Source organism: Helianthus annuus, chromosome 16 (genome assembly GCF_002127325.2).
Source record: "Helianthus annuus cultivar XRQ/B chromosome 16, HanXRQr2.0-SUNRISE, whole genome shotgun sequence".
Taxonomy (NCBI): Eukaryota; Viridiplantae; Streptophyta; class Magnoliopsida; order Asterales; family Asteraceae; genus Helianthus; species Helianthus annuus.
The window spans coordinates 163,441,889-163,513,977 of record NC_035448.2 but is presented as its reverse complement, the minus strand read 5'-3'; the positions used below and the strand labels follow the sequence as shown (position 1 = coordinate 163,513,977).

At 36.5% G+C, this 72,089-nt stretch overlaps 2 protein-coding genes, 2 long non-coding RNA genes and 2 pseudogenes across 5 annotated transcripts; all 6 read right to left on the bottom strand.

The window, feature by feature from the left end:
• Positions 1 to 18,089: 18,089 nt before the first annotated feature.
• On the bottom strand, positions 18,090 to 18,703 carry LOC110916275. Its single transcript, XR_002579624.2, has 2 exons — positions 18,419 to 18,703; positions 18,090 to 18,345 (listed from the first exon to the last, which is right to left on the bottom strand). It is a non-coding gene; the product is annotated as an uncharacterized LOC110916275 (long non-coding RNA).
• Positions 18,704 to 35,702: 16,999 nt separating this feature from the next.
• Positions 35,703 to 36,357, bottom strand: LOC110917846 (kiwellin-1). The gene has a single exon (XM_022162283.1). It carries the CDS (start codon positions 36,327 to 36,329, stop codon positions 35,778 to 35,780), a length of 552 nt encoding a protein of 183 aa, XP_022017975.1. The 5' UTR covers positions 36,330 to 36,357; the 3' UTR covers positions 35,703 to 35,777.
• Positions 36,358 to 37,792: 1,435 nt separating this feature from the next.
• On the bottom strand, positions 37,793 to 41,581 carry LOC118488106. 2 transcript variants are annotated; one of them, XR_004883759.1, is made up of 4 exons: positions 41,256 to 41,581; positions 39,117 to 39,239; positions 38,379 to 38,449; positions 37,793 to 38,134 (listed from the first exon to the last, which is right to left on the bottom strand). It is a non-coding gene; the product is annotated as an uncharacterized LOC118488106 (long non-coding RNA). The 2 variants fall into 2 exon arrangements; XR_004883758.1 differs by lacking the exon at positions 39,117 to 39,239.
• Positions 41,582 to 51,121: 9,540 nt separating this feature from the next.
• LOC110917845 (kiwellin-1) lies at positions 51,122 to 51,773 on the bottom strand. The gene has a single exon (XM_022162282.1). The coding sequence runs from the start codon at positions 51,746 to 51,748 to the stop codon at positions 51,197 to 51,199; it is 552 nt and encodes a 183-aa protein (XP_022017974.1). The 5' UTR covers positions 51,749 to 51,773; the 3' UTR covers positions 51,122 to 51,196.
• A 1,961-nt stretch (positions 51,774 to 53,734) lies between these two features.
• LOC110916046 lies at positions 53,735 to 60,362 on the bottom strand (annotated as a pseudogene).
• A 1,960-nt stretch (positions 60,363 to 62,322) lies between these two features.
• LOC110919963 lies at positions 62,323 to 69,414 on the bottom strand (annotated as a pseudogene).
• Between the last annotated feature and the right edge of the window lie 2,675 nt (positions 69,415 to 72,089).

Sequence of the window (72,089 nt, the reverse complement as noted above, 5' to 3'; positions counted from 1 at the left end):
ACCCAGAACCTATACCAAACCCACTGATGAGTAATGAAAATTTAGCTGAACTCCGCTATTTTGGCGAGGAGCTGATAGGTGCAGGGAATAGGATCCGGGAGGTGGGAGAACAAATCTCCTGTAAATACGACGAGAGGGAACATCACTTCTAAAATGCCAGCTGACAAAGGATAGTGTGGTTGGGAGGTTATGTTTGTATAATAATAGTAGTAATAAAAATATAACTCTTAAAATAACTTAAAAATAAAACTTTTGTAAAATAATAGTGTGTACGGATGCCTAATATAATCTATAAAAATGGAAGTCGAGAAATCGACAATTTTGGCTATATGTTTGTTATAAAAGTTGGTGTGATTATGTGCATTTGTTTTTTATTATCAATTATTTGACACTAATAATTTACACATATAATAAATTATCAGATGGAAAACGCTGGTAATGAACCAGTTAATGAAGAGAATCAATCTGAGCAAAATCAGGAAAATCAATTTATGACCAGGCAAGATATCGAGAATATCGTTGCTCAAGGGATAGCCAATGCTATTCCAGCAATCCTGACTGCTGCCCAGAAACCTGTTGAACCTCAACAAATTATTCCTAGCAAATGTACTCAAGAAGATAACTGCAGTAATAGCATAAACGGAGGCGGCAACCATACTAATCACGATAATGATCCACGACAGGCCCCACTTCCTAAGAAAATAAAAGCTGCAACGCCTGGTTGCACTTACAAAGAATTTCTTGCTTGTAAACTAGCTGAATTTGCAGGCAATGAAGGGGCGACTGCGACACTGCGTTGGTTAGAGAAAACCGAAGCAGTAATTATGATAAGTAAATGTGCTGAAGAAGACAAGGTTATGCATGCTTCGCATCTTTTTAAAGAAGGGGCGCTAGAATGGTGGAATACGGTACTTCAAGCCAAAGGAAAGAATATAGCCTATGCCATGAATTGGGAAGAATTTAAACAGCTAATGGAAAAAAATTCTGTCCTGAATATGAAAAGGAACAAATGGCAAATAAGTTCCAGAGCCATCGTATGATGGGTGTAGGCTGTCGAGGATATACTTCAACATTCTTGGAATATGCGAGAGTAGTACCAACCCTGGCTTCGCCAGAACCGGTGCTTATTTCCCGTTATATTTGGGGATTGATTGGCGAAATCCGTAATATCGTTAAAGCTGCGAGACCTCGCACTATAGACGATGCGGTAGAACTAGCTAACATCCTAACTGACGAACTGGTACGTACAAGAGAAGAAAACCGGAAGAAGGAATTGGCTCAGAAAATTACCCAAGGATTTCGTGGGTAATAATAGCAAATTCAAGAAGAGGGGAACCAGGCAATCTTCCACTCCACCTTTTTGCAAGAATTGCAGAAAGAAACATTTTGGAAAATGCAATGAAACCTGCAGTTTTTGCAAAGCTATAGGACATCGTGAGGAAGATTGTAGGAAGAAGACTAGGATCTGCTATAACTGTGGAGAAGCCGGGCATTTCAGAACCGAATGCCCCAAACTGGTCAAACCAGCAGACAATAAAGCTAAGACGACCGACGGAACTACTAAAAAGAATGCCAGAGCATTCCAGCTGACCACTCAAGAAGCATAACTCATTCCCGATGTGATAGTTGGTACGTTCCTAGTTCATAACGTGTATGCAAAAGTATTATTTGACTCTGGTGCAAACCAAAGTTTTATCAATACTTCATTCTGCCAAGCTCTTAATTTACCATTGACCAATCTTAGGCAGATTTTTACAGTCGAAACGGCAGATGGAAATTCTGTTAAAATAGATAAGGTTTTGCGAGAAGGAAAGATAGAACTCTTAGGCCATAAATTTTCAAACCTGTTACCTATGAAGTTAGCCGGATACGATGTGGTGTTAGGAATGGATTGGTTAGTAGCCAACCATGCTAGAATTCTCTGTGATAAAAATTCCGTAGAAATCCATTCACCTACAGGAGAAGTAATTTTAATCACCGGAGATAAACCTCGAAAGCCACTGAAATTCATTTCAGTAATGAAGTTGCTAATTATTCAAGAAAACAAGAAGTAGTGTACATGATTTCAGTAATCATTAACGCAAAAAGTAAGGAACTTAAGGAAATCCCAGTAGTCTCAGAATACTCTGATGTATTCCCAGAAGAATTACCTGGGTTACCACCCGATAGGGAAGTAGAGTTTAGGATTCATCTAATTCCTGGAACTACACCGATAGCCAAAGCACCTTACCGGCTAGCACCCACGGAAATGCTAGAATTGAAAAAGCAGTTAGATGAATTACTAAGCAAAGGATTTATACAACCTAGTTCATCCCCTTGGGGAGCACCAGTGTTGTTTGTGAAAAAGAAAGATGGGTCAATGAGAATGTGTATTGATTATAGGGAATTAAATAAGGTTACAATTAATAATCGATACCCATTACCTAGGATTGATGATCTTTTTTATCAACTCCAGGGAGCTAGGTATTTTTCTAAGATAGACTTACGCTCCGGATACCATCAGTTGAAAGTACAAGAGGAAGACATACCTAAAACTGCTTTTAAAACTAGGTATGGTCATTATGAGTTTACCGTCATGCCCTTCGGACTAACAAATGCTCCTGCAGCATTCATGGACATGATGAATTGGATTTGTAAACCATACTTGGATAAATTCGTAATTGTCTTCATCGACGATATACTTATTTATTCCAAAAGTCAGGAAAAACATTGTGAGCACCTGCATGCACTCTTAACTTTGTTAAGAAAGGAAAAGCTTTACGCAAAATTCTCAAAATGTGAATTCTAGCTGCAAGAAGTGCAATTTTTAGGGCATATGGTGAATCACGAAGGTATTCACGTAGATCCTTCTAAAATAGAAGCAATCACCAAATGGAAGGTCCCGCAAACAGCTATGGAAATTAGAAGCTTTTTAGGTTTAGCTGGATACTATAGACGATTTATTAAGGATTTTCCTAAGAGAGCTGTACCTTTGACTAAGCTAACCTGTAAAGCAGTTAAGTTTGAATGGGGACCTAAGCAAGAAGAGGCTTTTAAGATTTTAAAGCAAAGGTTGACAAATGCTCCAATTCTAGCCTTGCCAGAAGGAACGGAAGATTTTGAAGTATAATGTGATGCTTCAAAATTAGGATTAGGATGTGTGCTAATGCAACGCAAGAAGGTAATTGCATACGCCTCAAGGCAACTGAAGAAGCACGAGGAAAATTATACGACTCATGACTTAGAATTAGGAGCCATAATTTTTGCCCTTACGATTTGGAGACATTATCTGTATGGAAGTAAGTTTACTGTTTATACAGATCATAAAAGTCTAAGGTACATATTTGGGCAGAAAGAGTTGAATATGAGGCAAAGAAGATGGATGGAAATCCTGAGTGACTACGACTGTGATATCCAATATCACGAAGGAAAAGCAAACATAGTCGCTGATGCTCTAAGTCGTAAGTATCATGAAAAGCAAAAGCAAATTCGTGCTCTTAGATTAAATCTGCAATTTGATTTAATGGAACAATTAAAGAGAATTCAAGAAAAAACAATCGGAAACGATGCTGAAGGAATGAAAGGACGAATAAAAGAGTTAGAGCAAGGAAATGATGGAATTTGGAGATTCCATAAGAAAAGAATTTGGGTACCTAAGCAGGGAGAATTAAGAGATAAGATTCTAGAAGAAGCTCATAAATCTAGGTATACCATACATCCAGGAAATAACAAAATGTACCAAGATTTAAGAACTAATTTCTGGTGGATAGGTATGAAAAAGGACATAGCTAAATATGTATCTAAGTGTCTTACTTGTTCGCAAGTAAAGGCAGAACATCAGAAACCTTCGGGACTACTACAACCGTTAGAAATGCTTGTATGGAAATGGGAACTCATAACAATGGATTTTGTTACTAAGTTGCCCAAAACCAGAAAAGGTAATGATGCAATTTGGGTAATTGTAGACCGATTAACCAAATCAGCTCATTTTCTACCCATGAAAGAAAACTTAGCGTGGAAAGGTTAGCCAAGTTGTACGTAGACGAAATAGTATCCTTACTTGGAGTTCCGCTCTCCATTGTATCGGATAGGGATAGTCGTTTCACTTCCCATTTCTGGACTAGTTTTCAGGAAGTAATGGGAACCCGACTAAATTTAAGTACTGCATATCATCCACAAACAGACGGACAAAGTGAAAGGACGATATAAACTCTAGAAGACATGCTCCGAGCATGTGTAATTGATTTTGGTGGTAACTGGGATAACCACCTACCCTTAATTGAATTCTCCTATAACAATAGTTATCATTCAAGCATTGAAGCTGCCCCATTCGAAGTACTGTACGGACGTAAATGTAGAACTCCAGTTTGTTGGGCAGAAATAGGAGAAAGTCAATTATCAGGTCCTGAAATTGTGCAAGAAACCACTAACAAGATAACTCAAATCAAGGAAAGACTGAAAACGGCTCGAGATCGTCAGAAAAGCTATGCAGACAATCGCCGTAAGCCGTTAGAGTTTCAAGTCGGAGACAAGGTACTTTTGAAAGTTTCTCCTTGGAAAGGAGTAGTACGGTTCGGTAAGAAAGGAAAGCTGAGTCCAAGGTACATAAGACCATTTCCAGTAATCCAACGAATAGGACCAGTTGCTTATCGTTTACAACTACCAGAAGAATTAGCTGGAGTACATGATGTGTTTCATGTATCCAACCTCAAGAAATGTCTATCTGACGAATCCCTGGTAGTACCTCTTCAAGATATAGAGGTAAATGAAAAGCTGAAATTTGTGGAGAAACCACTGCAGATAGAAGATAGAAAGATCAAGTTTCTTAAGCACAAACGACTAGTACTAGTCAAAGTCAAGTAGGATTCAAAAAGAGAATCAGAAATGAAGCGAAAATATCCTCATCTATTCCAGTAAATCTCGAGGACGAGATTTTTATTAAGGTGGGGAGGATGTAACAACTCTCACTAAAATTATTATTTATTATGTTAATTGTCCAATAGGAAACCCTAATTGAGAAACCTAAGTAATTCTGCATAAACCCTAAAATTTTCAGAACAATCAGAATCAGGATCAGGGCCCCTAAAACTCACGGGGGGGGGAGGGTTAAACCCTAGTTGGTATTATCTAAACAGTTTTCGACAGAAATCAAATTTTAAGAAACCGTCAACTTACCCAAGCTATGCAGACACGAAGCTACCCTATGCTAGAAGGGGTCCCCTCGCGCCACGCGCGGGAGCCAGTATAAACAGGGGGGTTGGCACTTGAATTCTGGTGTTAGTTCGACGTTCAAATTCCATTTGTACGCTGAAATATCGTTTAAATACTACAAAACACACACAATCACTAAACGCTGCCGCGACAAACAGGGTAATAACTCGATCGCTATTACGATTCAATGTCCGATCGATTGAAACTATCCAACGAATGTTTAAGTGCTGCTCAAATTAGGGTTTATACTTTGTCATTCGTCGTTAATTCGATGGATGTTTAAGTATCGCACTTTGTCATTTGTTGTGAGGGTTTAATCTCGTGAGTTGTCGTAAATGCTGTATTAGTTACTAACCTAGTTCGTGTGCATTGTTATTTAAAATTAGGTTAACAGGCTAGTCAGTAGGCTAAACTCTGCCCGCATAAATCTGCAATGTGAGTCATTCTCTTTTTACCAAACTTGCTTTCAAAATCATGTTTGTTTTCAAAGTTATAATTACAGGGATTAAGTCTTTGTAGTCTTCATTACAGCTGGTATGTGGGGTTTTGTATACATTACTTGTTATCCGTCACCATTGGACAACGGGTTAGCCAAGGGTGATATGACCATAGTCACAGACACCATTTGGACAACGAGATAGCCAATAGGTGGTCGAGTGACAAATACCGTTGGTATATGGTTGACATATAGAAACATTGTAATCGTTCTTAATACTGTAAATTATAACAAAAGTATCATTTTAGAGCAAAAGAATGATTCACTCAGTATTTCCCCGCTTATAAAACCTTTTTCAAACATGTTTCAGGTGATATGTTGTGATCCAGGAAAAGTACCATGACGCACTACAAGCTTAAGGAAGTGGCTCAATATAAATAAAGAAACATGTTTTGTAAAATAAAGAATTCCCAGTGAAATCACTCTATTGTAAATTACAGGGTTTATCCCGAATTATGAAATAAATAAAACAAGCATTTCAAGTATTAAAAGATCATGTATTAAAATCTTCCGCTGTCGCATAAATTAAATACCACGGGTTTCCTGTCTGCGGCTCTTGTCCGGGTCAAACCGGGGCTAGGGCCGTGACACTTATCAATATAATGCACATGTGCATAATGTAATTGTCAACGTAATGCACATGAGTATTATCATTTTATATATAACGACATAGTCTAATTGTCAAAATTATGCAGATGTGCATATCATTTAATACAGTATCATTTACAGTCAACATAATACACATGTGCATATCATTTAATTCAATATCATTTACAAAGTATATACATATAATACATTTAGTCTCAAACCGAATGAACTACAACTAAACCTCCCAACCCCCACATCACACCACCTAAAAACTAAACCTAAAATCTAAACCCCCCAAATACCTACCTGTAAAAATAAACTAAATCCAAAACCTAAACCTTAAGGCTAAATTACACGTTATGTTACACATGTGCACTACTATAATAGTAGTATTGAAAAAAAGACAACACGTTAAATCTTTTATTTGTGTGAGGAAAAAAATATGCTCGAATATATTTGAATGAAAGATAAGAAAATTTGTGATCTTATGGTGCACTTTTTAAAAAAAATAATAACATATGAAGAAGATAGAAATGTTTGAAAAGTTATATATATATATATATATATATATATATATTCAATTTTGCCCTTCCTTCACTAAAGTCCCCTCCCACTCATTTTCAGTGGTTTTGAGTGAGTGTTTTTAGTTTCCTCACAATTAACTATTTTCTCATGATCCTCTCCATATCTATATAATCCCCCACTACACACACATTTATATAACCCCTGTATAATCTCTACATTTCACTTTTTTATTATTTGTCACATAACCCTTTATAAATAAGGTTATGTGATGTTATCGCTACAAATAGCCTTATTATTTATTTTAAAAGGTAGCATTGGCTGAATAAAAGCTCTAACAAAGTGTAAAATTGATATTCTCAAAACTCAAAAGTTACATGTAATTATTTTAATGGTTAAATTTCATTTACTTTTGAACGATTTATTTACTTCTGTCTGACTTCATGTTAATTGATGAAACTAGTAAATAGACCCGCGCGCGTTGCGGCGCGGGTAAATTGTAAACATCGAACGGATCAGTCCAAACGTTATGTGATGCATACACCATATGAAAGCGCACGTTTTGACGTATTTGATAACCACCGACATTTTACCATACCCACGCGCGTTGTAGCGCGGGTACATATAATACATCAAACGTAATTCCAAGTTTAAGCCTAAAAACACAATGCACTCGAAAACGCGAGGCCAAAACGGACAACTCCAGATTTGTGTAAAACACAATACACCCAAAAGATGACAGGCACAAAACACAATTGCCAAGGTGAAACACAGTGAGTAAATGAAAACCACATATAACACAAATAAATCACCTCACGCAAAGGACAAAACAAATTACAAATGGTTTCCTGTTGAAGCAACCAATAGTTACGCAAGCCACAAAATAAATGACAAAAAACGCCTAGGGCAAATAGTATAATGGAAACACCAAGCCATCGATAACAAATAATAACGCAAATCACAAAACGAATTATGCACGCCATAAACGGCCTAGAGCAAATAGTATAAGAAAAACACCAAGCCATCTCGATAACAAATAACTACGCAAAGCACAAAACAAATCACGTAAGCTTTGTTCACAAAGTAACTAACAATTACGCAAGGGTAGAAGGCATAAGAGGCAAATACGTTAAAGGCAGGAGGGACCAAAAGTGTAAAATATAAAAGCAAACATTGGTATTATAGAAACAACACATAAAGCATAAGGGCAAAAAATGTGAATTACAAAAGGAGTTGACATATATGAAACAACACACAAAATATTTAGTTAGGTAGTAAGCATACTACGACCAAAACCGGGGAAAATTGTAACACAAAATGTGAATTTATACCGCCACATGACGTAAAATGAACACAATGACAAAAGCAAACTTATACCGCGAGTTGGTGTAAAAAAGAGAATCCATGCAATTGGAGGCCGTGGCGACCGGCGAAGTCTTTCGAAAACAATCCGAATGAGTTTCTAGTAGCATAAGCAATTTTTGACAGGGATGAAGCTAAAGAAGTAAAGAAGGCTGTGAGCCAAGTTTTAAAGTACCTGTCTAATACAATGGCATTAGATTGCCGCATCGAGCGAAGACGCAGTGCCACAATGGACGTATACGCTGCATCGAGCGCAGTTGCAACGTAAGGCGAGCGCAGCGCCGCCATATATGCTCCATTGAGTGCAGCACGGCAATGGCCGTATACGCTGCATTAAGCGCAGCCGCAACGTACGGCGAGCGCAGCGCCGTCATAATGGGCTTAGGTTAGAATGCTATAACAACCCTCGGTAAAACCGACATCCTCATAATAATTCTGATACCCTAATATATCTCTAGATATATCTATGTGTTTTTATATGTACCCCTTATGTGAAAACCGAGCCCTCGAAATAGATTATATTATATAAAATAAATAAAAAACAATAATAGTTAAGTTGAGGCGGGCCGCATGGGCCTCACCTCAAACTTAACGCGGGCCGCGCGAGTAGGTAACCAGAATTCACCAAAACCTTAGGCCCAAGCGGGCCGCGTACATGGTGGGTTAAGTAAATGCGGGCCGCGAGTGTTCGGACTTGTGGCATGACCCGGTGATGACACGTGTCCAACTCGTGTCGAAGCTATACGCTGACCGGACCAAGCTACGCGTTGACCACCTGTTGACGCGGGCCGCGTAGACTTGGCCCAAACTTCACGCGGGCCGCGTGAAAGTCCAATTTCAGCACTATAAAGAGGAGGCATCGGGCCTTCAGTCTGATCGTTCAATTTTCGTTCTTTCTCTCTCAATTTTAGTTAGTGGGCATTATACCCGAGTCCAATACCCCCTAAAATAGCGAGGTTCTGCTACGATGTAAGTATTATAACCCCTGGAGACGTATTAGATACGCTGCCCGATTGATCTAGGGTTCCGTAACGGCTGTCGTGGTTCTGCCCGACGTAGTCGTTGGAATGCCGTCTCGGGGAGGGTATTACTAATGTTAAAATGGGTTATTATACTAACACACGTGCGTTTGTGTAATTTATAGATTATCTCCAGGAAACCCTTACGAAAAACCTAAAACAGCAATGTGAGTTAATCTCCTTTTTGTTAACTGTTTTTACAAAACCTTAAATACTTTTCCATGCAAATGACAGTTATTGAGTATTTGTGAAGAATACAATTATAGTGGGTATGTTGGGGTTTTGTATACAAAATTGGTTACTGGCGTGGTAACATCCCATATGTTGAGTATGACCGTACCACTGATGTTAATTGTGATGTCTTGAATACAAATGTAATTGCGGATGTGCCCTCAATACTGCAAATTGGTTTTTACTCAAACTTGATTAAATTGGGATTCACTCACCAGTATTTCCCACTGACAAAATGTTTTTAAAACGCGTTTCAGGTAACAAAATGTGAAAGCCAAATAGAAGCCAGCTGGACAGCACTGAAGGCTTGGAAAAGTGGCAATAAAGTTACCTAAGAATAAAATGGATGTTTTTATTCAAATAAATAGGATGTATTCCTATGAAACGTGTGTATTGAAAACCTGGGTTTTTACCCATATGTTTAATGTTATAAACATGGTGGTTTACTCTGATTAAAATATTTCCTAACTACGATCCTGATGAAAATTTCCGCTGCCAAATTGGATAAATAAATGTGATACCACCGAAACTGGCTCACGGCCGCCCGTTCCCGGGAGATAGGGATCGGGGGTTGTGACAGGAGGTGGTATCAGAGCTATGCCACTGATTCAGCCACAGAAGTGTTCCGCTGACATCAAAATTCAAAGTGTTAGGAAATAAATTATGGAAATACGTGTATAATTGTATTTCTTGCTATGTGTTATCTGACTATTTGTTAGTTTACAGTATGAGTGACCAAGGACCTTCTGACGCCTATCGTCAACTGTCTGGTTCGCCTAGGAGCGAAGGCACCTCCTCTTCTCAGCCTGCCCTCTCAGGGTATTCTGCTGACACAGAAGAAGGAATCTTTGTGTTTAAGGCTCAGTCTGAAGAGCCATTTCCTCAGAAAAAGAGGGGATGGTTCAGTAGGGGAGCGCACGAGCGTAGGAAAAGAATGAAAAAGTTGCAGGAACAGCGAGTGTTAGCCGCAGCAAAAAGAGAAACTGATGCTTATAATCAGGATATGCTCAATAGGGGTATCGCTAATATCCATATTTTAGCAACCACTGCTGCTGACCCAAACCTGGAACAAATGCTAGCACCACAACCACAAAATCCTGATCAACCCATGGAAGTAGAAGACCAGATAGAAATGCCTGATTTCAACCCGGAGGAGATACCTAGGGTACCTGCACCTGATCCTCTAGACCCAAACAACTACGACCCCTGGTGGGACGATGTTCGGGACTACGTGCAACAAAACCCAATTCAGGAAAATGTGCCAATACCCAACTTAGGAGCTTACCCAGGGTTAGATCCTCAAGATCCCTACAACATTAGTGATGCATATGTTAGGGAAATTTTAGAAAATCCATACCCGTACCAAGCCCCTATGCCTCCGTATCAGGAACCCGTACCTCAGTTTCCAAACCCAGTCCTAGAACCTGCACCCCCAATGAGTGCAGAAAATGTCCAGGAACTTAGGACTTTTGGGGAAGAAATTTTAGAAAGCAGTGATCGTATGCGACAGGTGGGAGAACGCCTCGTATGGAAATACGATGAGCGTAATATGGATTTTTGGATGAATCCATATCAGTAAAGGTGATGGTAGAAACAGTAATAATAATAATAATAATAAAATAATATATGTGTGTATGTGTTAGAAAAAAAAAAAAAAAAAAAAAAAAAAACTACGGATGCATACTATTAGTATTGTAGCTTTACATTTCAGTCGGTACTGTAATTTTTATTTCTGTACTGGTGTGTATTGATGCATACTATATAAATAGAGTAAAAGTCGCAATGCTCGACGTTTTTGGGTAAACGTGCATGTTATGTGATTGGATATATTCAAATATTAATTGTGATATTAATATTTGGTAAATGTCTAAAATTCAGATGGCCGACGCGGGAAATCAAGAAAATCTGAATAACGATAACCAGAGTAACATTAACGTGGTTAATGAGAATTCGGACAATAATAACAACGGAAATCAAATGGATAATAGTGCCGTTCAGCATATTGTGGCACAGGGAATTATAGATGCGATGCCATTTATTATTCAAACAGTTCAGGAAGCGAATAATAAAAGTAAGCATAGCAGTAAGCGACCAACTGAACCCGAAAACAGCGTGAACAATGGACCCATACTTCAAGCGCCCGTTCCCAAAAGAAGAAGAACCATGCCACATGGTTGTTCTTACAAAGAATTCTGGTCCTGCAAACCAATAGAATTCTCGGGCAATGAAGGACCCATTGCAGCTTTACGCTGGATAGAGAAAACTGAGGCAGTTCTGAAAATAAGCAAGTGTGCTGAAGAAGATAAAATAATGTTTGCTTCAAATCTGTTTAAAAATGCAGCCTTAGAATGGTGGAACACTATCCTCCAATCCAGAGGAAGTGATAGGATTTATAACATGGAGTGGGAGGAATTTAAGAATATGGTAGAAAGGAAATTCTGCCCTCCCAATGAAAAAGAACAAATAGCAAATAAGTTTCTGAATCTAAGAATGACCGGGGTAGATAGTAAGGGTTACACTACCACATTCTTTGAATATGCTAGGATAGTACCTACCCTTGCATCACCTGAACCAGTGTTAATCTCCCGTTACATCTGGGGATTAATTGGAGAAATTAGACATGTAGTCAAGGCAGCTAGACCCCAAACTATAGAGGAAGCTGTAGAACTAGCTAATACCTTGACAGATGAGTTAATCCGTACTAGAGAAGAAGACCAGAGGAGAAACCTAACCCAAAGGCTTACTCAAGAATTCCGTTCTGGGAATTCCAATCGTAGGAATGTAGGTTCTACCTCTGCACCCTACTGCAAAGCCTGCAGAAAGAAGCATTCTGGAAGATGCTCTACTTACTGTAATTTTTGCAAGGCCCCAGGACACAAGGAAGAAAATTGCAAGAAGAAATCCAGTAATGGAATGTGTTTTAATTGTGGGGAAAAAGGTCACATTAGGACAAACTGTCCGAAATTGGCTCCAGCTGCAACCAACAAAAATCCTAAAAATGCCAGAGCATTCGTGCTAACTACAGAGGAAGCCAGAATGATTCCAGACGTCATTGCTGGTACGTTTTTAGTTAATGATATTTTTGCTAAAGTATTATTTGACTCTGGTGCAAACCAAAGTTTTATTAATACTTCGTTTTGCAAACTCCTAAATCAATCATTAACTAAACTACCACAAGAATGTCTAGTGGAAACCGCAAATGGAGAAACTGTTAAAATTTCTGAGATCTTGCAGGGAGCAAGAATAGAAATTTTTAATCAAAAATTTATGGCAAATCTTTACCCAATGAATCTGGTAGGATTTGATGTGGTATTAGGAATGGATTGGTTAATAGCCAATAAAGCCAGTATTTTATGTGATCAAAAGACAATTCAATTAAAATCACCAAGAGGTGAAAAGATCTCAATTAAAGGAGATAAACCTTTTAGATCCACTAAATTCATCTCTGTGATGAAAACTGCAAGTTGTATAAGAAAAGGATCTATAGTGTATTTGATTTCAATAATTACTAACACTAAAGGAAAAGAAGTAAAAGATATCCCAGTGGTATCCCAATTTTCAGATGTCTTTCCAGAAGAATTGCCAGGACTACCGCCAGACAGGGAAGTTGAATTCAGAATTCATCTGTTACCCGGAACAGCACCGATTGCTAAAGCACCTTACCGTTTAGCACCCGCCGAAATGCAAGAACTGAAGAAACAACTAGACGAGTTGTTGGAAAAGGGATTCATACAGCCAAGCTCATCGCCATGGGGAGCGCCAATTTTGTTTGTTAAAAAGAAGGACGGATCAATGCGTATGTGCATTGATTACCGTGAATTGAACAAAGTCACGATTAAGAATCGGTATCCATTACCGAGGATCGATGATTTGTTTGATCAACTTCAAGGAGCTCGATTTTTCTCTAAAATCGATTTAAGATCAGGATATCATCAATTAAAGGTACAGGAAGAGGATATTCCTAAAACCGCATTCAGAACAAGGTATGGTCATTATGAATTTACTGTCATGCCATTTGGTTTAACCAATGCCCCAGCCGCATTTATGGACATGATGAACCGAATATGTAAGCCATATTTGGATAAATTCATAATTGTCTTCATAGATGATATTCTAATTTACTCTAAAAGTAAAGATGAGCATGCAAAGCACTTGCACTTACTTTTAAGTTTATTGAGAAAGGAAAAGCTTTATGCTAAGTTTTCAAAGTGCGAGTTTTGGTTAGAACAAGTACAATTTCTCGGACATTTAGTTAACCATGAAGGAATTCATGTAGATCCAACGAAAATCGAGGCAATTACCAAATGGAAAACCCCAGAGTCACCAACTGAAGTTAGAAGTTTCTTAGGATTGGCTGGTTATTATAGAAGATTTATTCGAGATTTTTCTAGGATAGCCATTCCTTTGACTAAGTTAACCTGTAAATCTGTTAAGTTTGAATGGGGACCAAAACAAGAAGAAGCCTTTAGAATCCTTAAGCAAAGATTAACCCATGCACCCATACTAGCGTTACCAGAAGGAACTGAAGACTTTGTAGTCTTTTGTGATGCTTCTAAATTAGGTTATGGATGCGTATTGATGCAACGCCAAAAGGTTATAGCTTATGCATCTAGACAGCTTAAGAGTCATGAAGGAAATTATTCGACCCATGATTTGGAATTAGGAGCCATAATTTTTGCCCTTAAGATTTGGAGACATTATCTTTATGGTAGTAAGTTTACCATATTCACAGATCATAAGAGTTTAAGATATGTCTTCGGGCAAAAAGAGTTGAATATGAGACAGAGACGCTGGATGGAATTACTTAGTGATTATGATTGTAATATCCAGTATCACGCAGGAAAAGCCAATGTGGTGGCCGATGCTTTAAGTCGAAAATATCACGAAAAGCCAAAAAGGGTACGTTCTCTTAAGTTAAATCTACAAGTAGATTTAAACAATCAAATTAGAAAAGCACAAGAATTAGTAATCAAGGAAGATACTGAAAAGTTAAAGGGAATGATTAAGGAATTAGAACAAGGAACGGATGGAATTTGGAGGTTCCATAAAAAGAGAATGTGGATACCTAAATTAGGAAATTTACGTCACCGTATATTAGAAGAAGCCCATAAGTCTAAATATACGATGCACCCAGGAAGTGATAAAATGTACCAGGATTTAAGGAAAAATTTCTGGTGGATAGGAATGAAAAAGGATGTAGCAGCTTATGTTTCTAAATGTTTAACTTGCTCACAAGTTAAAGCTGAACATCAGAAACCCTCAGGATTGTTACAACAATTAGAAATACCAGTTTGGAAATGGGAATGGATAACAATGGATTTTGTTACCAAATTGCCTAAAACAAGGAAAGGTAATGATACAATCTGGGTGATTGTAGATAGATTAACCAAGACAGCTCATTTCTTACCAATGAAGGAAACCTTTAGTATGGAACAATTAGCCAAATTATATGTAAATAAAATTGTTTCATTACATGGCATTCCTTTATCAATTGTTTCTGATAGAGATAGCCGTTTTACTTCTCATTTTTGGTCAAGTTTCCAAAGAGCAATGGGAACCAGGTTAAATCTAAGCACAGCTTATCATCCTCAAACGGACGGACAAAGCGAAAGGACAATTCAGACAATGGAGGACATGCTTAGAGCTTGTGTAATTGATTTTGGAGGTAATTGGGACGAACATTTACCTTTAATAGAATTTTCTTATAATAACAGCTATCACACAAGTATCAATGCTGCACCATTCGAAGCACTTTATGGACGAAAGTGCAGAACCCCAGTCTGTTGGGCAGAAATTGGGGAAAAACAATTATCTGGACCTGAGATAGTACAAGAAACAACTGATAAAATCATTCAAGTCAAGGAACGACTGAAAACAGCACGTGATCGCCAAAAGAGCTATGCTGATAACAGACGTAAACCCTTAGAGTTTCAAGTGGGAGATAAAGTATTATTGAGAATCTCTCCCTGGAAAGGAGTAGTAAGATTCATCAAAAGAGGAAAGCTAAGCCCCAGGTATATTGGACCTTTTGAAATTATCAGAAAAATAGGACCTGTAGCTTATCAGCTACGACTGCCAGAGGAAATGGCAGGAATACATGATGTGTTTCATGTATCCAATCTTAAAAAGTGTCTAGCTGATGAATCACTCGTAGTACCTCTTAAGAATATAGAGGTTAATGAGCAACTCAAGTTTGTGGAGAAGCCTCTGCAAATTGAAGATAGGAAAATTAAGAATCTCAAGCATAAAAGACTAGTTCTGGTCAAAGTAAAATGGGACTCCAAAAGAGGACCCGAGTACACATGGGAACTTGAATCCGAAATGCAAAAGAAATATCCACACTTGTTCCAGTAGATCTCGAGGACGAGCTCTAAAACAAGGTGGGGAGGATATAACAACCCTCGGTAAAACCGACATCCTCATAATAATTCTGATACCCTAATATATCTCTAGATATATCTATGTGTTTTTATATGTACCCCTTATGTGAAAACCGAGCCCTCGAAATAGATTATATTATATAAAATAAATAAAAAACAATAATAGTTAAGTTGAGGCGGGCCGCATGGGCCTCACCTCAAACTTAACGCGGGCCGCGCGAGTAGGTAACCAGAATTCACCAAAACCTTAGGCCCAAGCGGGCCGCGTACATGGTGGGTTAAGTAAATGCGGGCCGCGAGTGTTCGGACTTGTGGCATGACCCGGTGATGACACGTGTCCAACTCGTGTCGAAGCTATACGCTGACCGGACCAAGCTACGCGTTGACCACCTGTTGACGCGGGCCGCGTAGACTTGGCCCAAACTTCACGCGGGCCGCGTGAAAGTCCAATTTCAGCACTATAAAGAGGAGGCATCGGGCCTTCAGTCTGATCGTTCAATTTTCGTTCTTTCTCTCTCAATTTTAGTTAGTGGGCATTATACCCGAGTCCAATACCCCCTAAAATAGCGAGGTTCTGCTACGATGTAAGTATTATAACCCCTGGAGACGTATTAGATACGCTGCCCGATTGATCTAGGGTTCCGTAACGGCTGTCGTGGTTCTGCCCGACGTAGTCGTTGGAATGCCGTCTCGGGGAGGGTATTACTAATGTTAAAATGGGTTATTATACTAACACACGTGCGTTTGTGTAATTTATAGATTATCTCCAGGAAACCCTTACGAAAAACCTAAAACAGCAATGTGAGTTAATCTCCTTTTTGTTAACTGTTTTTACAAAACCTTAAATACTTTTCCATGCAAATGACAGTTATTGAGTATTTGTGAAGAATACAATTATAGTGGGTATGTTGGGGTTTTGTATACAAAATTGGTTACTGGCGTGGTAACATCCCATATGTTGAGTATGACCGTACCACTGATGTTAATTGTGATGTCTTGAATACAAATGTAATTGCGGATGTGCCCTCAATACTGCAAATTGGTTTTTACTCAAACTTGATTAAATTGGGATTCACTCACCAGTATTTCCCACTGACAAAATGTTTTTAAAACGCGTTTCAGGTAACAAAATGTGAAAGCCAAATAGAAGCCAGCTGGACAGCACTGAAGGCTTGGAAAAGTGGCAATAAAGTTACCTAAGAATAAAATGGATGTTTTTATTCAAATAAATAGGATGTATTCCTATGAAACGTGTGTATTGAAAACCTGGGTTTTTACCCATATGTTTAATGTTATAAACATGGTGGTTTACTCTGATTAAAATATTTCCTAACTACGATCCTGATGAAAATTTCCGCTGCCAAATTGGATAAATAAATGTGATACCACCGAAACTGGCTCACGGCCGCCCGTTCCCGGGAGATAGGGATCGGGGGTTGTGACAAATGCTATCTGTCATCTTTTGAAATGGATCTAATTACTATATTCATCTTTAAGGTACTTCAATTTTTTTGTTTATGTTAAGAATAAACAATTCAAAATTCACATAGCTGCTCTCAAGTTCAAATGGAAAGTTTGCTGTTAAAAAAAAGATTCAAATATATCTACTTGAACCAAGCTTAACTCTAATATTGGCTCACTGCCTCACTCAAACTTATATAATAATTACTATTTAATAAGTATTTTTATAATATTAAATTTTATATGTGTGTATATATATATCACACAAACTAAATTACACCTATTTCAACCCGTTCTTCACATTAGCCATGCCCATAATGACCCTGTAGGTCTTAAAATTGACCCATAACAACCCAAAGTCAGGTGTTGAGGGTAGAAATATCAGGTCTATAGACAAGTTATACACACATTGCCGTATACGCTGCATCAAGCGCAGCCGCAACGTGCCGTGAGCGCAGCCTCAACGCCGTATCTAACGCAGTCGCGATGACAACCGCAACATCGCAGTAGCGAGCGCAGCCGTAGCGCCACATCGAGCGTAGCCGGCACATCGAACGTAGCCACCGTATCTAGCGCAGTCGGAGCGAGCACCTCCGCATCTATATTAATGGCCGGGAGGGGCGCCCGACAGCCCAAATTTTCCGCTCAGTAGTGTTACACATGTACGTTTCGTACAGAATTTTTTAGGTAGACGTGTTTTCGACCATTTGGTACTCAATTATTGTTATTATTGGTATGATTATTGGTTAAGTATTTAAGTTATTAAAGCGGAAAGGATTTAATCCCCATTAGGAGTCGTTAAAAAAGTTGAAGTTTACCTGTACATTATGAGAACATAAGTATTCAACTGTTGAAATTTGCTTTAAAATTTTACTAACACAAATTCATAGAACTCACATGGAACATAACTATTCAAGTATTCAAACTTTGGGTAAAACACATCGCACCAATTTTTTGACTGTTTACAAACATTTTTAACATCCCACAAAAATTTCATAAAGCCAATGGGTTGAGCAAGTGAAAGCATCCAACCAAATTTTTTAGAGTTTGGTAACATTTATAACATCCCACGAAATTTTGATAGAGCCAATATCTGCTGCAAGTCAAAACAAAGCAATCTTACAAACCCTAGATTGTCAAGTAAAAGGAATACGCTAAGAAGAAGTCACCTGAAAGGTCCTGGTGAACGATTTCAGATGAATTGTTGATTTCCTTTGTGTTCCAATCTTCTCAATCTCGCACTAAAAACCTGGAATTGTTCTCATCTGAGATGAAAGTGAAAGAAGCAAGCATTTGAAGATGATAGCTACGTGGAAGCAAAGAGGAAAAAGAAGGAAAACGTGCGAAGAATCGTTTGATGGAAAAGGCTTCTATTGTTTAGCATTAGCCCAATATTGAGCACATCAGCCCAACAAACGTGAGGACTAAGGACTAAAACGTGTTTGGTCGGTGGCTTCGCCACCGACTTTGTCCTTTAAATCTTTAGGGAAATAGACAATTTAATATGATCCGATCCATAGAAACGTTTCTAATAATAAAAAACATACAAAGATGGATATCAGATAATGAATACTAATAGAATATGTGTATATTAGGAAACGATTGTAAATAGTTAATTAAAAATATTGCATTTAATTTAGACGATTCTGTTTTGTACCTTATATATTGGATTGGTGATAATGAGAAAGTCAAGAGATTAACATTCTATCATGGTATCATCCTTCCTCTCCTAGATCCTGACCTAATTTTTACTTCTCTTCCATGCCACAATCCTCAAAGCCGTAGGTCCCACCCCTCTTTCGACTTCTTCTTCACCAATCTTCTCTCATGTATTCAAAACTCCATCCCGCCCTCACTGTCTCAAACATCAAGACCCATGTACCTATAATTCTTGACAAAGACTCCACCCATTATACAACTTAGAAAACCTTATTCAAGGTTCACTGCCAAATTTATGATGTCCTGGATCACCTCTCCCCGAAACCCGCCGCCGGTTCCTCTTCCTCGGACGCAACAGCCGCTGACAAGGCCGAAGCGGCGGATGCCGACGCCCTGTGGTCCCGTCTGGATGCTCTTGTACTCCAGTGGATTTACGCCACAATATCCCCTGCTCTTCTGCATATTATCCTTAAACCCGGACAGACCGCTCATGCCGCCTGAACTTCGGTTGAAAGCGAATTTTACGACAACAAGAATACCCGGGCAGTTTTCCTAGCCCAAGAATTTGCTAACCTGTGCCTTGAGAATTTTCCGTCCATGGCAGACTACTGTCAGCAGGCCAAGCATCTGGCCGATCAACTCGATAGTGTTGGCTCACTGGTTGATGATCGCATGCTTGTTCTTAAAATCCTCACCGAGCAATATGACGGGATATCTACAGTGCTCTAAAATCTTGACTCGTTACCGGACTTTAATGAAGTTCATTCTCGCCTGACCATGGAAGAAAGTAAGAAAAAGAGACAAGCCACTCGGGCCGCTCAGTCTTCTGCCACTGCCCTTGCCGCCACTGTTACCACTCCTACACAAAGCTCCACTCAACTGGCCTCTTCCTATGCCTCATCCGATCGCAGCCGCGGTCGGGCTCGAGGACGTGGACGTGATCAGGGCCGTGGTTCTTCCACCCGTGGCCGCGGATATGCCTAGCAACCTCACAACCCTTCTCACCCCTACATTGTCTTTCTCAGTAGTTGGGCCGCCTCTCAGTGGGCCGGCCTGCTGCAAAACCACCATACACCACCTTCATCGGCCCAACCCCCTTGCCATTACCCCTCCAGGCCCAGTAACACCAACTCACAAGGCATCCTTGGCCCACGTCCTGATCAGGCTTACAACATGGGTTACACTCCCACAAACATTGAGCAGGCTCTCTACATAATGGCCCTAAACCCCCCGGATCATGGCGTCATGGACACGGGCGCAACGGCACATTCGGCTAATGAGCAAGGTATATATTCCCCATCCAATTTTAATAAATGTACTAATAAAAATATTATTGTTGGTAATGGCATGACTATCCCCATAGTGGCATAAGGCAACCAAGTTTTACCACCACCGTTTCCACCTTTAAAACTCATAATGTCTTGTTTGCCCCAAATATTATCAAAAACCTAATCTCTGTCCGTCGCCTTACCACTAATAACTTAGTATCTATTGAATTTGACCCATTTGGTTTTCTTGTGAAGGATCTCAAAAGTCGGGCTCCTATCCTACGATGCAATAGTACCGGCGATCTTTACCCGCTCACTCAACCTCTCCCGCTCAACCTCAATCAACCTTCTACATTCATTGCTGTTTCTCAAGATCACTGGCACCATCGCTTGGGACATCCTGGCAACACTTTATTGCATTCGTTAAAACTTTCTTCTTTTATTGATTGTGGGAAAATTAATAAAACTCACTGTGAACCTTGCATATTTGGGAAAAGTATTAAATTGCCTTTTTATGATTCTCCTAATTGTACTCACTTACCGTTTGACATTATTCACAGTGACCTTTGGACCTCCCAGGTCCTTAGCACCGCGGGCCACCGCTACTACATCCTATTTTTGGATGACTTTTCCAATTTTTTATGGACCTTCCCCATCTCAAATAAATCACAAGTCTTTGACATATTTGCTAAATTTCATAACCTTATCCACATTCAGTTTGAACGTAAAATTAAACAATTTCTGTGTGATAACGGTAAAGAATATGCCAACCAACAATTTTACAATTTTTGTAACCACAATGGCATGAAATCTCGTTTTTCGTGCCCGTACACCTCCTCCCAAAATGGCAAAGCCGAAAGAGAGATTCGCACCATCAATAACATGCTTCGTACCCTCTTGGCCCAAGCGTCCCTCCCCTCGAATTTCTGGCACCATGCTCTCGAAACCGCCACCTATCTTCTAAATATTTTACCTAGCAAAAATCACAACTTTCGCTCCCCCACCTCCTTGCTATACCGCTGTACACCCGAGTACGATCACCTACGCGTACTTGGCTGTCTCTGCTACTATCTCACGCCACCAATCACCATAAATCGTCTCAGTTTTCGTTCCAAACCTTCTGTCTTTCTCGGCTATCCTCCCAACCACTACGGTTACAAATGTCTAGATCTTTCCACACATCAAATAATTATTTCTTGCCATGTCCACTTTGAAGAGTCCATATTTCCCTACAAAATTCAAACCCCAACACCCCCACCATCTTACGATTTCTTACATTCTTTCCTCCACCCACTGTTTTAGGGTAACACGACAACCCCACAATTTCCTCTCGGTCCTGCATCTACATCGCCCAACTCCACTTCCTCTAGCCCAACTACAACCACCTCCACAGCCCCACCTATATTCCCTCCTACTTCCGGCCCAATCGACCCCTCGGCCTAACAGTCCTTCCCTCCCACTTTCGGCCTATCCACCTCTCGGCCCAACAGTCCAACCTCACTAATACAAGTACCTCTAACACTCCCCAACCCACCTCCTCACCACTCGACCACGGCCCAAACCAACCTGACCCCTCCTCTTCACCAATTCCTTCCCCTCCGTCCCCACCTCCTCCACTCACGACTCGCACCATTCAAATGAGATATATGAGTGGCATCAGTAAACCTAAAAAGGTATTTAACTTGTATACCACCACTGTTGTCCATGTTCCCAAAAACCCTCGGGTTGCCTTAGCCACTTCGGAGTGGTATAATGCCATGACTAACGAATTTAGTGCACTTATTAAAAACAAGACCTGGGAACTTGTACCCTGACAACCCAATATGAACATAAATCGTAGTATGTGGCTCTTCAACCATAAGTACAGGTCTGACGGCAGCTTGGAGCGGTATAAAGCATGGTTGGTTTGTGATAGTCGAAACCAATATACAGGTATCGATTGTGGTGAGACTTTTAGCCTGGTGGTCAAACCAGCCACTATACGGATGGTTCTCTCTCTTGCATTAGCCAAATCCTGGCAGATCCATCAGCTAGACGTAATCAATGCCTTTCTACATGGTAACTTGGAGGAAACTGTCTACATGTACCAACCCATGGGCTTTTATCATAAAGATTACCCGGATCATGTTTGTCGCCTAAAGAAATCCGTGTACCTCCTCAAACAAGCACCCAGGGCTTGGTACCAGCGGTTCACTTATTTTGTCACTCTTCAGGGCTTTCGCCAAAGTAATTCGTCAACTCTCTGGTCGTCTACAAGCATGGACATTATGTTGCGTATCTTCTTATCTACGTTGATGATATTATTCTCACCACCTCCTCGGATGCACCTCGACATAGGCTTATGTGTGCTCTATCTGGGGAATTTGCCATGAAGGATTTGGATTCTCTATCTTATTTTTTTGGGTATCCAGGTTAAACGGGATGGCAACCACATGTTTCTCTCTCAAGAGGCTTATGTTCGTGATATTATTCATCGTGCTTCTATGGATTCTTGTAAGCCAGTTGCCACTCCCGTTGACACACAGACAAAACTATTCGCAGACTCCGGCCCGTTACACAATGATCCTACTGCCTATCGGAGTTTAGCCGGGGCCCTACAGTATCTGACATTCACTAGACCAGATATATCATACGCGTTTCAGCAGGTATGCATGCACTTGCATTCCCCTCGTGTTGCACATTGGAATGCTTTAGAACGCATCATACGATACATCCACGGGACTTCCGATTATGGTCTTCATCTCGGCCCGACTCAGAATTTTTCTCTGGTTGCTTATACGGATGCGGATTAGGCTGGATGCCCGGACACTCGTCGGTCCACGTCGGGCTACTGTGTGTATTTGGGTGACAATCTCATCTCCTTGTCCTCTAAACGTAAGTCCACGATCTCCTGCTCAAGTGTTGAAGCCGAGTATCGGGGCGTCGCTAATGTTGTTGCAGATATTTGTTGGCTTCAGAATCTTCTTCTCGAATTACATCACCCATTGTCTCGCGTGATTCTTGTTTACTGCGACAATGTGAGTGCTATCTATCTCTCAGGTAATCCAATACAGCATCAGCGGACTAAGCACATCGAGCTGGATATACACTTTGTTCATGAACAGGTTCAACACAGACACATTAGAGTCCTTCATGTGCCTTCTCGCCATTAGATCGACATATTCACCAAAGGCCTCCCTCGTGTCCTCTCCGATGACTTCAGATCCAGTCTAAGCATTCGGCCTCCCAACGCTTCGACTGCGGGGGTGTAATAGAATATGTGTATATTAGGAAACAATTGTAAATAGTTAATTGAAAATATTGCCTCTAGTTTAGGCAGTTCTGTTTTGTACCTTATATATTGGATTGGTGATAATGAGAAAGTCAAGAGATTAACATTCTATCAAATACAAAGGGTAATGTAATGAAGTAATCAAGTAAACATATAAAAAAAAATGTTTCTTTTTTTTGCCGGTGTATTTGCCAATGAGGTAGTAGTGGTGTGGTTGGGGAAAGAATTGGTGTTCCTTATGACTCAGGTTCGATTCTCACTCTCGTCATTATTCTCTGCAGCATCCAGGTGAAGAGCGAATATGGGTGGCGCTGGTTCGACCTGGATGGGAGGCGAGGTTTTACCGATTATTCGACTGTGCCTTCGGGCGGGTGGAGGTCGGGTTTCCGCGCGTCTGGCCGGGGAGAGCCAAGGGGCTGGTTGCAGTCGAATAGTCGACCTTAGCTACAGCGCCCGATGTCACGGTGGTTGACATGTCGTTCCTTGCCGTTCCAAAAAAAAAAGTTGCCGGTGTATTTTTATTAATATATATCAATTATATATAGACTATGTTTGTATTGGACTTAATTTCACGACTGATCCTACCCGATATTTTCATCACGTCGAAATTAGTATTACATTTTATCATCAATCTTTTGTAAGGTTAGCATGGAATAAAACATTTAGAAACATGTGGGAAAGTTAAATCCAAACATACTTAAATATTATTTTAGGTCGAACACACATTCAAATTGCTTATATACATTCAAAGTTAACTTCAAAATCCAAAGTTTTCAGCAATCAACTTTAAAATACAAAATTTTCATAGTTTTTGACTAAAAGGCCTTTAACCGTGGTTAACTTCAACTTAAATGTAGACTTTTAGCTTCCTAACAGTTCAAACCGGTAAATGTAATAATTAGTTGAAAAGAAACATGTTGAAATTGTGATTTTAACATCTAGTTCTCTTAGTTAATTTCTAAAAAATACTGATCATCAGTAAATTATATTCAATTCTGTTTTTCTTATTTCAAGCCATCCGAACCTAGCTAATTTGACCTATTTATTTATTATACCGGGTGCACTGAGTTGATAAAGATTATAAAACAACAAATTTAGGGAAATTTCAGAACTGAATACAAAGAAGATAAATCAACGTGTCATTAAAACAGTAGGAAATATTTTACATGCCTTTTCATTTATACTATTAATGCGATACAGTCAGGCTTTTTAATTTTTTTTTTTTTTTTAAAGGTGTGAGTTATTCGTAAATGTCGAGAGGTCTATCATACGTTGTCTTAACCGGGTCCGCGCTGGAGAGCCCCCTCGCACAATAGATCCCCAATTTAAACCCCTCAATGAGAAACCTCTATCATCCATATTCAACCTTGAGATCTCGAGAGAAAAACTCACCGAGACCCACTATAGGTAGAATTTAAATACACATTCCCACCACTAGAGAACTAGTGATGGTTTCAAGCTTTTTAATATGATATGAGTAGTTTGACACACTTAAACTTTGACTGGGTTCAGAACCTTTAAAGATAATATAAAACAGAAATGTTTTAGTTTTCTCACGACTTGACCAAACACAACAACTTTATATAAAAATGTAAAATAGATAGTTTGCACTTATTATGCGTTGGCTCAATTAGAATATTTGGGACCTCAAATTTGAAACGTATTAATTGCATTCTATATTAATATTCTGTGAATGTGAGAGTGATACACTGAATTAAGTGTGGTTGCCTTTATTTTGTTTGCTGTGTAAGATTTTTTTATAGATTTTCCAGCAAGTTGGGCATTTTCAACTATCATTTTATCTCAATATATAATGTGTAATTTCCATAGGTCTTTTGTCATTTTATCAGTCTATCTAATAGAAAGGTTTTGTTAGAATTTCTGTCGCTAACCTATCTCCTTTTTTTCCACCAAAGAATCCATGTGTTTTGAAAAGTCATTATACAAATATAGTAATATGCAGAATAGTTAAAAATTAGTTAATAACTCATGAGATAAAAGGGAACTAGATAAGGATGGTAGGTAAACGGACAATAAGGTGCACTGTGACCCATTCTAAAATTGCAAATCCAATTTAACTGAAAACAAAACCCTGGTTCTTTGATGTTGAGAAATTGTTGTGCACGACCTTCTACACTTTGTTCAGGACATCGACGACTTCAGGAGCAAGGGAACCAAAAGTATCAAAGTCAAAGGAAATGAAGACATGTTGATTCTTAGCACAAACGTTTTCATGATTAGCAACTTTTCCTTATTCTGCCTTTGACACAGTCTGGCCAGCCACGTAACGGCTTTCACTTACCCCAATAAGGAGGGACACTCCGATAAGGTCCACACAAGTGTGTTTCCCACCTGCGCAACAAAAGACAAGAGTATCCGCTGGCCTAAGAGTGGACAACTCTTCAAAAGGGTCCGTTAGGAAATTCACAGGGTCTTTTTTTGGCGGAGATTTATGCTTGTTTAAGCATATCACATAGGGTATCGCTAACGAAGTCGTGTCTATATTTAAAACTCGGTTGCTCCTTACAATGGACTGCATGCTCCCCAAAGTTATCCAAACAAACCTTACGATAAACTGAGCAAGGGTCATCAACCGGAAACAAAGGGAGCAATTACTGGTATTTTAGGATGGCCCGATGTTCTACTGCTAGCATGTGATCGCCATTGGGGATAACGGTCAAGAAATTTTAAGCATTTGGGCCCCGCAGACACTCTAACACAGCTTTTTGGTGCAAGGATAGGTCAAACTTCTCTCCCAAACTCTCGAGGCTTTATTATATTGGGCACTCACCAAAGTATTTTGAGCCTTTGGAGGGGCGGTGTCCTTATCAGTGAACCCGCCAAAATCAAGTTCGGGAATGGACATGTGCAGACTACTGATGTGTTGGTAACAACATTGTGTAAATGTATTAGTTTTGTATCTAATTTAGTAAATTATCAACTCATTTTGGGTTTGTTTTAGTGTACTTATTTTTTATGGTGTCTTGCACGAGTTCATGGCTTAAAAGTGCAGAAACAGAGGCTTAAATTAGAGAAAAGCAGCACACAAAGAAGTTCAAGGATCAAAATCTAAAAATTCTAAAAAGGCACACTCTCGCGTGTAGTGAAAGAGAGAGAGAAGAAGATCCCCCGCGACACGCATGGGGGTGTTTAATCGAGAAAACCTAGGTTTTGACCTAATTAAGCTTGGGGATCAAGCTAATTCGTATTATTCGATTTCATATGGCTTCCAGGCTTCCCATGGGCGATTTTTTGTGTTCCAAGACCAAGTTCTTCTGATTTCTTCATGCAAGATTGTTCTAACTTGAAGATTGAAGCTGTGATGATGAACATGAGCAACTAAACACTTCGTGACTTCCCCTGGGTGAAAGATCGTTAGGGTTTGCAGGTTAGACTTTGTTTGGTTACATTATAAACTAGTATATCTTGACTACTTGTGTTTGGATTGGTTAAAGATTTCCTTATATATGAATTATCTTTCTTTTATCAAACACATATTGGCAATTTCTTGCATCGTAAGCGAGTTGGTAAATTGGTGGGTAGTTTGTATTTGAGGGCGAACATTTAGATTGTACGGTTATTAATAAAAAATCTATCTTTTATTGTTATTTTAATTCAGCCCAAGTGCATGTCTATTGGTGTTTTAGTAAATAAACAGAGTTTTGTGTTAAACCTATAATTTGAGTCCCCGATGGGAGTTGCATTTCCAAATCTAATAAGTTTTTCTCACATAATTTTAATTGCTTTCTGTCTTTCAAACGAACAAGAAAAAAGATTTTGCTTCGGTACTTAGTTAATTTAGTAGAAAAGATAATTAACCATATACTTTTCAAGGCATTTAAGAAAGTCATCACCACTACTTTTCAATCCAGAAATTGAGAAAACAGCCCGTCAGAACCGAGTTTTAACTAGAACCGAACGATCCACATCACCACAATCTCCAATCCATAAGAAGGATGGTTTTCATATCATAGTAGACATCTACTTCACCCACTTATTCTACACCTGTGTGACTGGTGTATTCCAACCATCTAGCCCACTTCAACAAACACCACTTGCCCAAACCAGGACCACTACTCAGATCCCACTTATGCCACCCTTCCATAAGTTTGACTCCTTTCAACCACAAAAAGGTCAAACCTCATCACAGAGTACCTTTTAACCAACAACTAGTGACGCGGTACTCTTCTCCATATATGAGAATAACGCCTGACAGAGCTCCCTTCACTCAGGTAGAACAACAACAACCACTCTTACCAGTAAAACAAAACCCTCCACCCTAACAACCTCCACCTTAGTTCACTCGTTGAGGGGTTTAAAGAGTACTTGAGGCAAAAAAAGGAAAATCAGCAGTTAGTTTAGGGTTAGGATCAGACTGAACATGGGTACCCACAACAGAATTACCAAACTTATCCCGAGGTTCAAATCCTACAGGACCAACACATACCACTCCAAAAACAAGTAATGAACATCTCGCTGAGACCAAACCCTAGGAATAACCTGGTTAGACAAGTACACCATGAGGGTATCCCTATGAGATTTTATAGAGGCCCAACTAGGGGAGTTGAGAGCCACTTTAGGCTAACCATAGTAAACAACCCGTCTATAGTAGTTGTTCCACAATTATTGGGTTGAACGTTTGAGGTGACGTCTCACGTTATTCAAAGTTTACCAAAGTATCATGGGAATGCAATTGATGAGCCTTACATGCATCTCGGGGCATATGATGCGAGATGCAACACGATAGGAGGACAAGGATTCACTTTAGATGATGTGAAACTAGTGCTTTTACTCATTTTAAATTAATGTTAAATAATTTTCCTCATCATGATATACAACCGTGGGAACTAATAAATTCTTTTGCTGAGGGTTTAACACACGATGATGCCAGAGATTTGGATTCTATTTCCAATGGAACATTTAGTACTAATAATGAATAGGTAGACTGGGAGTATTTGGAGAGGCGAGCTATCACTTCAAAAAGGAAAGCGCAGTCTTAGAGAAGATCTGCGCACCCCACTATGAGAGCTATAGGTGTGGTTAGTACTGGTGAGGCTGAGAGCTTGCTTAAGTTAGAACAACAAATGGCTTGTTTAGGTACAAGAGGCAGCAACATGTATTTGATATAAGTGGGCATTGTGGTGACTTAGGTCATAAAGCAGATAGTTTCCCTACTGTAGTTGGTGATTCCCAGGAGGTGAACCAAATTTGGGGGGGGAGGGGGGGATCATAACATGAATTCCAACACGTATCACCTAGGACTTAGGAACCACTCAAACTTCAGTTATGGAAATGCTAACAACCGGGGTAACCCAAATTTTCAAGGTAGTAACTATAGAGGTAGAAACCAACCTTTTCCATCCCGTAATCAGAATAACTATCAAGCGTGTAGTAATCAGGGTTGCCAGAGGAATTAGAATCTGGGTAATAGTGATGTGATGCAGATGCTGAAACTGATTCAGCGGGACCCACAGACAATCAAGCAAACAAATAAGGTACGTGACAAATCAATTCACTCTTTGACTATGAAGGTTGGTCAGATAACTGGATTAGTTGGCAGAATTGAAAAGAGCAATGGAAAGCTGCCTAGTGATACATATGTCAACCAGGTAAGTACTCTTAGAAGTGGTAAGTCCTATAGTAAGTTTGAACCTCCACCAGAATTGGTTGATGGTGTGCCGGAGGAAATTGATGAGAATTAAGTAAGTGAGGATGAGCCAAAAATCATACGTGTTAAAAAATTAAACATGTCAAGCCGAAAATTATACGTGCTAAAAAAAGTGCTCAAGGTAACTAAGAGTGAGAGTGATGAATAATAACCACCCGACCGGTAACCGGGTGGCATGTGTATATTCATTATAGGAAATTAAATGTTGTCACGTCAAAGGATTACTTTCCTTTGCCTTTTGTTGATCAGATTGTTAAGAAACTTCCAGGTCGGAGGTTTTATTGCTTTCTAAATGGCTATTCAGGTTATAATCAGATAGCAATCATTCTTGATGATCAAGAAAAGACCATATTCACATGCCCATATGGTACTTTCGCATTTAGGCGAATGCCTGGAGAATGTCATTTGAGCTGTGTAATGCCTCGACCACCTTTTAAAGGTGCATGATGAGTATATTTTCAGATATGGTCAGGGATGCCACAGAAATTCTCATGGATGACTTTTCAGTATTTAGGTCATACTTTGAGTCTTGCCTTAATGAACTGTCTAAGGTTTTGCAAATACGTGTGGAAACTAACTTGGTGTTAAGTCAAGAGAAGATCCATTTCATGGTTGAAAAGGGTATTGTTTTCGGACATGTAGTGTCAAGACCAAGGATTGAAGTAGATAAAGCTAAAATTAAAGTTATCTCAACATTGCCACCCCCAACTAGTGTTAAGGTTGTCCGCTCCTTTTTAGGACACGCCAGATTCTACCACAGGTTCATTAAGGGATTTAGTGTCAACACCAAACCTTTATGCAACTTACTTTTGAAAGATGTTCTGCTTGAGTTTAATGAAGAATGTAAAGAAAATATTTTGCACACATGTATAAAGAAAATATTTTTATTAACTTTATTATAAAATTGTGACCCCATCTCCTACGAAACCAAACAACTTTTGCTACACAAGTTCTTTCTACCAAATAGGTTTTTTTTGTTAGCATGGGTGTGGTCTTTAAAAGAAATTATGTGATTATTGTGGGAGTTAGAATCAAAAGTATTGTGTTCGGCATGTAAAAACCATTGTTTTAAAAAAATCATAAACTTTTAAGTGTAATTTACTCTAGGCAAGTGGGTGTGGCCTCACGCCACCCCGCCACATCATCAAAATAGCGCCTCATGGCGTCCTCTCCCACCCTGTGCACGTTATGGAAGGGGTGCTACCTTATATCTGCCAGCGTGCTAACCGCCAAAAGTTGGCATTTTCGAGGTCTTTGGTCAAGAAGACCGTTGGGCAACGGTCAATTTTAAAAAAATTAAGTTTAAATTTTTTATTTTAACTAGAGTAAACTGCCGTTTTTGTCCCTGTGGTTTGGGCAGTTTTGCCATTTTAGTCCAAATCTCAAACTTTTTAAATCTGGGTCCCTGTGTTTGCATTTTGTTGCCATTTTAGTCCAAATCTCAAAAACTCTCATTTTTTACTGTTCCAACATGCCTTTTTTGTCTTTTTGTGAAGGGTAGTTTTGTCCAAGTACATTTCATTAAAACATTTTCTTAATTAAAAAACCCCAAATAAATACCCTCCTAAATAAATCAGTTGTCATCTTCCCCAAGCAGAGCAAAAACCCAAACCCTAATTCCACAAATGCAGAGATCTCCACCATCGCCACCTCCTCCTCCCTTCTCACCACCGCCACCACTACCTCCTCACCACAGCCGCTACCACCACCTCCTTCTCACCACAACCACCATCTCCTTCTCACCACAACGTCACCGTCACCGTCACTCTTTCTCTCTCTCTTCCGATCACTCTCTCTCTCTTTGAAGCCATAGCGACCGGTGATTCCTAACGGTCTCCTGCCTTCCGGTGGTGTTAGAGAGAGAGAGAGAGAGAGAGAGAGAAAGCAGAAATTCGTATAAAGTTGTATAAAGTATGGTGATTTATTTGATTTATCTAATTTATGCAGCGATTTAGATTATCACCGGTAGCTGTGGCTGTTGCCTCCTGTCTTCCGGTGGCTTTCTCTCTCTCTCTCTTTTATCAGTTGTCTCCTGTCTTCCGGTGGTGATTTATGTGATTTATCTGATTTATGCAACGATTTAGGTTATCACCGGTGGCTGTGGCTGTTGTCTCTTGTCTTCCGGTGGATTTCTCTCTCTCTCTTTTATCAGTTGTCTCCTGTCTTCCGGTGGTGATTTATGTGATTTATCTGATTTATGCAGCCATTTATCTGATTTATGCAGCGATGTCACTAAATAAATCAGTTGTCATCTGTTATCGCGAACTAGATCTATGAATTTGTTAAAAGTTTGTGTGGGGGTGGTGGTGCGAGAGGGTGGCGGCAGGTGGTGGTGCTGGTGTGAGAGGGTGGTGGCAGGTGGTGGTGGGGGTGGTGGTGCGAGAGGGGTGTGGCAGGTGGTGGTCCATCAGAGAATTGTCTAGTCTGCAATGGTATATGCAGATGTAGATGTTTATGGTATATTAATTTAGTTTATTAATTATTAATATGTTATATTAAAATTAGATGGACAAAAATGTCTCTCCACAAAAAGACAAAATAGGCAGGTTTGAACAGTAAAAAAAGTGGGTTTTTGAAATTTGGACCAAAATGGCAAGAAAATGCAAACCACAGGGACCCAAATTTAAAAGTTTGGGATTTGGACTAAAATGGCAAAATTGCCCAAACCACAGGGACCAAAATGACAGTTTACTCTTTTAACTATAAATACCTTACCCATTTACTCAAATTTCATCTCTTCTTCATCTATTTTTCATCTAAAATCTTTACAAATTTCTTTCGTATTCACACAATGTTTCCTAACAACCAAAACGCGTGGGATCCCAACCAGAGAAGGACCGAGTCATTTTAGAGGCTCGTAAGACAAAAATCCGCACTACTACAAAATGTAGCATTAGACGGTGTCAAAGTAATAACACCGTCTTAAAACCAATGCTCTTTTAATTAAAATACTCAATAAAATTCAAAAGAACCACGTCTTAATGCTTAAACACTGTGTTATACTAACTTCTGCAACCTTTAGATGGTGTCGTCTCTGAACACCGTCTTATAAATATTCAATAAAATTCAAAATAACCACTTCTAATGCTTAAACACCGTCTTATACTAATTTCTGCAACCTTTAGACGGTGTTGTCTCTGAACACCGTCTTATAAACATACACCTTCTTCCAAGATTGTTGCACTCAACAACCCACAAAACCTTCTCTCTTCATATCCTCTCATCTTCCTAGATTTGCTCCACCAAAACCCTAGCTCCCCTTCACCTTCTACGCAGCCGCACCCCTTCCCCTCGACGCAGCCACTCCCCTTCCAGTTCTACGCAGCCTCCTCTAGTTCGGGCAGGATTTCCTTTCGATTTGCTATACGACAGAAGCGTTCCCTTTCGATTTCCCCTTTAAGACTGGTTAGTTTTTTGACTCCCCCTTCGATGCGGTTTGTATGTATATATATTGTTGTTTGTAAGTGATTAAAGTGAACAAAACAATCTTTAGACTATGTTTGTTTATGGAGAATCAGGAGTATAGGAATGTGGTCCCAAGTGTTTATGATTTTTAATTACTGCATGAGTTTTTATGTTTGATTTTAACTAGAAAATATAAACTTTGAGGTAAATAATTTTCATACAAACTAGACCTGAAGATAAATAGCAAAAAGCTCTTGTCATGTGTAATTAATGTATAATTACTAGCTGTGTGCTCATATATTTTCTTTTAATATGTTAATTTTGTTGCACAAATCATTATTGATTAATCTTAAGAGTAAATGTGATGCATGATTCCAAACTTATTGGCCGTTCATGACACTTTTAGGTTCATGTATATAATTTTGTTGTATAGTAAATTAGGACTCTAATTAAGAATTTCTAAACGTAAGTGTATTCCATATTCATTTTTTTTTTTTTGCAATTATCGAACTAAGACCTGAATGGCATAAGAAGATGGTTGGTCGACTAGGTGGATACATCGGGAACGACTGGGCTACTACACTTCCATATTCAGATCCTGATCCTGAGAATATGTTTCTTAGCAAAAGTGGTACCTATATTGAGGCTGAATCAATGTTAGCATTATTTGTCAAAGACTGGGTTGATCTCATCATTGTGTTTTGGTTTACATTGTAAGTTGTTATAACTATAATATTGTATAGATATAACTGAATTTATTAAGTTTTATCATATATTTTATTCTTTTTTTAAGGTACTTTTATAAGGAGTCAAAGGCTAAAAAATGCAACAGATGCGCCTTTCAAATGTGAACGCAATCACAGGTAATATGTGCCAAAGAAATCCTAGAGAGGTTGAAAAGATCACATTTTCAGTTTAGCGACAAAATCATGTCGATAAAGATTTCATTCTTGCACTGCATTTGGCTGAATAATTTTTTTTAGTTAACTTTCTTTTATTTTATTACTATGATTCACCTAATTATTCTATAACGCTAATTTTGTAGCAACCATTGGTCTTTGTTCATCATTGCCCAACACATAAGACATGTATATATTTTGGATTCAATAAAGATAAAAAGCGAAAAGAATGCTTCTAACTATCGTTTTTCAAGCCTAATTCCTACCGCCTTAGGATTGAGTTCAACTACACTATGGTTGATGTATGTGTGTTTGCTATTTCTGAGTTGTTTTATTTTCTTTACTTTTAAATAATAATTTGTTAATTTATTACAGTGTAAGCAACAAAAGGGTGGATGGGAATGCGGCTACATGGTTCAACAACATATGTTTGACTTTGTCAATTTGTATCAAAACCAATTTCCCGATAAAGTAAGTAAAATATACTTGTTTATCAATTTATTACTTAACTGTCTATTTATTTTTTAAACTTAGAAGGTTTAGATGTATATAGCTTGTAAATATATACATAACTTTATTGCCGATGTTGTTACCGATTTTTCTCTTTGCCTTTAGATTTAGTCTATAATATTTGTAATAACTCTTTCTATCTACTTTTATTTTAGAAGTGGCACGACATGAGATAGGCTACCAATAATGAAATAGATGTTTTGTTGATGACGTTGATGCCGAAGTTTTTTAGCGAGTTAGGTATTTCCTTAGATTAGCTTATGTAGTTTATTTATACAATTTAACGTAGTTTGTTATGCATTCACAAACGATTGTAATTTGACAGGTTTATTTCCGAATTGGATGTCTACGAGTTTATTTTCAATTTTAATGTGTATTGTTTTGGTTTGATTTGAAAATGTTCCATTGGTGTATATAAGTTTGATGTATTTATGGAAAACCTTTTAAATGTTTTTTTTTTCAAGCAAATGTATTTCTGAAAAGCATGTATTCCATTGTAAATGTTTTTTATCCAGCGGTTTATAAGACGGTGTTAAAAATATTTGTTTTAATAAATGTTTTGATATTAAAACACGGGGTTCACCAAGTTTAAGCCGGCGGTGTTGAAAACACCGTCTTAAAACACATATCACCCTGTCTAAAGCTCTGTTTTGTCGTAGTGCCAAGCGAAATATATGTAGTTTTTTATTTCCAATTAGTTTATTTTTTAAGTAACTTTGCACTTTTTAAGGACTTTGTAATGTTTTATTTATTTTAATAAAATTATGTTGTTTTTGTTTTATTTTAAATAAAATTGGCATATAAATTAAACAAAATAAAATATATAAATAAAAAAATAATATGGTAGTGATGATGGGGCTTTAAACCACTGGATACAAGTTAAAGGAACAGACTTTAAAGCCCCTATGTAACATGGTGTTAAGGTGACACTCTCCAACGTGCATAAAGAAAATAAAATCCTCAATCATCGGGAAGAAACACATTTCGATATATACTCTAATACCGCTAAGCTTAACCCTTTTGTTTTCAGAAAATTACATTGTTCACATTTCTTTAACAGCTACATGTTATAGCTAGCTGGCCGTCGTAATCAGAACTTTCTTTGGCTTCTTCGGTTTAGAATATCATTTTTCACTTGCTGGGAACAAGGGAATTAGCTTTGCTACATCTCTAACAGTTTGCCTCCAAGTTTTGTTAATGTTAATCATATTATACAGATGCTTATTCCACAGCATTTAGAATGATCTGGCTGGGAGGCAATACATAATTTTTAATATGGTTAATAGGGATGAGCAAATGGTACCAACTACCGAAACCGAACCAGTACCGGTATCGAATTTGCCATACTGAATCATTTTCGGTATCCACTTTTTGATATTTTCGAGATCAGTACTTTCGGTTCGGTATGGTACCAATATTTTATCGATTTTTACCTTCAAATACAGTACCGTACTAAGTATTTTCATTACAGTTACCTAATTTTGGAGATTTTGAAGACTGGTAGGTTCGAAACCAATAAGTTACCAAGCTATTCCTCAATTCTTAATGTGTAACAGTTTTTTTGTTAACAATTCATTTGCGTTCTCTAAAAAATACATATAACAAATTCTGTTAGATACTAGCAACCGTTTAATTATGCAATTACATTCTGAATACAAGTCCTCAGGCATAAGTATAAAATTTTCAAATCTGAAAGTGTAGATTCGATACTTAGCAGTTTCATCATACAAAATACTCAATAATTTAAACACAAACATATCTTCACGTACGTAGTATATATCTTAACTAGAAAAGAAAAACATTATAACGTTATGACATTATTTTTATGAGATCAGGAGTTTAACTCCATCACTCTGACCAAGTAACATTTAAATCTCCCCAGTTATCTTTTGATACCCCTAAGGCTTTCCACACAGCTTTAGAACCATCAACAATATTATTAGGGCAAGGTGGTTGATAGTCATGATCAGCATCGCACCCCCTAGTAGAGTCACACTCATCCACAACCATCGCCTTAACGCTCCTCCCATTTCCATTAATGGTAATAAACTTATGGCACCTACTCCCTCCCTTGTACCATCCGGTTGATAGTGCCACAACCGGCGTGTCATTGGAGTGGTATTGGTTGTGACACTCAGATGGACCACCACCATCCCCTCCCTTTTGGAAACTGTTTATTGTAAGTTTCGCTTTAGTAGCACTTGTCACTGCAGGAGAGCATGTATACGTGGTGTAGAACTTACCTTGTACGCAACATTCCGAGTCATTCTCTGTGTTGCATTCTCCAGGAGGTGGTTTTCTTCCCCGGATGCTGCCACTCGGTTTGCAAGTCTGAGCACTGATTTGGATAGAAGTTTCTGTAAAGACAATGAATAACACGATAACAAGGAACCTATTCATTCTCTCTTTTAGTTTGTGTTCTCTATTACAATTGTGCATGTTTGATGTCTAGCAAGGCTAAGTGATCGTGCTTTTATAGGGATTGGCTAAGCAGCTAGCATGACTATTTTGTAAAACAGTTTTATAATTTCAAAAACTAACAACCTTTATCTAAATAAAGGAATATGGTGTACGTGTGCCCTCTGAAGTAATCAACAAAGAGACTACAAAACTGTCCACTGCAGAATTTTGTAAAATTTTATCTTGGCAAGCGTATATTTATGTTACATCACACCCTTGTTGCGCTCAATACGGTTATGATAATTGTCATTTTTGCACGTCATCCTTCCCAAATATAGCAAATCAGATAAACAAAATAATTGCTAAATATAGCCTTTAGGGTTATGGTTGGGGAGATGAAATAACAAGCTTTATTTTATAAATTAATAAACAGTAATATTGTATCCGAATTTTAAAGTTAGGAAAACGTTGGAAATTTCGTAAGTAAAAGCATACCCATCTGGTTCTCTATCCTCATCCTCATCTCTAAAATTTAAGCAAATAATAAAAATTTCTTCTTTTTCACTCCGCATCAAGATCCCTATCCTCATACCCCATACCTAAAACTAGTAGGATTCTCTCGCGCATTGTGACGAATCAAATCGATTCAATTACGGCATTAGTATTCGCTATAGCAGTCGAAAGAGAAAAACCCAAATGTCTAAAAGGATACCAAAGACAACATGTGTATTTATACGACATGAGTATGTTTGGGATTTAAAAAACGAAATAATTTTAAAAAAATGGTTAAAAAATCCAATAAAACAATCAAATAAGTAATGTATATAAATATAACATAAAAAACTCTAAAAAAGAGGTGATATACAGGAGTAAAACAAAAAGAACATAAAATTAGAAAAAAAAGATAAAAGATAAAAAATTAAAAAAGAAAAGGATAAATAATTATAATTGCATAAAACGTGGGTGTTTAAAAAAATATCTGAACTCATAAAATATTGTATCTATTATGTACAAATCATCCTATATTACTAGAAAAGAGGGTTTTTGTCATGAAACTTTTGGTCACAAAACAGTAGCAATTTCCCTGTTGTCACCATTTTACCACTGAAAATGCGGTGACAAAAACACTCGTGTCAATTGCCCTAATCCAACCAAATAGCCACCATTTTTATATTTTGCCACCTTATTTTTGCCACCACAAAATTAGTCAAAATTATTTGCCACCACTTCTTGTTTATTACGGTCCACCTTGTTTGCTACCGATTTGCCACCATTTTTTGCTATCGATTTGCCACCATTTTCATTAAAAACCGGTGGGCATTTAGCAAGCTTGTTGACTTATTTGCTACCATTTTGTAATTGCTTGAATATTGATTTTTTATTCAGCTTGAATTTTCATTTTTCCCTGCTTTTTCCATAAAAATTACGTATCAATAAAATTACAAAATTATAAAAAAGTCTAATAAGATCACGAAAACCCAAAATTATATAAAACATCTATGTATCAAAAGCATATAAAACATTCTAATAGAAATACCAGCTAAAACATCAAATAACTAAAAATAATTAAAAAAATCCTAACACGATAAACATCGAAACATTCAAAATCAAATGTTTGTAGCCTATCTTCAAATTGTACTTGTTAACATAGCTTCAATTTGTGACATCGTATCGAGCATAGCATCTTTATCCACCTTATGTTTTTCTTTTTCAGCCAACAACCCTGCAATAATTCCATTTAGCCTCTCTTTTTCTTTATCCTTTTCCTTAATGAGCTCGTTGATAACTAAGTGCAACTTTTCAATCTACAAAACAAACAATGAATTTAATCAAGAATTCAGAATTAACAAAAACTAATAATGGGTCAAGTTAGTTACAAAGATAACAAAATATCCAACTACTTTAATACCCGTCCGGTAGACGTGTAGCGTAATGTTATGATATGACATGACAACAATACCACTTAAAAAACTGAACATAGCCGATAAAAAATAAATTTACAAGGTCAAAGCTCAAGGGAACGACTCATAAAGAAGTTGGTATACTCACAATGTGGGAACCATGACCCACCCAAACAAAACCATGCAGTTCCCCAACATATTCTTCCTCTTGTAAAGAACCTGCATGACAAGAGATGTTAATATGCATTACAAATTACAAAGATTATAAATAAGGTAGTGTTTCAAACCTCCTAAATGGCTTATCTTTGTGAAAAAAAAAATCATTTGTGGATATATATTACGCTTAGGGGTGTTAAATGGGCCTTGTTCCTGCTTAGGGGTGTTAAACGGGTCGGGTTCGCAGGTTCAACCCGACCCGAACCCGAAAATTTTAGACGAACCCGATCCCGATCTGAACCCGAAAATCTTATCATACATATGAACCCAAACACGACCCGAATATTAGCGGGTTGACCCGAACCTGACCCGTTCAACCCGAATTTTGAATTTTTAAACTTTTTCTTCGCAAATTAATATGTTAGAATTAAAATTTTACTAAAAAAACACAAATATAAAATAAATACGCATTTAATTATAAAACATTATGTCAATCTATCTTTTTAAGTTATAATTGTGCGTAAAATACACACCCAAATTGATTTATAACATAAAACATATTATAAAAATAAAATATAATATAAATGGGTTAAACAGGTCAACCCGTTAACCCGACCAGGTTGACCCGAATCCGACCTGTCTAGCTAAACGGGTTCGCGGGTTCAACCTGAAACTGACCCGAACTCATTTAGACTAAACCTAAACCCGTGAATTAATCGCAGTCTCATACCCGGTTGTAAAAATATGTCCTGACATACGGGCCCAATCGGATATATGTCTAGTAACTATCTCCGTGGGTATCGTGAATACTCGCTTTCATCCACGTTCCGTACATATGGTATTTTTATCATTCCTTCAAATATTGTGTTATCACACAAGGAATATTAATTGATTAGCATGTACAGAAAAAAAAACGGCTACGGTTTATTCAATAGAAAGCTTATAGTCCAAATGAAAAGAAAAGAAACATTATATAGGTGGGCTACATGCTTACTAGCTAACCGGACAAAGCCCACAATAAACTAATAAACTAAATTTATTGTCTTATGCTAACACCCCCCCCCCCTCTTCAAACTCACAATGCTACAATAATAAGCATTGAGAGTTTGTCACATAAGAACGGTAACCGAGATGCCGATTGAGCCTTGGTAAAAATTTATGCAATTTGCAAGGCTGTTGGAACAAAACAAAGTGAATTTGTCCCAAGTTGAGGATGATGACGAATAAAATGACAATCAATCTCAATATGTTTTGTTCGCTCATAAAAACAGAGTTCTTAGCAATCTTTATAGCACTTTGGTTATCACAATGGGGTAGGCTGAGAGTTTGTAACACCCAAATCACCAAGAAGCCATCGTAACCAAACAATCTCACTTGTAGACACAACTGTAGCACGATACTCAGCCTCAGTAGAAGATCTTGAAACAACATCTTGTTTCTCACTTTTCCATGATATTAATGAATCTTAGAGGAAAACACAAAAACAAGTGGTGGATCTACGATCATTACAATTACTATCCAAATCGGCTTCACTGTAGGCACGCAACTCCAAAGAACATGTCGAGGGATACAAAAGACTATGGAATTGATTGCCATGAAGATATCTCAGAATACGAAGAACAACTCCCAAGTGAATAATAAACAGGCTAACCACATGAACAACAAAAGTAATTGTGGACAAGTAATTGTAAGATACACCAATTTGCGTACAAAAATACGATACAAACTCAGATCAACCAAGGGAACACCATCAACGGGAGAATACCACGCAATGGTTTCAATAGGAGTGTAAACGGTTTTGTTTTCAGAAAGCTTTGCCCGCCGAAAGAGATCATATATATTGTCTGAGAAAGGAGGAATCCTTTCTGAGACTGTGGGATCTCAATACCCAAATAATACCGTAACGGATCCAAATTCTCTAAAGCAAAGCGGTGAGCTAAATCATGCTTCAGTGACTCAATACTTCATAATCATCTCCTATAATAATCATATCATCCACATATAGAGACAGAATAATGCGTCCTATGCTAGTACATTGAATAAACAATGTTGAATCATGATTACTAGGAACAAAACCGAGGGAAGTAATCACTGCAGAGAATTTCTCAAACCCATAAAACACCGTAACATATCCAAATCCTTCATAGCAAAGCGGCGAGCTAAATCACGTTTCAAGGACTCAATACCTTCATAATCATCTCCTATATTAATCATTTCATCCACATATAGAGACGGAATAATGCGTCATACACTAGTACATCGAATAAAAAATGTTAAATCGTAATTACTAGGAACAAAACCGAGGGAAGTAATCACGGTAGAGAATTACGTTCAATAACATATATATGAATTTAGATGGACCTATTATTTATTATGTAGCTCTAGACCCACATTTTTTGTTCAATATGTAGTTTATACACATAACTTACCTAATCATTGAACAATTAATTAACCAAAAATAAAACAAACTGATGACAGTTCCTAATGATTTGAAAATACCAAAAGCCTTTACACACTTGTTTCCTAAAATCCAATAAACAATAAATTGGTTAATTAGTCAATGTTTTAGGTTTTGTTCTCCTAAAATAAAGGGAACAATCTTCAAAAGCTTATAGTAAAACCTCAAAGGCAAATCTATGAAGACAAATTATCGAACAATGGGTGTGCATTAACAAAAACCCAAAGAAGAGGCAAACTTTAAGAACAAATCATATAACAAAGAACAACAAATTTGTCAAGTTAAATTATCAAACACTTGGTGTGCATTAACAAAAACCAAAAAAAAGGCAAACTTTAAAAACAGAACCTAAAAATAGAACAAAATTATAGATTATGATACCGAAATTAAGCATAGAAACCCGTCACTAACCTAAACAAACAAAAGCACATAAGAAGCGGCCAAAACCACCGTAGGCTACCACCGGAACACAAATAGACTATCGTAGAAAAAAGAGCACCAATTGGACAATCAGATCAAAGACATCGTTAAAAACGGAAACATAGAGACACGATTTGGGAACCTGGAATTCGAAATTGGGACTGGAAACCTATAGGAGGTTGGGTGTTTTCAGCGGTGGGATGCGGTGGGATACTGAGATGAAAGTCTTGAAGACCGGTAAATGCCGGTGATGAGTAGACTGTTGTTGAGTTGAAAGATGGGTTTTTGCACAGGTGGGGAATACCGGAAGATGCCGGTCATATGAAACCTGGATACCGATACTATTGTTAAGGCCTTTCACTATTTGTTAATATATAAAATGTGGTCTTAAATGTTCCTTGTTTCTTTACTGTTACGCATTTTTCAAAAGATTAGCACGTTTACAAGCTTAATTCATATTTTTAACTTCCCTATTTATCTAGAAAATTTCTCATTAAGTTAATTAGTTAAAATAACATGGATGACAATGGAACAAATTTAAACGAGTACCGATAATATAATATTAGTCTCGTACCCGGTTGTAATAATGTGTCATAATACATAATACATGGGCCCAGACAGATATATGTCCAGTAATTATTCCTCTGGGTATCATGTATATTTGTTAGTTTCACAGGATTAATTAATACTTCATATCATAAAAATATATAGAGTAAACTGCAATTTTACCCCCTAAGGTTAGGGGTCATTGGCATGTCTACCCCCCCCCCCTCCCAAGGAAATAATTGCAATTTTACTCCTCACTCTTTGGGGTTACGTTGCAAGATTACCCCCCGGAGTCAATTTTGCTTAACAGTCAACATAACAAGGGTAGAGTCAAAGGGTAAATAGGTAATTTTGCCAAACAATTATTATTATTATTGTTATTTTTATTATTATTATTATTATTATTATTTAACTCTTTTTCTCTCTCTATACCTCTCTCTCTCTGCCACTGGATTGAGATCTTATCCTTCATAATCGACTCCCCAATCTTGTCATTATAATCGCTTTGCGATTCAATTGAATTCCAAAAGCTTGTGTTGAGTGTTGAATCAGAAGAACAACATTTTACTCTTTTTTGTGCTTGTATTCCTCTCCCTCCATTTTCTTCCGTAAATCAATTTCCTCTCAACTCATTCTCTTCAAACACCTCTTCAACTCAAAATTCTAGCTCATGATCTGGAATAACAAAGCAAGTACATGTCTCAAAGCTCCGACATGAACCACCATTCTAACCCAACCCGTTACCTATTAGTTTTGGTCAAAACGAGGTCTTCGATTGCAAAAATAGATTTAGGGTTCCGACTAGAGAGATTTAGTAAGGAGCGATACCGGAGTAAATGCGCATAAGTCGAAGACGTGAGAGGAATCTGGAAAAGCTTAGGCTTCTTCCAAAGGAAATACATAGAACCCCAATTGGCCAATTCTTCTTTCTCTATCTAATTCGTTCTAATTTACCTTCATAATCTGATTGGTTGATATGTGTGCTGGTGGTTAACTTGAAGCCAACAAGAAAGCTATGAAGATCCAGGTTAGCTCTGATTAATCCACAACTATTTCAATCTGTTTAGGGTTTTATGTTTTAGCAGAACTGTTTCTGAATCAGATGGAGTGTTTGTTTCTGATGGTATACATGCTGATTTGGTAGGTGATATGGCTGAAGCAATTGATTTGACTGGATATGGAGGTGTTTTGAAGATGGTTGTGAAGTGAAGAGTGCTAAAAACCTGATGCTATTGCTCCTTCAGAGAGTCTTCCTCTTGTTGATGGTAATGTTATTCTACACTTCTAGAGTAAAACTGTTTGCTAATCTGGATCTGATCCGAGGGCATTTTGAATGATGAAATGGAGAAGATGACGATGATGGATGAATATACATTTGGTGGATTTGTTGGTGATTAGTGTTGATGAACTGATGATGATGAACCTGCTGATGATGATGATGAACTTGTTTCGTTGATTTTGTGTTGTGGATCTAGATTTGTTGTTGTTGTTAGGGCACTTAGGGTTTGATGATTTGTGTAAATTTGATGTTGATTGAATTATGAGAGTAATTGTTTGTAGGTGATTTGTGGATCTAGCTTCCAACACCCAGAATGAACTGATGATGATGATGAAGAATGAACTGATGATGATGATGAACATGATTCTTGATTTTTTATATAATTTTAATAAGACAGGGGCAAAAACGACTTTTCACACATTATAACACTCAAAACAAACGTTGACTAACAGAATTGTGTGTCGGGGGTAATCTTGCGACATAACCCCAAACAGTGGGGGGTAAAATTGCAATTATTTCCTTAGGGGGGGGGGGGTAGACATGCCAATGACCCCTAACCTCAAGGGGTAAAATTGCAGTTTACTCAAATATATATTAACAAAAACAGATTACGAAAGAAAAACAAAGCCTTTTTCATGTAATGATCAACTCTTACTAGAATAGGGTTAATAAAAATAATAATTAAAATTCTGATATATGATTTGTGTGAATGGGTATATATTTTTGAATCAGCTCTGTTTGAGAAAAAAAAGTGTATTGTTTTACCATGCAAACCACCAAACATTTCCTAGGTTACTCCCCCATTTGATGGGTAACTGCCTGTTGGTGCACTTGTGTCTGTACTTTGTCTGTATTCGGTCACAATGTAAACGATGTCCTTGTTAGTCATGTAAGTTTGACCAAGTCAACCATCCTCCGGTTTGACTTGGACAAACAGTTTGTATATGGTTGTAATTTGTCTGTCTCGAAGGATGAGACATCGAAGGATGACTTAGATCCTTCGATATGCTCGAAAGATTAACCCTCGATAGATGCAGATGGACCTCGAAGGATATGCCATCCTTCGAGGTATATGTGTATCCTTCGATAGCTGAATGCTCGATAGATCATCTATCGAGCAGTCAACATGATCCTTCGGACAGACTTGCTGTGTTTGGGTATAAATACCCATGCAGTGTGTTCACTAGTTGGCAGACACACATAGACAGAAAGATACGAGAGATAGAGAGTATTCTGTCAAGATAGAACACACACACACTTTGAGAGTTTGCAAAACACATTTGTGAACATTGAGCTTGTAACCGGAACCTTTCATTCGTATTAATACAAGTGGTGTTAATCGGTGAACTTTGTGTGTTGTGTTTGCGTTTGTTTAACCCCGGTTTGCATACTAGTTTGGATTCCGCACTTGCTAGTGTGTTAGCATAACAAGGTTAAGGTTGAACCTCATCCTCCGAGGGACCTTCAAGTGGTATCAGAGCTAAGGCTCTTTACCTTGTTAAAAACCGGGTTTGTTCAAGTTCTCGGTGTGTTTGGACACTTGTTTTAGTACCCGTTTTTGGTGGTTTTTCTTGCTTTTATAAACATAAAAACGTGTTCTAAACCAATCGGGTGTGTTAAGAAGCGGTTTGGGTAACTTAAAACTTGTGTTTAAGAAATTTGGTGATTTCCGGCCAAATTCCGGTGTGTTCCGGTGACCGGACTTTCTGGATAAGATTTGCCATTTTGAGCATATTTTATTTGAAAATCTGAGTTGGTAGAGAAAGTACAGTCTGATCATATTCTTTTGCCGAAAGTTGACTCTACCAACCCATCACCTTTTCACCAACCTATCATCTCAGTGTCAGTTGTGTCAGTAGTGTTCGAAGGATATCCTTCGACATCGAAAGATCATCTTTCGATCAAAGACATTTCGATAGATAAGCATCTTTCGTACAGTGTTTCGAAGTCTGAGATATATCCTTCGATCCAGGGAATCTATTCGAAGGATATCTATTCGAAAGATAAGGATATATATTCGAAAGATAAGGATCTTTCAAATTGTGAATCTTTCGAATTTTTGAATCTTTCGAAATCATTGTTCGAGATTCAACAGTGATCTTTCGAACACTGTTGATCCTTCGAACAAGTGTTGATCCTTCGATTGTGGTCTGCTTAGTTTAACAAGTTTCTGTTTTTCAGATCTTTCGAGCTTGGATCTTTCGGCTGTTTTGTCATCTTTTGAAATATTGATATAGAATTTATTTTTCTGATCAATCATGAATCCGAGTTGGTGGGGAACTCCGGCTCCAGACAGTGGAAAATACACCAGTACAGGTTCCACTCCCTCATGGTGGGGTACACCGGCTCCAGATAGTGGAAAGTACACGTGTACAAGTCTATCACCTTCATGGGCCGAGTCTCCGGTGTCTACATCTTCACAAGCAAATGCCATACCGTCAAGTCAATGGGCATTAGTATCGAATCAAACTCCGAGCATCCAAAGTATCTTATTGAGCGAAAGCGAAACCGGAAGTATCTTATCACCTCCTGTCTTGCTGTGGCTGTTGCCTCCTGTCTTCCGGTGGCTTTCTCTCTCTCTCTCTTTTATCAGTTGTCTCCTGTCTTCCGGTGGTGATTTATGTGATTTATCTGATTTATGCAGCGATTTAGGTTATCACCGGTGGCTGTGGCTGTTGCCTCCTGTCTTCCGGTGGCTTTCTCTCTCTCTCTCTTTTATCAGTAGTCTCCTGTCTTCCGGTGGTGATTTATGTGATTTATCTGATTTATGCAGCGATTTAGGTTATCACCGGTGGCTGTGGCTGTTGTCTCCTGTCTTCCGGTGGCTTTCTCTCTCTCTCTTTTATCACTTGTCTCCTGTCTTCCGGTGGTGATTTATGTGATTTATCTGATTTATGCAGCCATTTATCTGATTTATGCAGCGATGTCACTAAATAAATCAGTTGTCATCTGTTATCGCGAACTAGATCTATGAATTTGTTAAAAGTTTGTGTGGGGGTGGTGGTGCGAGAGGGTGGCGGCAGGTGGTGGTGCTGGTGTGAGAGGGTGGTGGCAGGTGGTGGTGGGGGTGGTGGTGCGAGAGGGGTGTGGCAGGTGGTGGTCCATCAGAGAATTGTCTAGTCTGCAATGGTATATGCAGATGTAGATGTTTATGGTATATTAATTTAGTTTATTAATTATTAATATGTTATATTAAAATTAGATGGACAAAAATGTCTCTCCACAAAAAGACAAAATAGGCAGGTTTGAACAGTAAAAAAAGTGGGTTTTTGAAATTTGGACCAAAATGGCAAGAAAATGCAAACCACAGGGACCCAAATTTAAAAGTTTGGGATTTGGACTAAAATGGCAAAATTGCCCAAACCACAGGGACCAAAATGACAGTTTACTCTTTTAACTATAAATACCTTACCCATTTACTCAAATTTCATCTCTTCTTCATCTATTTTTCATCTAAAATCTTTACAAATTTCTTTCGTATTCACACAATGTTTCCTAACAACCAAAACGCGTGGGATCCCAACCAGAGAAGGACCGAGTCATTTTAGAGGCTCGTAAGACAAAAATCCGCACTACTACAAAATGTAGCATTAGACGGTGTCAAAGTAATAACACCGTCTTAAAACCAATGCTCTTTTAATTAAAATACTCAATAAAATTCAAAAGAACCACGTCTTAATGCTTAAACACTGTGTTATACTAACTTCTGCAACCTTTAGATGGTGTCGTCTCTGAACACCGTCTTATAAATATTCAATAAAATTCAAAATAACCACTTCTAATGCTTAAACACCGTCTTATACTAATTTCTGCAACCTTTAGACGGTGTTGTCTCTGAACACCGTCTTATAAACATACACCTTCTTCCAAGATTGTTGCACTCAACAACCCACAAAACCTTCTCTCTTCATATCCTCTCATCTTCCTAGATTTGCTCCACCAAAACCCTAGCTCCCCTTCACCTTCTACGCAGCCGCACCCCTTCCCCTTGACGCAGCCACTCCCCTTCCAGTTCTACGCAGCCTCCTCTAGTTCGGGCAGGATTTCCTTTCGATTTGCTATACGACAGAAGCGTTCCCTTTCGATTTCCCCTTTAAGACTGGTTAGTTTTTTGACTCCCCCTTCGATGCGGTTTGTATGTATATATATTGTTGTTTGTAAGTGATTAAAGTGAACAAAACAATCTTTAGACTATGTTTGTTTATGGAGAATCAGGAGTATAGGAATGTGGTCCCAAGTGTTTATGATTTTTAATTACTGCATGAGTTTTTATGTTTGATTTTAACTAGAAAATATAAACTTTGAGGTAAATAATTTTCATACAAACTAGACCTGAAGATAAATAGCAAAAAGCTCTAGTCATGTGTAATTAATGTATAATTACTAGCTGTGTGCTCATATATTTTCTTTTAATATGTTAATTTTGTTGCACAAATCATTATTGATTAATCTTAAGAGTAAATGTGATGCATGATTCCAAACTTATTGGCCGTTCATGACACTTTTAGGTTCATGTATATAATTTTGTTGTATAGTAAATTAGGACTGTAATTAAGAATTTCTAAACGTAAGTGTATTCCATATTCATTTTTTTTGCAATTATCGAACTAAGACCTGAATGGCATAAGAAGATGGTTGGTCGACTAGGTGGATACATCGGGAACGACTGGGCTACTACACTTCCATATTCAGATCCTGAGAATATATTTCTTAGCAAAAGTGGTACCTATATTGAGGCTGAATCAATGTTAGCATTATTTGTCAAAGACTGGGTTGATCTTATCATTGTGTTTTGGTTTACATTGTAAGTTGTTATAACTATAATATTGTATAGATATAACTGAATTTATTAAGTTTTATCATATATTTTATTCTTTTTTTAAGGTACTTTTATAAGGAGTCAAAGGCTAAAAAATGCAACCGATGCGCCTTTCAAATGTGAACGCAATCACAGGTAATATGTGCCAAAGAAATCCTAGAGAGGTTGAAAAGATCACATTTTCAGTTTAGCGACAAAATCATGTCGATAAAGATTTCATTCTTGCACTGCATTTGGCTGAGTAATTTTTTTTAGTTAACTTTCTTTTATTTTATTACTATGATTCACCTAATTATTCTATAACGCTAATTTTGTAGCAACCATTGGTCTTTGTTCATCATTGCCCAACACATAAGACATGTATATATTTTGGATTCAATAAAGATAAAAAGCGAAAAGAATGCTTCTAACTATCGTTTTTCAAGCCTAATTCCTACCGCCTTAGGATCCGAGTTCAACTACACTATGGTTGATGTATGTGTGTTTGCTATTTCTGAGTTGTTTTATTTTCTTTACTTTTAAATATTAATTTGTTAATTTATTACAGTGTAAGCAACAAAAGGGTGGATGGGAATGCGGCTACATGGTTCAACAACATATGTTTGACTTTGTCAATTTGTATCAAAACCAATTTCCCGATAAAGTAAGTAAAATATACTTGTTTATCAATTTATTACTTAACTGTCTATTTATTTTTTAAACTTAGAAGGTTTAGATGTATATAGCTTGTAAATATATACATAACTTTATTGCCGATGTTGTTACCGATTTTTCTCTTTGCCTTTAGATTTAGTCTATAATATTTGTAATAACTCTTTCTATCTACTTTTATTTTAGAAGTGGCACGACATGAGATAGGCTACCAATAATGAAATAGATGTTTTGTTGATGACGTTGATGCCGAAGTTTTTTAGCGAGTTAGGTATTTCCTTAGATTAGCTTATGTAGTTTATTTATACAATTTAACGTAGTTTGTTATGCATTCACAAACGATTGTAATTTGACAGGTTTATTTCCGAATTGGATGTCTACGAGTTTATTTTCAATTTTAATGTGTATTGTTTTGGTTTGATTTGAAAATGTTCCATTGGTGTATATAAGTTTGATGTATTTATGGAAAACCTTTTAAGTGTTTTTTTTTCAAGCAAATGTATTTCTGAAAAGCATGTATTCCATTGTAAATGTTTTTTATCCAGCGGTTTATAAGACGGTGTTAAAAATATTTGTTTTAATAAATGTTTTGATATTAAAACACGGGGTTCACCAAGTTTAAGCCGGCGGTGTTGAAAACACCGTCTTAAAACACATATCACCCTGTCTAAAGCTCTGTTTTGTCGTAGTGCCAAGCGAAATATATGTAGTTTTTTATTTCCAATTAGTTTATTTTTTAAGTAACTTTGCACTTTTTAAGGACTTTGTAATGTTTTATTTATTTTAATAAAATTATGTTGTTTTTGTTTTATTTTAAATAAAATTGGCATATAAATTAAACAAAATAAAATATATAAATAAAAAAATAATATGGTAGTGATGATGGGGCTTTAAACCACTGGATACAAGTTAAAGGAACAGACTTTAAAGCCCCTATGTAACATGGTGTTAAGGTGACACTCTCCAACGTGCATAAAGAAAATAAAATCCTTAATCATCGGGAAGAAACACATTTCGATATATACTCTAAGGGTTGAGATCCTGTACAAACAGTGCTAATTATAAGAACCGTAAGAACAGATCTGAACCATTGTTAATTTAAATCAAGGGTTGATATTGATTATAAATAAAAGTCTTATAATTAAAAATTACTACTAACAAATTAGGGGTAATTTTGTAAAATTGCTACTCATTTGACCATTTTCTATTAAATACAAATTCCACCAAGGTTTTTTAAACTAAAATAACTTTTATATACTTCATTATTTTTTTTTAAAAATATATACCATAAAATCAAGTATTTTTTTATCTTTAATATGAGTACCATATTGCTATACCTTTTTGTATTTATAAAAGTGTTTTTTAAAAAAAGTTAACAAAAGGTGTTTTATATTTGTGCTAATAAGGTGCTGATTATGTGTTAATTACAAAATAATACAAACAAACACCAAAAGTAGATATAATCAGCACATCTGGTGTGCTGATAATGGAGAACGATTGAAGATGTTGTGCTAATGTCGTTTATGTTGATAATGGAGAACGATTCGAGGACGATGTGCTGATAATGAAGAACGATTAATGATGTTGTGCTAATTATATAGTGTTGTGCTGATTATATTTTTTGTAATTATTTTTAATTAGTTATAAATAAATATGGTCAAAAAGTCTAAATTACCCCTAAACTAATTTTTTATTGATGGACACTTGTCAATTATGTATTGGTTCTTATGGTTCTTACAAACTTAAGTGTTTGTATTTGATCCCATTCCTATACTCTAATACCGCTAAGCTTAACCCTTTTGTTTTCAGAAAATTACATTGTTCACATTTCTTTAACAGCTACATGTTATAGCTAGCTGGCCGTCGTAATTAGAACTTTCTTTGGCTTCTTCGGTTTAGAATATCATTTTTCACTTGCTGGGAACAAGGGAATTAGCTTTGCTACATCTCTAACAGTTTGCCTCCAAGTTTTGTTAATGTTAATCATATTATACAGATGCTTATTCGACAGCATTTAGAATGATCTGGCTGGGAGGCAATACATAATTTTTAATATGGTTAATAGGGATGAGCAAATGGTACCAATTACCGAAACCGAACCGGTACCGGTATCGAATTTACCATACTGAATCATTTTCGGTACCAATTCGGTACCCACTTTTTGACATTTTCGAGATCAGTACTTTCGGTTCGGTATGGTACCAATATTTTATCGATTTTTACCTTCAAATACAGTACCGTACTAAGTATTTTCATTACAGTTACCTAATTTTGGAGATTTTGAAGACTGGTACGTTCGAAACCCATAAGTTACCAAGCTATTCCTCAATTCTTAATGTGTAACAGTTTTTTGTTAACAATTCATTTGCGTTCTCTAAAAAATACATATAACAAATTCTGTTAGATACTAGCAACCGTTTAATTATGCAATTACATTCTGAATATAAGTCCTCATGCATAAGTATAAAATTTTGAAATCTGAAAGTGTAGATTCGATACTTAGCAGTTTCATCATACAAAATACTCAATAATTTAAACACAAACATATCTTCACGTACGTAGTATATATCTTAACTAGAAAAGAAAAACATTATAACGTTATGACATTATTTTTATGAGATCAGGAGTTTAACTCCATCACTCTGACCAAGTAACATTTAAATCTCCCCAGTTATCTTTTGATACCCCTAAGGCTTTCCACACAGCTTTAGAACCATCAACAATATTATTAGGGCAAGGTGGTTGATAGTCATGATCAGCATCGCACCCCCTAGTAGAGTCACACTCATCCACAACCATCGCCTTAACGCTCCTCCCATTTCCATTAATGGTAATAAACTTATGGCACCTACTCCCTCCCTTGTACCATCCGGTTGATAGTGCCACAACCGGCGTGTCATTGGAGTGGTATTGGTTGTGACACTCAGATGGACCACCACCATCCCCTCCCTTTTGGAAACTGTTTATTGTAAGTTTCGCTTTAGTAGCACTTGTCACTGCAGGAGAGCATGTATACGTGGTGTAGAACTTACCTTGTACGCAACATTCCGAGTCATTCTCTGTGTTGCATTCTCCAGGAGGTGGTTTTCTTCCCCGGATGCTGCCACTCGGTTTGCAAGTCTGAGCACTGATTTGGATAGAAGTTTCTGTAAAGACAATGAATAACACGATAACAAGGAACCTATTCATTCCCTCTTTTAGTTTGTGTTCTCTATTACAATTGTGTTTGATGTCTAGCAAGGCTAAGTGATCGTGCTTTTATAGGGATTGGCTAAGCAGCTAGCATGACTATTTTGTAAAACAGTTTTATAATTTCAAGAACTAACAACCTTTATCTAAATAAAGGAATATGATGTACGTGTGCCGTCTGAAGTAATCAACAAAGAGACTACAAAACTGTCCACTGCAGAGTTTTGTAAAATTTTATCTTGGCAAGCGTATATTTATGTTACATTACACCCTTGTTGCGCTCAATATGGTTATGATAATTCATTTTTGCACGTCATCCTTCCCAAATATAGCAAATCAGATAAACAAAATTATTGCTAAATATAGCCTTTAGGGTTATGGTTGGGGAGATGAAATAAACAGTAATATTGTATCCGAATTTTAAAGTTAGGAAAACGTTGGAAATTTCGTAAGTAAAAGCATACCCATCTGGTTCTCTATCCTAATCCTCATCTCTAAAATTTAAGCAAATAATAAAGATTTCTTCTTTTTCACTCCGCATCAAGATCCCTATCCTCATACCCCATAACTAAAACTAGTAGGATTCTCTCGCGCATTGTGACGAGAATTCGATCGTTATCAAATCGGTTCATTACGGTATTAGTATTCACTATAGCAGTCGAAAGAGAAAAACCCAAATGTCTTAAAGGATACCAAAGACAACATGTGTTTTTATACGACATGAGTATGTGTGGGATTTAAAAAACGAAATAATTTTAAAAAAAATGGTTAAAAAATCCAATAAAACAATCAAATAAGTAATGTATATAAATATAACATAAAAAACTCTAAAAGAGAGGTGATATACAGGAGTAACAAAAAGAACATGAAATTAGAAGAAAAAAAAGATAAAAGATAAAAAATTAAAAAAGAAAAGGATAAATAATTATAATTGCATAAAACGTGGGTGTTTAAAAAAAATTCGAACTCATAAAATATTGTATATATTATGTACAAATCATCCTATATTGACCAAAAGAGTAAAATAATATAGGGTGATTTGTGGATAACCTTCTGGTACATTGATAGACGATAGACAATTGCAAAAAATAAATAAATAAAAATTACTATGCTCAAATCACGCTAGAAAAACTGATCCTGTAACGTGAGAAATCAATTCTAGTTAAGTTAATTATTTAAAATAACATGGATGCTAATGCAACGGATTTGAGACGAGTACCGGTAATTAATAATTAATGTTAGTCTCACACCCGGTTGTAAAAAGGTGTCCTCATATACGGGCCCAATCGGATATATGTCTAGTAACTATCTCCACGGGTCCGCGTTCAGTACGTATGGTATTTTTGTCATTCCTGCATATATTGTTTTCACGCTAGGAGTGTTAATTGATTAGCAAGTAGTCAAGTAGATAAAAAAACGGGGCCAGCAAGAAGAAGCCGGAGGTGCCAACATACACCAAAAAAAAAAAGAAGACACCATTCTTTATCTCCATTCTATGACTATTTGTTTCCTCTACTCTATTGGACGCCTGCTGTATTGTTAACATTTAAATTGCTTTCTTTAAAAAATATCTAAAACAAATTTTATATGCACCCAACCCTATTTATGCAATTAGAATCTAAATAAAAGTCCTCAATCTAAAATGAATCGTGGTATCATGAAAATCAAAAGAGGGAACTCTTGATATAAATTGGTATATTATTCAATATGCAAGTGATTACATCAATGTTCTTTTTATTGTAAATAAGTGATATTAAATACATAGATAAACGCGTAAATCTAGGCAAGCAATGATTTTTCGTATTTTACATTTCTTGAAAGCAATGATTTATTGTAAATTAGTGATAATAAAAACATACATCAATGTTCTTTTACTTGAAAGCCACCTTACATTTCCTGCTTAGTCCCCAAATTGATGGGTAAGTGGTTTGTTGTGATTGTGTTTGCAAGTTACAGCCTAGCTATTCTTTCAACATGGATATAAACTTACACCAAATCGTAGGTATTCATTACTTTGTAGTTTAATCTTACATAATGACCCATTTAAACACAAATGTACTTCACGTATTACATATATTAACTTGAACAAACAAAAATTAAACATGATAACTTTACGACATTTTTAACAGATGATCGTTTCAGACTACTCTGACCAAGTAATATCCAAATCTCCCCAGTTATCTTGTGACACCCCTAAGGCTTTCCACACAGCTTTTGAAGCATCAACAATATTATTTGGGCAAGGTGGTTGATAGTCATGATCAGCGTCGCACCCCATAGTAGAGCTCACACTCATCCACAACCATCGCCTTCACGCTCCTCCCATTTCCATTGATGGTAATATACTTATGGCACCTATCCCCTCCCTTGTACCATCCGGTTGATAATGCCACAACTGGCGTGTCATCGGAGTGGTATTGGTTGTCACACTCTGATGGACCACCGCCATCACCTCCCTTTTGGAAACTGTTTATGGTAAGCTTTGCTTTAGTAGCACTTGTCACTGCAGGAGAGCATGTATACGTGGTGTAGAACTTACCTTGGACACAGCAATCCGAGTCATTCTCTGTGTTGCATTGTCCAGGAGGTGGTTTTCTTCCCCGGATGCCGCCACTCGGTTTGCAAGTCTGAGCACCAATTTGAATAGAAGTTGCCGTCATGATAATGAAAAACAGGATAACCTCTTCATTCTCTCTTTAATCAGTGGTCTCTTTTACAATGGTGTAATTTAATATGATGTCTAGCAAGGCAAAGTGATTTTGCTTTTATAAGGACTGGCAAAACAACAAGACTAGTTTGTAGTCAAAACCATTTTTTCATAAAATTACAGTCCCCTTGGGCATATATTCACTTTGTTCTTAAAAAAATTAGTAAATATGATGAGTGCCGTCTCAAGTTATCTGAAAATAGACTACAAAATTGTCAAATACTAAGTTGAGTAAAATTTAATCTTGTTTGATATGGGCTCTTCTTGTAAGAACAAAATTGCAGTTTTAGTTTGAATATTAAATTATAGAAGCTTGTCATCAAGAGTATATTTCTTGTACCTTGAAAACCTTTTACTCAGTTGAGTATAATTGCTCCCTACACCACCACGATTATTAATATGTTATATTAAAATTAGATGGACAAAAATGTCTCTCCACAAAAAGACAAAATAGGCAGGTTTGAACAGTAAAAAAAGTGGGTTTTTGAAATTTGGACCAAAATGGCAAGAAAATGCAAACCACAGGGACCCAAATTTAAAAGTTTGGGATTTGGACTAAAATGGCAAAATTGCCCAAACCACAGGGACCAAAATGACAGTTTACTCTTTTAACTATAAATACCTTACCCATTTACTCAAATTTCATCTCTTCTTCATCTATTTTTCATCTAAAATCTTTACAAATTTCTTTCGTATTCACACAATGTTTCCTAACAACCAAAACGCGTGGGATCCCAACCAGAGAAGGACCGAGTCATTTTAGAGGCTCGTAAGACAAAAATCCGCACTACTACAAAATGTAGCATTAGACGGTGTCAAAGTAATAACACCGTCTTAAAACCAATGCTCTTTTAATTAAAATACTCAATAAAATTCAAAAGAACCACGTCTTAATGCTTAAACACTGTGTTATACTAACTTCTGCAACCTTTAGATGGTGTCGTCTCTGAACACCGTCTTATAAATATTCAATAAAATTCAAAATAACCACTTCTAATGCTTAAACACCGTCTTATTCTAATTTCTGCAACCTTTAGACGGTGTTGTCTCTGAACACCGTCTTATAAACATACACCTTCTTCCAAGATTGTTGCACTCAACAACCCACAAAACCTTCTCTCTTCATATCCTCTCATCTTCCTAGATTTGCTCCACCAAAACCCTAGCTCCCCTTCACCTTCTACGCAGCCGCACCCCTTCCCCTCGACGCAGCCACTCCCCTTCCAGTTCTACGCAGCCTCCTCTAGTTCGGGCAGGATTTCCTTTCGATTTGCTATACGACAGAAGCGTTCCCTTTCGATTTCCCCTTTAAGACTGGTTAGTTTTTTGACTCCCCCTTCGATGCGGTTTGTATGTATATATATTGTTGTTTGTAAGTGATTAAAGTGAACAAAACAATCTTTAGACTATGTTTGTTTATGGAGAATCAGGAGTATAGGAATGTGGTCCCAAGTGTTTATGATTTTTAATTACTGCATGAGTTTTTATGTTTGATTTTAACTAGAAAATATAAACTTTGAGGTAAATAATTTTCATACAAACTAGACCTGAAGATAAATAGCAAAAAGCTCTAGTCATGTGTAATTAATGTATAATTACTAGCTGTGTGCTCATATATTTTCTTTTAATATGTTAATTTTGTTGCACAAATCATTATTGATTAATCTTAAGAGTAAATGTGATGCATGATTCCAAACTTATTGGCCGTTCATGACACTTTTAGGTTCATGTATATAATTTTGTTGTATAGTAAATTAGGACTGTAATTAAGAATTTCTAAACGTAAGTGTATTCCATATTCATTTTTTTTGCAATTATCGAACTAAGACCTGAATGGCATAAGAAGATGGTTGGTCGACTAGGTGGATACATCGGGAACGACTGGGCTACTACACTTCCATATTCAGATCCTGAGAATATATTTCTTAGCAAAAGTGGTACCTATATTGAGGCTGAATCAATGTTAGCATTATTTGTCAAAGACTGGGTTGATCTTATCATTGTGTTTTGGTTTACATTGTAAGTTGTTATAACTATAATATTGTATAGATATAACTGAATTTATTAAGTTTTATCATATATTTTATTCTTTTTTTAAGGTACTTTTATAAGGAGTCAAAGGCTAAAAAATGCAACCGATGCGCCTTTCAAATGTGAACGCAATCACAGGTAATATGTGCCAAAGAAATCCTAGAGAGGTTGAAAAGATCACATTTTCAGTTTAGCGACAAAATCATGTCGATAAAGATTTCATTCTTGCACTGCATTTGGCTGAGTAATTTTTTTTAGTTAACTTTCTTTTATTTTATTACTATGATTCACCTAATTATTCTATAACGCTAATTTTGTAGCAACCATTGGTCTTTGTTCATCATTGCCCAACACATAAGACATGTATATATTTTGGATTCAATAAAGATAAAAAGCGAAAAGAATGCTTCTAACTATCGTTTTTCAAGCCTAATTCCTACCGCCTTAGGATCCGAGTTCAACTACACTATGGTTGATGTATGTGTGTTTGCTATTTCTGAGTTGTTTTATTTTCTTTACTTTTAAATATTAATTTGTTAATTTATTACAGTGTAAGCAACAAAAGGGTGGATGGGAATGCGGCTACATGGTTCAACAACATATGTTTGACTTTGTCAATTTGTATCAAAACCAATTTCCCGATAAAGTAAGTAAAATATACTTGTTTATCAATTTATTACTTAACTGTCTATTTATTTTTTAAACTTAGAAGGTTTAGATGTATATAGCTTGTAAATATATACATAACTTTATTGCCGATGTTGTTACCGATTTTTCTCTTTGCCTTTAGATTTAGTCTATAATATTTGTAATAACTCTTTCTATCTACTTTTATTTTAGAAGTGGCACGACATGAGATAGGCTACCAATAATGAAATAGATGTTTTGTTGATGACGTTGATGACGTTGATGCCGAAGTTTTTTAGCGAGTTAGGTATTTCCTTAGATTAGCTTATGTAGTTTATTTATACAATTTAACGTAGTTTGTTATGCATTCACAAACGATTGTAATTTGACAGGTTTATTTCCGAATTGGATGTCTACGAGTTTATTTTCAATTTTAATGTGTATTGTTTTGGTTTGATTTGAAAATGTTCCATTGGTGTATATAAGTTTGATGTATTTATGGAAAACCTTTTAAGTGTTTTTTTTTCAAGCAAATGTATTTCTGAAAAGCATGTATTCCATTGTAAATGTTTTTTATCCAGCGGTTTATAAGACGGTGTTAAAAATATTTGTTTTAATAAATGTTTTGATATTAAAACACGGGGTTCACCAAGTTTAAGCCGGCGGTGTTGAAAACACCGTCTTAAAACACATATCACCCTGTCTAAAGCTCTGTTTTGTCGTAGTGCCAAGCGAAATATATGTAGTTTTTTATTTCCAATTAGTTTATTTTTTAAGTAACTTTGCACTTTTTAAGGACTTTGTAATGTTTTATTTATTTTAATAAAATTATGTTGTTTTTGTTTTATTTTAAATAAAATTGGCATATAAATTAAACAAAATAAAATATATAAATAAAAAATAATATGGTAGTGATGATGGGGCTTTAAACCACTGGATACAAGTTAAAGGAACAGACTTTAAAGCCCCTATGTAACATGGTGTTAAGGTGACACTCTCCAACGTGCATAAAGAAAATAAAATCCTTAATCATCGGGAAGAAACACATTTCGATATATACTCTAAGGGTTGAGATCCTGTACAAACAGTGCTAATTATAAGAACCGTAAGAACAGATCTGAACCATTGTTAATTTAAATCAAGGGTTGATATTGATTATAAATAAAAGTCTTATAATTAAAAATTACTACTAACAAATTAGGGGTAATTTTGTAAAATTGCTAGTCATTTGACCATTTTCTATTAAATACAAATTCCACCAAGGTTTTTTAAACTAAAATAACTTTTATATACTTCATTATTTTTTTTTTAAAATATATACCATAAAATCAAGTATTTTTTTATCTTTAATATGAGTACCATATTGCTATACCTTTTTGTATTTATAAAAGTGTTTTTTAAAAAAAGTTAACAAAAGGTGTTTTATATTTGTGCTAATAAGGTGCTGATTATGTGTTAATTACAAAATAATACAAACAAACACCAAAAGTAGATATAATCAGCACATCTGGTGTGCTGATAATGGAGAACGATTGAAGATGTTGTGCTAATGTCGTTTATGTTGATAATGGAGAACGATTCGAGGACGATGTGCTGATAATGAAGAACGATTAATGATGTTGTGCTAATTATATAGTGTTGTGCTGATTATATTTTTTGTAATTATTTTTAATTAGTTATAAATAAATATGGTCAAAAAGTCTAAATTACCCCTAAACTAATTTTTTATTGATGGACACTTGTCAATTATGTATTGGTTCTTATGGTTCTTACAAACTTAAGTGTTTGTATTTGATCCCATTCCTATACTCTAATACCGCTAAGCTTAACCCTTTTGTTTTCAGAAAATTACATTGTTCACATTTCTTTAACAGCTACATGTTATAGCTAGCTGGCCGTCGTAATTAGAACTTTCTTTGGCTTCTTCGGTTTAGAATATCATTTTTCACTTGCTGGGAACAAGGGAATTAGCTTTGCTACATCTCTAACAGTTTGCCTCCAAGTTTTGTTAATGTTAATCATATTATACAGATGCTTATTCGACAGCATTTAGAATGATCTGGCTGGGAGGCAATACATAATTTTTAATATGGTTAATAGGGATGAGCAAATGGTACCAATTACCGAAACCGAACCGGTACCGGTATCGAATTTACCATACTGAATCATTTTCGGTACCAATTCGGTACCCACTTTTTGACATTTTCGAGATCAGTACTTTCGGTTCGGTATGGTACCAATATTTTATCGATTTTTACCTTCAAATACAGTACCGTACTAAGTATTTTCATTACAGTTACCTAATTTTGGAGATTTTGAAGACTGGTACGTTCGAAACCCATAAGTTACCAAGCTATTCCTCAATTCTTAATGTGTAACAGTTTTTTGTTAACAATTCATTTGCGTTCTCTAAAAAATACATATAACAAATTCTGTTAGATACTAGCAACCGTTTAATTATGCAATTACATTCTGAATATAAGTCCTCATGCATAAGTATAAAATTTTGAAATCTGAAAGTGTAGATTCGATACTTAGCAGTTTCATCATACAAAATACTCAATAATTTAAACACAAACATATCTTCACGTACGTAGTATATATCTTAACTAGAAAAGAAAAACATTATAACGTTATGACATTATTTTTATGAGATCAGGAGTTTAACTCCATCACTCTGACCAAGTAACATTTAAATCTCCCCAGTTATCTTTTGATACCCCTAAGGCTTTCCACACAGCTTTAGAACCATCAACAATATTATTAGGGCAAGGTGGTTGATAGTCATGATCAGCATCGCACCCCCTAGTAGAGTCACACTCATCCACAACCATCGCCTTAACGCTCCTCCCATTTCCATTAATGGTAATAAACTTATGGCACCTACTCCCTCCCTTGTACCATCCGGTTGATAGTGCCACAACCGGCGTGTCATTGGAGTGGTATTGGTTGTGACACTCAGATGGACCACCACCATCCCCTCCCTTTTGGAAACTGTTTATTGTAAGTTTCGCTTTAGTAGCACTTGTCACTGCAGGAGAGCATGTATACGTGGTGTAGAACTTACCTTGTACGCAACATTCCGAGTCATTCTCTGTGTTGCATTCTCCAGGAGGTGGTTTTCTTCCCCGGATGCTGCCACTCGGTTTGCAAGTCTGAGCACTGATTTGGATAGAAGTTTCTGTAAAGACAATGAATAACACGATAACAAGGAACCTATTCATTCCCTCTTTTAGTTTGTGTTCTCTATTACAATTGTGTTTGATGTCTAGCAAGGCTAAGTGATCGTGCTTTTATAGGGATTGGCTAAGCAGCTAGCATGACTATTTTGTAAAACAGTTTTATAATTTCAAGAACTAACAACCTTTATCTAAATAAAGGAATATGATGTACGTGTGCCGTCTGAAGTAATCAACAAAGAGACTACAAAACTGTCCACTGCAGAGTTTTGTAAAATTTTATCTTGGCAAGCGTATATTTATGTTACATTACACCCTTGTTGCGCTCAATATGGTTATGATAATTCATTTTTGCACGTCATCCTTCCCAAATATAGCAAATCAGATAAACAAAATTATTGCTAAATATAGCCTTTAGGGTTATGGTTGGGGAGATGAAATAAACAGTAATATTGTATCCGAATTTTAAAGTTAGGAAAACGTTGGAAATTTCGTAAGTAAAAGCATACCCATCTGGTTCTCTATCCTAATCCTCATCTCTAAAATTTAAGCAAATAATAAAGATTTCTTCTTTTTCACTCCGCATCAAGATCCCTATCCTCATACCCCATAACTAAAACTAGTAGGATTCTCTCGCGCATTGTGACGAGAATTCGATCGTTATCAAATCGGTTCATTACGGTATTAGTATTCACTATAGCAGTCGAAAGAGAAAAACCCAAATGTCTTAAAGGATACCAAAGACAACATGTGTTTTTATACGACATGAGTATGTGTGGGATTTAAAAAACGAAATAATTTTAAAAAAAATGGTTAAAAAATCCAATAAAACAATCAAATAAGTAATGTATATAAATATAACATAAAAAACTCTAAAAGAGAGGTGATATACAGGAGTAACAAAAAGAACATGAAATTAGAAGAAAAAAAAGATAAAAGATAAAAAATTAAAAAAGAAAAGGATAAATAATTATAATTGCATAAAACGTGGGTGTTTAAAAAAAATTCGAACTCATAAAATATTGTATATATTATGTACAAATCATCCTATATTGACCAAAAGAGTAAAATAATATAGGGTGATTTGTGGATAACCTTCTGGTACATTGATAGACGATAGACAATTGCAAAAAATAAATAAATAAAAATTACTATGCTCAAATCACGCTAGAAAAACTGATCCTGTAACGTGAGAAATCAATTCTAGTTAAGTTAATTATTTAAAATAACATGGATGCTAATGCAACGGATTTGAGACGAGTACCGGTAATTAATAATTAATGTTAGTCTCACACCCGGTTGTAAAAAGGTGTCCTCATATACGGGCCCAATCGGATATATGTCTAGTAACTATCTCCACGGGTCCGCGTTCAGTACGTATGGTATTTTTGTCATTCCTGCATATATTGTTTTCACGCTAGGAGTGTTAATTGATTAGCAAGTAGTCAAGTAGATAAAAAAACGGGGCCAGCAAGAAGAAGCCGGAGGTGCCAACATACACCAAAAAAAAAAGAAGACACCATTCTTTATCTCCATTCTATGACTATTTGTTTCCTCTACTCTATTGGACGCCTGCTGTATTGTTAACATTTAAATTGCTTTCTTTAAAAAATATCTAAAACAAATTTTATATGCACCCAACCCTATTTATGCAATTAGAATCTAAATAAAAGTCCTCAATCTAAAATGAATCGTGGTATCATGAAAATCAAAAGAGGGAACTCTTGATATAAATTGGTATATTATTCAATATGCAAGTGATTACATCAATGTTCTTTTTATTGTAAATAAGTGATATTAAATACATAGATAAACGCGTAAATCTAGGCAAGCAATGATTTTTCGTATTTTACATTTCTTGAAAGCAATGATTTATTGTAAATTAGTGATAATAAAAACATACATCAATGTTCTTTTACTTGAAAGCCACCTTACATTTCCTGCTTAGTCCCCAAATTGATGGGTAAGTGGTTTGTTGTGATTGTGTTTGCAAGTTACAGCCTAGCTATTCTTTCAACATGGATATAAACTTACACCAAATCGTAGGTATTCATTACTTTGTAGTTTAATCTTACATAATGACCCATTTAAACACAAATGTACTTCACGTATTACATATATTAACTTGAACAAACAAAAATTAAACATGATAACTTTACGACATTTTTAACAGATGATCGTTTCAGACTACTCTGACCAAGTAATATCCAAATCTCCCCAGTTATCTTGTGACACCCCTAAGGCTTTCCACACAACTTTTGAAGCATCAACAATATTATTTGGGCAAGGTGGTTGATAGTCATGATCAGCGTCGCACCCCATAGTAGAGCTCACACTCATCCACAACCATCGCCTTCACGCTCCTCCCATTTCCATTGATGGTAATATACTTATGGCACCTATCCCCTCCCTTGTACCATCCGGTTGATAATGCCACAACTGGCGTGTCATCGGAGTGGTATTGGTTGTCACACTCTGATGGACCACCGCCATCACCTCCCTTTTGGAAACTGTTTATGGTAAGCTTTGCTTTAGTAGCACTTGTCACTGCAGGAGAGCATGTATACGTGGTGTAGAACTTACCTTGGACACAGCAATCCGAGTCATTCTCTGTGTTGCATTGTCCAGGAGGTGGTTTTCTTCCCCGGATGCCGCCACTCGGTTTGCAAGTCTGAGCACCAATTTGAATAGAAGTTGCCGTCATGATAATGAAAAACAGGATAGTGGAACCTCTTCATTCTCTCTTTAATCAGTGGTCTCTTTTACAATGGTGTAATTTAATATGATGTCTAGCAAGGCAAAGTGATTTTGCTTTTATAAGGACTGGCAAAACAACAAGACTAGTTTGTAGTCAAAACCATTTTTTCATAAAATTACAGTCCCCTTGGGCATATATTCACTTTGTTCTTAAAAAAATTAGTAAATATGATGAGTGCCGTCTCAAGTTATCTGAAAATAGACTACAAAATTGTCAAATACTAAGTTGAGTAAAATTTAATCTTGTTTGATATGGGCTCTTCTTGTAAGAACAAAATTGCAGTTTTAGTTTGAATATTAAATTATAGAAGCTTGTCATCAAGAGTATATTTCTTGTACCTTGAAAACCTTTTACTCAGTTGAGTATAATTGCTCCCTACACCACCACGATTATATGAAATCTTTACTCGGTTTGAAAAAGCATGAAAACAAAGATCCTTATAATAAATTCAAAAGTTGTATGATTTTTACTCTTTAAATTTAAAAAATTGTCGTGTTTTATGTTTAACAAATAATGCTAAAATTATATATATATATATATATATATATATATATATATATATATATATATATATATATATATATATATATATGGGAAGTTTCATTTGAGAAGAAATTTAATCTGAGAAGAAAAAAAAGAAAAAGCATATTAGTAAAATACTATTTCATCTATAACTCATATCATTAATTTTTAACTCTTTAATTAATTAGTCAACTAATCATTAATTATCCTAAATATAATCTACAAAACCTACACATATCAAAAATTTCCTACATATACCCTACACATTATAGAATTTTATCCTATACATTCGAAATTTATCCTACACAGCTCGAAATATATCTTACACAACTCGTAATTTATCCTACACAACTAGTAATTTATTCTACACTTTAAATTAAGTAGTTTTTTTAATTTGGAAAAAAGTATATACTTTGAAAAGGAGTTACAAATTTAATTTAGTTAGTTATTAAAGGGTAAGAATACAAATTAATGATATTTGTAAGTTTACCAATATACCCTTTTATTAAAATTAAATGCAAATATTAAATGAAGTAAAATGAAGCATTCTTATTGGTTGAAACTTCTTCTTTTTTCTTCTTACAAAAAAATTCTTCTCATTTGAACTCTCCACTATACATATATATATATATATATATATATATATATATATATATATATATATATATATATATATATATATATATATATTTATATATATATATATGGTTCCCATTAAGTCTAACCGCTTTCTAAATCGGTATCCACCGTTGGATTTGGCTGAGATTAAATCTCAGCCACTTAAACTCACAAAATTAACCGCTATGATGACGGTTTAGGACGGTTTTAATCAGTTTTCTTAGTTGGTGGTTAACTCAATCTTTTTCTGCCCATGATCTTCAGAACTCCTACAAACCTGGATAGTGTTATGAATTCAGTTGAGAGCACTCTTATATGATGTACAACCCTGGCACCCTGCACTCACCGATAGCTTCAATTTTTCTCCAACTACTCAACATCCATACTCATTCTCTCTCTATAGAAAAAGAAAGAAAAAACAATCACATTGAAAGAATTTATCAACAAGTTTGCAAATAATGATGGCGACATCCTATTCTTCTCAGGCTTGCACTCCATGATTCCCTAATGATTTCAAGAGAATTGAAAATGTAATAATTTGGTGATGAATTTGTGCAAGTTGATTCCCTGAAACCAAAGGAAAGCTTGGTGTCATACGAAGATATGGCCTGGATGGTATAGAACACAGGGAGAGAGCGCAGGTGACGATGAAGTCTGTGACGATGTGATAGAACAAAGAGGCTTAGACACCGACTGTTGCAATCCACAGAAGAAGGTTTGTTTTCCATGTTCATCCGCTGATGATTTAATATTATATTTGAAATATAAAACTGATAATTATTAACTTAATATGCACTTAATCGATTTATGTTAATTATGCCCGAATGTACGATACTTCGTTTGTTTTTATGCAATCGCTTAATTAATTTTCAAAGATATTTTATCAACTGAGTCTATATGCACACCACCTGTTTTATTTGTTGATCCGTAAGTTTATGGGTTAGCGAATTTGGAATCCGAACTGTGCCCATTTCGAAACATGAGTTTGAGTCTTAAAGGCGAAGATTAACTAAAAATGATGTAAATTTATTGGAAGATATGGTCAGATTAACTAAAAATGACGTAAATTTATTGGAAGATATGGTCATATTCTATGAATTCTATTATATTATTGATTTTGCAATGTATTTACTTACTAATGCACTGCTTAATGGTTCTATCATTTTTAAGCATACAGATCCTCGAGAATCACCCACAAATGCTGCAAGAGTATCTCCACCACGGAAAACACATAAGCGTCATCTATCCATCCGAGGTCAGATTAAGGAATCTCACTGAAATTTCATTTGGGTAGAAATTATTCAACTGTTATTATATACCTGATAATCTAAAAACCACCATACTTTTTATCCAATTTCAATGGAATTGACCGTTTTGAAGGCGCTACACATCATTGGCAAGGTACAATCTAAATGTAACTGCTAGGAAACCATTGATAATAATTACTAAAGAATTAATCGTCACATCATTGTATTTTTTAATTAATAACTGTTGGTTAAGTTATCTTATAATTAATTTTCTATTATTGTGGTCTAGATTACACGTTTGGTGAATAGGAAACTATTGTTCATTATTTGTCTTCTCATTTATTGATTATAACCATGTATGGCTATGTAGAGCACAAAATTCTTGAGCAGACTATGTAGTGTGAAGCATCATAGGTATGACTTCATGCATCTCATTTGTTATTTGAAACATAAAATTTAAAGTGAGATATTTTATAAGTTTGTAATGGGAGTAGTTTTTAATATGTGTGTTATTTTGGTAACTGGTCTAACTGGATAAACGAGTACGGGTCATGGTGATTTATTTAAAAAAATGAGCATTTTAGTTTGTGTCAAAACGGGTTTCTTAAAATGGATAGGGTCGGAATGGGTTTTGCGTAGACTTATAAAATATGATGGAAAGCTGCACTTTGCTTGTAGGCATCCGAATGAATGGTTTGTGGGACATTGGATGCTCACGGAGTCACGGGTAACGACACATGGTAAGAAACCACAACCCAAAATCACTCTCAAAGGTTGATTTGTAATAGAAAGGAGTCATAATCTTATATGTGAAGGGTTTTGGCAGCTGATCAGGGTGGTTCTTCGTGTAAAAGAAGGTTTAGTGTCATCTTAAAGCTATAACAAGACGAAATTATGTAAGAATCGTCAACTGGTAAGTTAAAATTTACTCTTAAAACACAATGTTTATCTTATTATTAAGCACTATAGTTCTTATTGAGAGTGTTTATGATAATCTTAGTTGAAAAGGGGAAGAACAGAAGCAAGAAGTTCTTAGCAGGAGCAGTTTTCAAAAAGTCTTCTATTTGGTAAGTCCTTAGCCTTAAATTTCTGTATACGTGATATGTATAATATATAGCATACATGAATGAGTATTGTGCAGATCGGGTCGAAGAAGTTCTAGAGTTTGTTAAATCTAAAATTGGGTCGAAGACTTGGAAGAATGTGGTTGGAGTTGTGGTGTTCGTAACATTTTGGAGATTGTGGAAATGTAGAAACGGAAAACTGTTTTACGACAACATAACAATATTCCAGCCCCTAAAATCGTTGAGTTGATTAAGGAAGATGCTTTCTTTTGGATAAAGAATAGATCTAGGTTTGCTTCTTGGAGTTGGGAAATGTGGATTGATTTTAATGTATGTATTCTATTACAAATTGTAACTTTTGCCCAACTCCTTGCTGGTTTTTGGTTCTACGTTTAACTGAATATCCTTTTCAGCCACACAAATATCTTTCCATGTCCCAGGCACACTATTACAAAAGGGACTCCAAATTTGGACAATTATTTCTTAAGCACATGATCAGTGTAATCACCATTCGTTTTAATGCTATAGATGGCCGGAAAATTGAACTGCTACCACCATTTGAAGTTCAAATAAAGTTAGTTTTGCCATTTTTTGGTTCATATAAATATTCCATATAGATATTAGTTAATTAATATTATCCAATCGATGCGTATGGAGTTTTGTATGTTTTAAATGGAAGTTGGTCGTTTTATACAAACCTACTCTTACTTATCCCAATTAAATAAGATGTGCGTAGTGCGTGCATGTTTCATGACATTCCACATATTTTCGCTTTTCTTTACCATACATAATTACTTGGTGACTATTTGTGTTATTAATGGATACAATCATAATATTAGCATTTTAATCTATATAGATTTGATATTGCCCCTTTTTTGTTATGATATGATCAATTTAATTTAGTGCTTCAAATCATCAGATTGTGACAATCATTTTATATATTAGATACTTATCTATATTTCGAACCAGTTTACTTGATTCACGAGTTATAGTATCAACTGATTCGAAACTAAGTTATATGGTATTTCAACAAGAAGGCTGATCCTTTGGAAGTTGGTACCCACATAAGTATAAAGGTATCTCAAAAACATGGTGCTAACTGTAAACAGTCTCCAAAGCATTAAAAAATATATTTTTTAAAGTTGAAAGTGTAGTAAAAAGAAACATGGGTGGGTGGGTGGACTAGCCTAGAAATTGGAAATACTGTAATCGAAAAGTTTGGTTGCAGATATAAGTATTGGAATTGAAAAGTGCAGAGTTGCAGATATAAGTATTTTGTTTTCAATTCGTGGCAAGTTATTAACTCATATTATATTGGTGTTTAATCAGATCATATTTGTCTACACTTAATAAAAATTAGCTTCTTTTTTACGTTGTTGAACGTAAGCCGTCCATCAAACAGGTATTAAACTAGTTATATTGAGTATAAATAAATGACCATCTAACACTAGTTGATAGGTATATAAAAAATAACCAACATTTTCATTATATCCATCATCACAAAAAAAAACAAAAACAAAATAAAAAACAAAAACGAAAATAACCAACATTCGAACTTTACACACAAAAACATCATCATCATCATCATCATCACCATCACCATCACCATCACCATCACCATCACCATCACCATCACCATCACCATCACCATCGTCATCGTCATCGTCATCCTCATCAGCATCACCATCACCATCACCATCACCATCATCACCACCATCACCACCATCATCGTCATCATCATCATCACCATCACCATCACCATCATCATCACCATCACCACCATCACCACCATCATCATCTTCATCATCACCATCACCATCACCATCACCATCACAACCACCATCACTATCACCATCACCATCACCACCACCATCACCACCACCACCACCACCACCATCACCACCCATCACCACCCATCACCACCCATCACCATCATCACCATCATCACCATCATCAGCATCATCACCATCATCATCATCATCATCATACTCGGTATATCCCATCAATAGCAAAGCTAAGGTATGGTCTAAGGAGGGTGAGATGTAGACACCCTTACCTCCAAGGGCGTAGCTTAGTGGAAGGTGGGGGGTGCACCGCCCCCCCCCCCCCCCAATATTTCGGTTAGAAGTGTAAAATTTTCGATTTTCGCCCGAAAATTTTAAAGTTATATAGGATTGTCCCCCCCCCCCCCCAAATTATTTTGCCTAAATATTTATACAATATATAAATTGGGTCCCATGACTTTCTGCCCCCGGAACTTTTGGTCAAGCTCCGCCACTGCTTACCTCTAGCTACCCTGTAAGAATAGAGAGACTGCTTTCAATGAGACCCCCGACTCGATAGTAGTTTTGCATCATGCCTTGGACATAAGGCACCACTCAGCAGTTGAGACAAACGCCGATTAGTGTATGTACCCTCTTGTCTTTCAGCTATTAACGCTACCATATGATCCATGATTAACCATCCCCCTCTTTTAACATTATTTTTCACGAAATTAGTAAAATAAGGTTAAAATTAGTGCACTTTCACTTTTGCCCCCGAGCACCCACACATATATACATTATATGAGCACACCGCAAGCGGGGCGTTTTACACCCAAAAACAAAGGTGTTAACTAACTTTCTCATCATCGATCACACTTTTTTTCTTGAAAGGCAAGCAAATTCTATTAGAACAAAGATCGTGTCGAACCTAGCAAGAATCTAGTGAGCAACCATGGCAAAATAACAACACAACAGATACATCACAAGAGAAAAGAAGTAAAAACTACATACAATACAATGGGGCTCTAACCCAGTCTTCCCAACTCAAGTCCAAATGCCTAGACCTGTTAGTAATCCAGCCAAAAAGAACTGTCTTGATTTCCTCCATGAGAGCATCCATCGACCTCCTAATATTAATGAAGACCGCCATTCCTTACTTTCCATACAGTCGAGTAAATGATTGCACCAAGATTTTTCCCCCTAGCTTGAGTTCTGCTCCTCAGTCATAAAAAGATGTTGCTCCAACTTATCCTAACCCGTCAAATCCGACCTGGCCCAAATAGACACCTTTCTGCAAATCACTTAGCATTTTTGCATTGCATAATAAGATGGTTCGCTTTTCTTTAATTTCTACTTGTTGCATTAGTTCTTTACCATCTACTATTTTTGCCTCATCTCCTTTGATTGTGGATCACTTTTCTACCTAACATTGTGCCCAATTCCTTGACAAATTTTACAAGCACGATTTCAGTTTCAACATTTTAAGTTTCTTTTTTCTTTCATATAAGAATATTTTTTTCACTAATTGTCAGTCTATCAAAAATTCGTCCTTCTTTTTTAAGGTTGAGGTTTGTTATCCATAGTTCCTAGCCAATACTCATTTCCTCTCGATTGTTTAATACGGTATTGGTATCCTTAATTGAGTATGTCCTTTTTATCCAATTTAAGGCATAAGTTTTAGAGTCTTTCTTGGAGAGGGTACAAGTCACTACTTCATGAACACAAGGTATCTCCAATAAATGACAACTACTATGAGTTACAAATATAATTTTGCTCATCCGCGTTCGGTACATGTGGTTTTTTCTGTCATTCCTTCGAATATTTTGTTATCACACTAGGAATTGTAAATTGATTAACATGTAAGGAAATAACGGCTAGGGTTTAAATTTGTTCAATAGAAAGTTTAAAGTACAAATTGTTTTGGTTAAAAATCTGATCAAGGATAATGTAATCAAACTTTGAATGTGAGGTAGAGTGCTTGTTGTGTTGATCAAATGTATGAACAATTATCAAACAGAAATGACAATGAACACAAGGATTTATACGAGAAAAAAGCCCTTGATCAATGAGTGATCTCCGGCATAAAAAAACTCGAGTGATGGAAACTACCGATCACCAAGTATATTGAATGAAAAAGTTTACAACTTTGGATGATATTGAGCTTGTTACAATGAGATTGCTAGTTTGTTTATGAGTTGTATTCGAGAGAGAGTCTGCGAGAGAGTAAGTGTGCATGTTCTAGCTGATAATTCAAGCTCAATACCCCACTATATTATCTAACTAATCTAGCCTAACTAACTATCCGAAATTCTTGCCATGCACGAACGTTCACCACCAACGGTCATTGACCCATGCATGTGCCGGAAATAAGAGGATATTCCCCTTGATTCTTGATTAGAATAGGTCCTCTTTGAAATGCACTTGCAAAACAAGGCCAAATGATATTGGAAACAATTGTTTGTTTGTTAGAATAATAGTGAGGATCTGTGATCCTTATTCTTCCTGCACCATGTCCTGAGGATCCGTGATCCAGGCTAAACAAAGGATACATGATCCACAAGCATTAAAATTCTATCCCCAACACAAATGAAAAGAAACATACTAGCTAATGGGCCAAAGCCCACAATAAACTAATAATCTAAACTAATATTATTATGCTAACATCCCCTCTCAAACTCAAAATGCAACAGTAATAAGAATTGAGAGTTTGTCACATAAGAACCACAACCGAGATGCCGATTTAGCCTTCGTAAAAATATCTGCAATCTGCAAGGCTAATGGAACAAAAGGAAGTGAATTTGTCCCAAGCTATAGATGATGACGAGTAAAATGACGATCAATCTCAATATGTTTTGTTCGTTGATAAAATCATAGTCCTTAGAAATCTTCATAGCTCTTTGGTTATCACAACGTAAGGGGTTAGGCTGACAGATTGTAACACCCATATCAGCAAGAAGCCATCGTAACCAAACAATCTTACATGTAGACACAGCCATAGCACGTTACTCAGCTTTAGTAGAAGATCTTGAAACAACATAGTGTTTCTTACTTTTTCGTTATATTAGTGAATCTCCTAGGAAAACACAAAAAACAATGGTTGATTTGCGACCATTACGATCACTATAGGCACGCAACTCCAAAGAACATGTTGGGGGAAACAAAAGATTATGAAATTGAGTGCCACGAAGATATCTCATAATACAATATGAAGAACAACTCCCCATTGAACAGAAGTAGGAGTAATGACAAACAAGCTAACCACATGAACAACATGAGCAATATCTGAACGAGAAAGTGTAAGATAAACCAATTTGCCTACAATAGTATGATACAAACTCGGATTAACCAAGGGAACACCATCAGCGGGAAAATACTACGCATTGGTTTAATGAGTAATGTCAACGGTTCTGTTGTTAGAAAGCTTTGCCCGCTGAAACAGATCATATATATATAGTCTTAGGTTCCCTTAAAAAGGACATTTTTCGTGAGAAGTGTGAGAAGGCCTAGGAATTGATAAGTAGGCATCATGTTCTAGACTTAGGCATAATGTTTTGGGTTGTTTTGGAAAGAAAAACGTCAAACATTACAATTTAAGACACAATGCAATGAATTATAGGCTTAAAAGAACATGCCAAGAACGTTAAGTAGTGTGTTTTAAGTGTTAAGTAGTGTGTTTTAGTTGTGTTTTAAATTCCATGCCTATAATACATTGCATTGTGCTTTAAAATGTTATGTTTGGTGTTTTTCTTGCAAAAACAACACAAAACATGATGCCTAAGTTCAAAACACGATGCATACATGTCAATTCCTATGCCTTCTCACGCT

Bases quoted from the DNA above. Each gene is read 5' to 3' on its own strand.
- LOC110917846 (XM_022162283.1), bottom strand. From the start codon at position 36,329: ATGAATAGGTTCCTTGTTATCGTGTTATTCATTGTCTTTACAGAAACT.
- LOC110917845 (XM_022162282.1), bottom strand. From the start codon at position 51,748: ATGAATAGGTTCCTTGTTATCGTGTTATTCATTGTCTTTACAGAAACT.